General features: G+C 41.3%; 3 protein-coding genes across 6 annotated transcripts; 2 read left to right on the plus strand and 1 right to left on the minus strand.

Moving 5' to 3' along the window:
- Positions 1 to 215: 215 nt before the first annotated feature.
- On the minus strand, positions 216 to 31,222 carry ACOT9 (acyl-CoA thioesterase 9). 4 transcript variants are annotated; one of them, XM_012784603.2, is made up of 16 exons: positions 31,046 to 31,222; positions 24,403 to 24,500; positions 23,365 to 23,391; positions 22,676 to 22,721; positions 19,599 to 19,769; positions 19,306 to 19,343; positions 13,577 to 13,660; positions 13,093 to 13,196; positions 7,072 to 7,145; positions 3,555 to 3,622; positions 2,600 to 2,711; positions 2,347 to 2,437; positions 2,084 to 2,169; positions 1,256 to 1,343; positions 956 to 1,106; positions 216 to 522 (listed from the first exon to the last, which is right to left on the minus strand). In XM_012784603.2, the coding sequence occupies exons 1-16, from the start codon at positions 31,063 to 31,065 to the stop codon at positions 443 to 445; spliced, it is 1,338 nt and encodes a 445-aa protein (XP_012640057.1). In that variant the 5' UTR covers positions 31,066 to 31,222; the 3' UTR covers positions 216 to 442. The 4 variants fall into 4 exon arrangements, with proteins under 4 accessions (XP_012640057.1, XP_075855728.1, XP_012640058.1 ...); XM_075999613.1 differs by having other exon boundaries at positions 23,356 to 23,391; XM_012784604.2 differs by lacking the exon at positions 23,365 to 23,391.
- A 35,529-nt stretch (positions 31,223 to 66,751) lies between these two features.
- Positions 66,752 to 67,235, plus strand: LOC142865836 (uncharacterized). Its single transcript, XM_075999222.1, has 2 exons — positions 66,752 to 66,891; positions 67,185 to 67,235. Exon 1 carries the CDS (start codon positions 66,752 to 66,754, stop codon positions 66,839 to 66,841), a length of 90 nt encoding a protein of 29 aa, XP_075855337.1. The 3' UTR covers positions 66,842 to 66,891; positions 67,185 to 67,235.
- Positions 66,759 to 69,750, plus strand: SAT1 (spermidine/spermine N1-acetyltransferase 1). Its single transcript, XM_012784602.3, has 6 exons — positions 66,759 to 66,891; positions 67,185 to 67,236; positions 67,327 to 67,410; positions 68,869 to 68,970; positions 69,059 to 69,099; positions 69,232 to 69,750. Exons 1-6 carry the CDS (start codon positions 66,826 to 66,828, stop codon positions 69,400 to 69,402), a joined length of 516 nt encoding a protein of 171 aa, XP_012640056.1. The 5' UTR covers positions 66,759 to 66,825; the 3' UTR covers positions 69,403 to 69,750.
- The last annotated feature ends 2,073 nt before the right edge of the window (positions 69,751 to 71,823 follow it).

A 71,823-nucleotide genomic window follows, 5' to 3' on the forward strand; every position in this document is an offset into this window, starting at 1 on the left:
AATACAAAGGAAACATGTAAGGTTGATGGGATTTTAGACAACTTAAAGGAACTGGTCAGGTTTAAAGAATGTCATCCAAATGCCTTGACAGGAAACCTTGTATATTGATAGTAGCAATATCTGTAAGAAAAGAATGTGTTTAACTGTGTAAAAAGGCATTCTGCCCTAATGCCTTCAGCAGATGGGATATAACAAGGTAGTTTCACAATTAAAACTGTTTTTAAAATGTATTTATTATTTAATAATTCTTTTTCCCCTCAGCCCCAACCAGCCACATTGTCGTTCTGCTTTTCTGATCACCCCAAAAGCTAAATACATTCTCCTTCTCAATGGAGGATGGGAAGCAAACTAAAATCAATACACTTGATCAGGCCTTCATCAGGCACTACGTCACTGCAGGTGGAATGCTGGTTTTCAATAAGTGAGGTTTTCCTAGGGGTCCTTAAAAGCAGTCCTTTTTCAAGGTCACTGGGAGACTCATGGCGTTGAAATGCCGCTGTCCATCTAAGTACAACATGGACTCTGAAACAGAAGAAACATAACCCTGGAGAAACTTGCAGCACCTTAGAAAATCATTATACAAACACAAAATTACTTGGGAATACTGGGACAGAATGAGGTGCACTGTTGGGCCAGGGCTGTGCAACATTCCCAAGGGAGCAAGCCATGACTCCTGTCCCTTTCCTTTGGCTAGACCAGTTTTGGGCTACCCGTGGCTGCTTGCAGCTGGCACCAACCCTGCAGACAACAGCCACGTAAGCAGAGCAGCAACAGCTGCCTGAGGGCCACAAGGTATCTTTGGCCTTCAGGGCTGTAGAATCTCAAAAGTGAAATCTACTAAAGACATGCTCTTATGCTGACAGGCATCGATGTACTTCCTACAATGATTTAAAAGGAGAAAAAATTCTTTAAAAGGTCTTCCCTTCATTAGGGAAAAGCAATAATCACTGCTCACCTCCATATGTTCTGGGGAAAACCAAGGGCACTTCTTTTTCCGACATGAACGTGAAATGAAAGACATTGGTGGTCGTATGCTCTTTATCCTGAAGAGAGGCCACCTCACTGTGTACTCTGACTTGAATGTAATTGTTCTGAGTAAAGCATACCTAACAGATTATAGACACTATAGTTAGTCAATTGCATTAGAAAGGTGGGAAAGGCAGTTATAAAATAAACAGTGCCTTTAGGATATAGGATACTTCTCTGAGGTACAAATGGCAACAAAATTGTATTTTATCTCTCATCACACACCTACCTGCGAAGAAAGAAAAAGCAATGAGCCAATTTCAACAGGTTTCTCAAACATGATGTCATCAACTGCTACCACAAATGCTCGGGAACCACTATTGGGGAATAACAGAATCAAGGGTAAGTTTCAAAATTCAGATTATCTCAATTTTCCCCCTAACAACCAGCTGAAGCAAAATAAGAATAAACTTTACAAAGAGGGAAATGACCACAGCAGCAAGGAATGGTAAGAGACACCACTATGATCCAACCAGGGCAAAATTCACTGTATCTTTTCCCTACTACATATTACCACTGTATTTTTTTTTTTTTTTTTGAGACAGAGTCTTACTCTGTTGCCCTGGCTAGAGTGCCGTAGCATCAGCCTAGCTCACAGCAACCTCAAACTCCTGGGCTCAAGCGATCCTTCTGCCTCAGCCTCCCGAGTAGATGGAACTACAGGCATGTGCCACCATGCTCGGCTAATTTTTTTCTATATATTTTAGTTGGCCAATTAATTTCTTTCTATTTTTAGTAGAGATGGGGTCTCCCTCTTGCTCAGGCTGGTTTCAAACTTCGGACCTTAGCAATCTGCCCACCTCGGCCTCCCAGAGTGCTAGGATTACAGGTGTGAGCCACCACGCCCGGCCTCTCAGTAGTTCTTTAATGTGCTAACTTACAAAGTTAGAGCAACAGCCTTCTAAAATGAACACCAAACCCAGCTGATATCAGTGTGGTATTCGTTTAAAAACATAACATATTCCCAAACACATCCAGACTAGCCCAAAATGTTTCATTTCAGTGGGGTGGTATAAATTGCTTCTCAGAAGTTAAGACTGCCTTAAATCTAACTCACCTGAAGCTACAAGCAGTAGCCCATGCAAGTTCATATGCTCTCCTCATAAGGAAACCACCAAAGATCCGATTGAAAACGTTCCGCTCCTACAGGACATAAAATAAATTATGAATAAATATAAACTTATGGCCACCCTCTTATACAGAACAAAGGAATTAACAATGCAACAGAATAAAGGTCGGTTTAAAGGTATAACAAATCTTGCACAAATATCATGAATGCAAGCTATTCTATTCAGAAGATTTCTCACTAAATTACAATACCTGAGGGTGGCAAATTTCCAAGCTCTTCAGTTTTGAATTCTCCATCCACACTGCATTAGGGGGCAAAATTCGACTCTGAAAACTTATAGTCCTGTACAAATGGAGATGTATAAAACCCTGTTAATGCCATGGTTTCACTGCTGAAAAGTAAAACATTTGCTAACAACTCCCAATACACTCGGGCAAGTGTGGCTTTGGAGAAGGCCTAGGCTTAAATGCTTTCCCAACTTGGAATCTTACCATCTTAACTTACTTTGGATCCAGTGTGCTGAGAAACATCTCATGTATAGTGGTCTTCTCCTCAGCGCTAGGAGCCATTTTCAGTAATGATGCAGTGCTGAAGGCAATTCTTTTCCCCTTGTTCACTGGAACATGTGAGAGAGTAAGGAGCAATGATCAGGAGAGACACACTATATAGCACAGGGCATCCTGACCTGGGGTGCCTTGGATCCTACAAAGGCAGTATTTCAAGATTTCGAAATCCCACCAGAAATTTTATAAATATCCAAGAGAAGGCTGCAGAGGCCACATAAAACTTCCAGTGAGTCTTTGCTTTCATAAGAAAATTATATCAATGTAGTGTGAGACTTATCATCCCGATCTAGAATCCTGACTGGCAGTTATCCCATTAAGATGGATTTCGCATTTCATTAAAAATGAGAAAACAAATTACTTCACTTAATAAATATTGTCTAATCAATAAAATTGTTCAAAGTATGGACTCCAAAGAACAAAAATATTTTTTATTTTTGAGACAGAGTCTCACTCTGTTGCCCAAGCTAGAGTGCCATGGCGTCAGTCTAGCTCACAGCAAACTCAAACTCCTGGGCTCAAGTAATCCTTCTGCCTCAGCCTCCCCAGTAGCTGGGACTACAGGCATGCGCCACCATGCCCAGCTAATTTTTTCTATATATTTTTAGTTAGCCAATTAATTTTTTTCTATTTTTAGTAGAGACGGGGTCTCGCTCTTGCTCAGGCTGGTCTCGAACTCCAGACCTTGAGCGATCCTCCCGCCTCGGCCTCCCAGAGTGCTAGGATTACAGGCGTGAACCACTGCGCCCGGCCCAAAAAATATTTTTAATTTCAACAAATTCTTGAAATAAGACATTGACTGGTATGAAGAGTCCATATATGATCTTAAATAATCTCTTGTGAAATATAATTAATGTGCTTTTCAATTTTCTCTTTTTATAAACAAATTAATGTACATTCTCCTTCTTTAAGGAGCTCTTCTTCCTCTGGGCTTTCAGGGATGAGTGGATTTACGAATGCCGGCCTAAAAAGAGAAAAGAAAAGAATACAGTTTAAGTTAAGATGTGCCATTATCTAATAAAACTTGAACGATTACCTGCTATCTTTAAAGTCTTCTTCTGTTCATTTGGGTAATGCTTACTACCTGCCTCCCACATGAACACGGGAACAATTAGAACCTTCTAGTTACAGACTTACCTGTACACTAGAAAGTTCACATTATAAAAAGGATACTGCCGCTTGCCAAAATATTTTACCTGTGTCTAATCAATCATGAGGAAACAGTCAAATACAGATTGTAGAATGTTCTACAACTGGCTTGGACTTTTCAAAAATGTTGATGTCTTCGAAGATAGTAAATGTATGTATTTATAGACTCCTAAGTCAAATTTCAATACAAATGAGATTTTCCATAGGCTGCTAGACTGTCCTGTGCAAAAGAGCAATATCGTTAGCATTCCCTCCCACCCCACCCCCGTAACTAGATAGTTTTGGTTTGGATGCCTTGGGTATAACTGTTGTTAGGAACCAAGAATTTTATTTAAGAGAAAAAAATAAGTTAAAGTCTATATGGTTAAATGTGAATTGGAAATGACTGTATAAACTCATAATATTTTTGTTTGTGTTAACATACATACATCCTAGCTCTGTCCACTGACGGGGCCTAGAAACAATGGCAAACTAGTAACAATGCACAATTCCAGTGCCCAGATTTTGGTGTCTAAATACCAGTTCCCACTAAAAGGAACCACAGAACTCCTTGGAGAAATGGCTAATACCAAGCCTGGGGCAGGAAATGTGTAAAATAAGCCCCAGATATAATGCTGCAGCAGAGAGCAAGAAGGTAGCAAAGACTAATAGAGATAGGTCAAAATGACACAGGAGCCAGCTTACAGGCATCCCCACTGACCAAAGATGGCATACCTTGAGCATTAGGAAAAACAATGACTATAATTTATTGAAATACATGTAATACATATTTTTGGTGCCATGACTCTGATATGAATGTGTAATATATTAAAATCATGTCTTCACAATGATACCTTTCTAAAAAGCAGGAAAATCATGTCATCACTAGCTAGTGAACCAACTCCCTATTCTGAAAACATGTAAATAAAAGGCAAGAATGGGCCGGGTGCGGTGGCTCACGCCTGTAATCCTAGCACTCTGGGAGGCCAAAGCAGGCGGATTGCTCGAGGTCAGGAGCTCGAAACCACCCTGAGCAAGAGCGAGACCCTGTCTCTACTATAAATAGAAAGAAATTAATTGGCTAACTAATATATATAGAAAAAATTAGCCGGGCATGGTGGCACATGCCTGTAGTCCCAGCTACTCGGGAGGCTGAGGCAGCAGGATTGCTTGAGCCCAGGAGTTTGAAGTTGCTGTGAGCTAGGCTGACACCATGGCACTCACTCTAGCCTGGGCAACAAACCAAGACTCTCTCTCAAAAAGAAATTAAAAAATAAAAATAAATAAATAAAAGGCAAGAATGGGCTAGGCACAATGGCTCATTCCTGTAATCCCAGCACTTTGGAAGGCCAAGATGGGAGGATCACTTGAGTCCAAGATCAGCCTGGACAACATAGTGAGACCCCTATCTCTATAAAAAAAAATAAGAAAAATTAGCCAGACATGGTGGTGCATGCCTGTACCTGGGAGGCCGAGGTGAGAGGATTACTTGGGACCAGAAGTTTGAGGCTGCAGTGAGCTACAATTGCACCACTGTACTCTAGCATGCATAACAGAGCAAGACCCTGTTTCTAAAAATAAATAAATATATAAATAATAAAAAGGCAAGAATGAAACACTGGTCCTTTCCTTTACAAACCAAATTGCCCTACTTGATAAGGAAAAGCTTTTCTTCACAGAACTCCAGGTAATAAATGTAGAAGGAATGAAAGAACTTTAGAATCATTTTATACCCCCTAATGAAAATGATTAAAGTAACAATCAGCAGTGGATGTTAAAAGCATTGGAAAAAGACTGATGAGAAACTAGCTATTTGCAGGTTGACAAAGTACAACCTGTAGATTGTTGCTGATTAGAAAAGGAAAAACTAAACTTCACAATGGAGAGGTTAGGCTGTCACTACTTGAACCCACACATCTATCTTAGCATCACTGTGAATAGGACAACCTGTACCTCCTGATATGATGCAATATGAGATACAATACAAGATATACAGTGTCACCTAAGTAGTACTCTTGCCAAATATGCTCAACCTGAATCTAATACAAGGCTTTAGATCTAATTTCAATTTATAGAAAAATGGGCCAAAAAAAAAAAAAAACACCATAAGGAAGCAATTAAAACAAATCCAGGAAGTGGGACACTGTATAGATCCAGTCCTTCAACAACAAGTTGTTAATATGAAACAATAAGGGGTTAGTGAGGACACATAACTATTCTGGATAAAACAGATGTAAGAGGTTACACAACTCTGTGAATATACTAAAAGCCATTATAGTGTACATTTTCAGTGGGTGAATTGTATGGTATGTGAATTATATCTCAATAAAGCTGTTACTGGCCGGGCACCGGGGCTCACGCCTGTAATCCTAGCACTCTGGGAGGCCGAGGTGGGTGGATCGCTCAAGATCAGGAGTTTGAAACCAGCCTGAGCAAGAGTGAGACCCCGCTTCTACTAAAAGTAGAAAAAAATTAATTGTCCAACTAAAAATATATAGAAAAAATTTGCCAGGCATGGTGGCTCATGCCTGTAGTCCCAGCTACTTGGGAGGCTGAGGCAGAAGGATTGCTTGAGCCCAGGAGTTTGAGGTTGCTGTGAGCTAGGCTGATGCCACGGCACTCACTCTAGCCTGGGCAACAGAGTGAGACTCTGTCTCAAAATAAATTAAATAAATAAATAGCTGTTACCAAAAACAAACAGACATGAGAGACATAAAAATCAAATGTAATATGTGGACCTTATTCATTTTGTTTGTTTTGGTTTTTGTTTTTGAGACAGAGTCTTGCTATGTTGTCAGAGCTAGAGTGTAGTGGTGTCATCATAACTCACTGCAACCTCTAACTCCTGAGCTCAAGCAATCCTTCCACCTCAGCCTCCCGAGTAGCTGGGACTACAGGTGTACACCACTATGCTCAGCTAATTTTTTAATTTTTTGTAGAGGCAGGGTCTCACTATGTAGCTCAAGCTGATCTTGAACTCCTGGCCTCAAGCGACCCTCCCACCTTGGCCTCCCAAAGTAATAGTAATATAGTTATTTAAGAGAATATCCTCATTTTTAGAAAGATGCCTCCATTAAAGTATTTAAGGGTAAAAAATCATTATGTCTGGGATTTACTTTAAAATATTATAAATTTTCTTTAAAGAAAAAAAACAAGATAAAACCAAAAAATGGCAAAAATGTTAAGTCCAGGTGATGGGTATAATAAGACATTATAATCTTCTCCCCAGTTTTATGTATCTTTGACATTCTTCAAAATAAAGAATTATGGAAAAACAGCAATTACCCTTTATTTTCAGAATCACGAGCCACCATTACAAACGTTGCTTCCAAAACAGGACAAAATTCATCACCATAAAACTAAAGAACAAAGGAAAGAAAATGCAGGTATGAGAAACGCATTCAGTGGGAAGATCTACCATAATTCTAACAAATAGCATGCATGATTTGAAAAAGTATGAAATTGGGAAAAGGGGAGAAGTGCGCTCATTAACCACCCTCTGCTGAGGGCCTATCATGAGCCAGGCACAGCATTGGGTTCGGGGAATGACAGGATAACCAAGGAGCCTGTGGTCTAGCAGAGGAGTAATGCACCTCAAAACTCAAACAGTGTACTGTGCGTGAAGTGCTAGGACTGGCTTTGGAGCTGTGCATGACTGGGCCCCAAGAGGCAGGGTCACAGAGGGCATCATCAGCATTTAACTGGCCCACATTCTGTGGAACCTGGGCTTCCTTCAGGGCCTATCTGTCCTCCCAATGGCATACCTACCCAACTGGACATCCTACCGTGCTCCTGACAGACACTACTATTTTCAGGGAACCATAGCGTGCCAACTACCAGCACGTGTTTATGCCTCCTTAGCCGAGCACAGGAGCTCCCAGGAAGGGTGAGAACTGAAATTATTCTATGGATTAAGTTAAATACAGGTGGAATATCTTTAATCCAAAAATCCGAACTACACCAAAATCCGAAACTTTCTGACTGCTGACGTGACGCTCAAAGGAAATGCTCATAGGAGCATTTCGGATTTTGAATTTTTGGATTAGGAATGCTAAATCAGCAATATAATGCAAATATACTAAAATCAGAAACACTTCCCGTCCCAAGCATTTTAGATAAGAGATACTCAACCTGCATTTACAATGCACAGGTTTCTGAGGTTTTAAGGTGTTTCTTTCTCCCCTAGAAGTTTCTATTTCCTAGAGAGTCATATCATAAAGTAGTGACAGAAGTACTTATACTCTGAGGGTATAATTCAGTTCCCTCTTCGACAAATGATACAAGCTTCATCATTACTGCCTATTCAGGCCCTTACTGCCTTCCCCGGGGACTGTGTCCCCCTCAACTGTGGGGACAGTCTCATCAATCTCATGCTTCTGGCCTATTCAAACCTTTTACTAGTTCCTCCTTTCTTCCAGCATCTGGGCTAACACTGTTAGCATGGCATATAAAGCCCTCCACAACAGAGCCCAGGATTTCTCTCCGGTTGTTCACCATACACTGCCCTCATATCTGCACCTTTTCCTGTAGCCACAGCTATCCAGCAGAGAGGTCCTGAGCTGTAGCACGCTGTTGACTGCCTCCCATCTGTGCCATGGCCTAATGCCTTCCTCAGCGACCTCACTCTTCAAGACTCTCCTCCCCTCCCCTGCCCCAACCCTATTCCCCAGGCCAAGTTCATCATTCCCTCCTTCATTTGGCCACCTTAATGGAAACAAAATGGTTCCAAGGAATTATTCCTTAACAGTGGTTCTCAATGTAAGAGAAGTAGATACTACCCATGTAGAGGGCATTTAGAAAAGTGTAGAGGTATTTTTGGTTGTCACATGACTTGGGGGGGACTAATGGGAGGGTGTAAACTCACTCTGCAGGGAACAGGCCTGCAGAACAAAGAATTTTCCCACATAAAATATCAACAGTATCTCTGTTGAGAAATACCACATAATAATATACTATGTCATAATTGTTTATTCATGTGGCTGTCTCTCTGCTGCACCATGAGCTCCCTGAAGACAAAGACCATTTTCTTCACATTTGTATCCCCAGCACTTAGCATGAAGACTGGCTCATAGCAGATCAATGTTTGTCAATGAACAAATGAGACAGGTAATTCTTGAGCACTACTAGAATGTAAACTCTAAGAAAATGGAACTTTGTCTGGTTTGTTCACTGCTATATGCCTAGCACAGAATAGGTGCTCAATAAATAATTGCTAAATGAATGGATGTCAGAAAGTGTGCTAGGTGACTTAAACCCAGGTCCTGTGGTTGAGGAGCATACAAGCTAGTGCAACTGAAAAGACATGTTCATACACAGCCCTGGAAAACAGAGAGTAGCAAGTGCCAGGAGAGAGGGTCAGAGAAAGAATACTGAGGAAGGGGTCCTGGGGAAGGAACAGGTGCTACAAGCTGGAAGGATCAGGGAAGGGGTCAAGCATGAAGTAACCCCGAAGCACAGGAGGAAGGAATGAAGATAGGCAAAGCCAGAGCACAAGGAATTTCAGGCAAAAGAAGCATAAGCAATGATAGTCATTCTCTCACTCACTACAGGTTGAGTGTCCCTTATCCAAAACGTTTGAGACCAGAAGTGTTTTTGGATTTCCAATTTTTTTTTTTTTGGATTTGGGAATATTTGCATTAAATACTTACCAGTTGAGCATCCCAAATTTGAAAACCTAAAATCCAAAATGTTCCAAATGAGCATTTCCTTTGAGCTTCATGTCAGTGCTCAGAAAGCCTCATATTTTGGAGCATTTCAGATTTCAGATGTTCATTACTCCACTTATATTTAAATTATGGTTTATTGTAATAAATACCTACTGGTGCCAAGCACTAAGAATGCAAAGATGAAAAACTCCCTATTCTTAGGATGCTCAGCGTCTAGCTGTGAGCACCAAGAAGGTATATGAACAGTAAGTCAAAGGGAATACAGTTGGAAAGGTAGGTTGGAGCTAGTTTATGGAGCACCTTGGACCCTAATTAGTCAAAGGAGTTTAGACTTTAATTCAAAGATAACACATGGTCACTGAGGTTTTTGAGAAGGGGAGTGATATGACTCAAGATCAGCTTTGGAAGATTTATCTAGTAAAAACACGTAAAATTAACAGAGAATGGACAGACTAGAGGCAGGCAGATTAATTAAAAGGCAGTTAAGGCACTGAAACAAGAGGCAGTGAGGACTTGAATATAACACAGGGCCAAGGGGATGGGAAAGAAAGGATTCTGGTGAGTTGCTGTGGGCGATGAATTTGCAAGACTTGGCAAAAAGCTGCATGGGAAAAGGAAAAATTAAAGCTGTCACAAAGGTTTGGAGCTGAGGAGAAACAGGAGGCTGGCAAAGGGGAGACTGGAGAAGGATCAAGATCTGATGCATTCAGTTTGGAACGTACTAAACTTGAGGTAGCAGCAGCACATCTAGGTGGAGAAATATAACGGGCACTCAGAAAGGTGGGTGTGAAGGTCAAGCCTAGAATAAAGATTTGGGACCACCTCAATAGTACTGATAATAAATTAACATCATTGGCAACAGTGGTTAGCTCTGTACCAAGTACTTCACATGAGTGGGGATTTCTTTTTTCTCATTTCTCCTTATCACAACCACATAACATAATACTGTCACTATTTTCATACCACACTTGAGAAAACAAGAGGCTCAGAGAAGGTAAGTAGTCACATGGCTAATAAGCAGCAGAACTGGGATTAGAACCTACCCAAACCAGAGGTAGAGTGCTTATCCCCATGCCACCTGTCTGGAATAGAAAGGATTACTCAAGTCATGAGTTATTAGTAAAATGGCCAGTGAGGAATGCAAATTTAAAACAAAAGTGTTTACTTGTCTGACGTTGATTTTCACTGGCTCTCTCTTTCAATAATTCCTGTATCTCTTTTTCAATTTATTTGTCCAAGATTCAGATTGTCAAGATTTGCTAGAAAGCAGGTGCTGTGCCGGTACTCTGCTGTGCATGGCACTGAATAGCTAGGAGTTAACCAAGAATGGTTTTTCCAAGAGTGTGGACAAATCAGAGCAGCATCCCAGCAACTCTGCTATGTTTTAACAACAGTATTATTGTCAGTTATATCAATGTAAAGAGTTGAAGGATTCGATTACTTACTTATAGTATTTTTTTTTTTTTTTTGAGACAGAGTCTCACTTTGTTGTCCAGGCTAGAGTGAGTGCCATGGCGTCAGCCTAGCTCACAGCAACCTCAAACTCCTGGGCTCGAGTGATCCTTCTGCCTCAGCCTCCCGAGTAGCTGGGACTACAGGCATGTGCCACTATGCCCGGCTAATTTTTTTATATATATATATCAGTTGGCCAATTAATTTCTTTCTGTTTATAGTAGAGACGGGGTCTCGCTCTTGCTCAGGCTGGTTTTGAACTCATGACCTTGAGCAATCCGCCCGCCTCGGCCTCCCAAGAGCTAGGATTACAGGCGTGAGCCACAGCGCCCGGCCTTACTTATAGTATTGAATAAAAAATACCTACCTGTTTTGACAAATAGCTTTAATTACTACAGAGCAAGCTTCAGACTTTTTTCTGAAGGTATGAAAATTTTTTAACCAAAAGGTGAAATGCTTCATAATTCCACAGCAGAAAAAAATGTATCTGAATAACATATCTACTGAATACCTTGACATAACCAAATAAGTTATTCTTAAATAAGTTTTCCACAATGAAATCTTACACATACTCTGAATTATTTGATTTCTGTGCTGTTATATTCTTTGAGGTACTTTTTCTTGTCAAATTTCTTCATTTGTTTATAACAGCTATTCTGCATTTTGCTTATTAGAGGGGCTGTTGCAAACTGCTATAATAGTCCAAATCACTATTTAGAGTTAAATTATGTGCCCCAAAAAGATATGTGCAAATCCTAATCCCCATACCTGTGAACATGACTTTATTTGGAAATAGGTCATTGCAGACATAATTAGTTAAGATGAGGTCATACAGAAGTAGGGTGGGCCCTTAATCCAATATGATTAATGTCCTAATAAGAAGAGAGAAAAACAGAGACACAGACACATGAGAGAACACCATGTAATAACGGAGGCAGAGACTGAATGAAGTGCTGTGGTTCCTAGCCAAGGAACACCACAGACTGCTGGCAAACTACCAGAAGCAAGGAAGAGGCAAGGAAGGAATCTCTTACAGGTTTCAGAGGGAGCATGGCTCTGCTGACTCCTGATTTTGGACTGCTAGACTCCAAACTGTGAGATAATAAATTTCTGTTATTTTTAAGCCACCAGTGTATGGTACTTTGTGGTACAGTCACCCCTTGGTATCCATAGGTGATTGGTTCCAGGACTCCTCACAGATACCAAAATCCACAGATGTTCAAGTCCTTTATATAAAATGGCATAGTATTTCCCTATAATCTACACACCCTCCTGTATACTTTAAATCATCTACAGATTACTTATAATACCTAATATAAGTGCTATGTAAATAGTTGTAATAGTGTGTTGTTTTTTATTTCTATTTTTTATTGTTGCATTGTTATTTTTATTGTTTTTTTTCCCAAATATTTTCAATCCATGCTTGGTTGAATCTGTAGATGCAGAACCCATGGATACAGGGGGCCAACTGCACAGCAGCCTTAAGGAAACTAATAGTGATCAATCCCATGCACACCTATCATAACTCAGACTTTTATAAAATTCTCCTGGGCAAAACTAGAAATAAGCTCCTTAACATGGAGCTATATATGATTGGAAAGTAATAAATATTAAATGTAAACACCAAATAATGTGTCTTTGTTCAGGAGGTAGATATTAATACGCTTTTCTTGCACTGAGACTAGTTGGTTATACCGTGTTTACCCGAAAATAAGACAGGGTCTTATATTTATTTTTCCTCAAGAAGACACCCTAAGGCTTATTTTCAGGGGATGTGTTATTTTGTTTAAGTACGGTACAACAATCTACATTTATTCAAATATAGTTAAGTCGTCTTCTTCTGGAACATCATCATAACTCTCCAAACCCCGAATTCCATCCTGAATTTCTTGCGACCCTATTTCCTTTAGAACCATTGGCCCCAATCTCTTGTGTTGAGCAATAGAGCGCTCATGGGGCAGATGAGAAGGACTGCTCGTCTTCTGTACCGCTCCTCGAGGAAATGCATGGGTTGTGTGGATATGATGCTACCCTGCGTAGCCACGCCCATCACTAGGTCTTATTTTCAGGGTAGGGATTATATTGCACAAATGCTTAGAAATCCTGCTAGGGCTTATTTTATACGTAGATCTTATTTTCGGGGAAACACAGTATTTGAACAGTAGACAATCTTCAAGCACATATATACCTGGAACATCTGCATCTTCACTTCCATGGATGTCTTTCCAACCCAGCTAACATGGCCACTGAACTTAATGTCCTGTTCTGGGCTTAAGCTTTTCTTACACATATCTGCAAAAGAGAAAATAAACCAGGGTCCAAATCATACCAAAAATGTTCTGTACTGTAAATGGACAATTTCATTTGAAATTATGGCAAATTCCACTACATTTATTTCTTCAAAACTAAAATAACTTTTTTGACATGCAGAAGAAATCTATGTCTTTTTGAAAAATGTGGACAATGCAAAGAATATAAAAATAAAACTGGAATCATGCAAAACCCTTCTACCTAATTATAATAAATGTCTTGGTATATAGCACTCTAGACATTTTCATATACATATATTCCTTAAAATTCCCCATAAAAGGAGAATATTCCTATAATCTCAAAAATACATTGTAACTACTAAGAATTCTAAGTAGGCATAGAAAATGATATATATCACTTACCAATCTTGTCCACTAGGGCTGTAACTATCGATAAAGGAGATGTCTTAGTTGAATTAATTTTGGTGTGCATGTAGCAAATAAGAACTGTAGGAAAAGAAGAAAGTACCAAATAAGGAAAAAGCAAAATTATTTCTCAACATTTACAATTTACTCCCTGAAATCCATAAAAAAAAGGCTTATCTTGTTTTGAAGAGTCAACCCCGATATTCCACTAATGATCTTATCCTAAGAACAAAGACTTATAAATTGAAGGTATTTAGCGATCTTCTAATCTGACTGCCCCCTCAATTTTAAATTTGTAAGGAAACCAAAGCCCAAAGCCCAGGCCCACCGAGTGGCTTGTAATCACCCCACAAATACACAGTGCCTAAATGAGAATAAGAACCTAGCACACGACTCTTGACAGTATCAAACAAACATCTTCAGAAAAGAGAAACAAATAACAAGGACTCAGCTACCTGTTCTCCTCCAAACTCTTTCCTAATCATGAAGCAATTATTTCACTCAGTAATCCCTGCTTCCTCATAACACCCCCTCAGTTCCTACACCACCCTGTGGTTATCTGTATACATCCCATATTTCAACAAGCATTTATATGTGCCTAGCATTGTTCAATATACCTTACAAATATCAACTCATTTAAAGTTGTATAATAATTATATGTTTATTAGCCTCCCTGCTTCCCCCATGATCCATTCAAATTTGTATCACCAACCCTCAGGATATGGTATATGGCTCAACAAATATTTCTTAAATGATAGTAAATCCTTCCATCCATGCACCTGCTAAGAGATACGTATACTGGGGGAATGAGAGGCTAAAGGCAACAAACTCTATTTAAAAGCCTTTGTGTTGTTCAGAAATCAGATGGGTCTGACCTATGGCAATAGCAATAGAAATACAGAGAAAAGATTCAAGAGCTAAGAAGGCAGACTTGACAAAACTTGAATAAACCCAGGTTTCTAGCTTGGATGAGTGAGAAGGGTGTATTGATCATTGAAAAACAGGATATATGAAGGACAGAATGGGCCGTTTTCAACATGTTCAATTTGAGAAGCCTATGGCATATCCAAATGAAGATATCCAGTAGGCAGGAGCACAAACTGATTGTAACTCAGAAAAGCAAGCATGCCAGGAAACGTAGCTTCACAAGTAACTAGAGCACTGGGAGTAGATGAGATTATTTTATAGAGAATCTGCAAAGTTAACCAAAAAAAAGAGCAGAAGACAAAACCTTACAGATAACTGACATTTAAGGAATCAATAGAGAAAAAGGACCCTACAAAAGGAGACTGGGAAGGACCTGCCAGAGAGGCAGGAAGAAATGTCACCAAAGCCCAAGGATGAGTTTGATAATATTAGAAGCCACAAAGAGGTCAGGTAAGCCCTGATAAGTATCCACTAGACTGTGCAATAAAGGGGCCAATGGTGAGCCAGGTAAAAGCACTTTCAGGGCCGGGCACAGTGGCTCACATCTGTAATCCTAGCACTCTGGGAGGCCGAGGCAGGTGGATCGCTTGAGCTCAGGAGTTTGAGACCAGCCTAAGCAAGAGTGAGACCTCATCTCTACTAAAAATAGAAAGAAATTACTTGGACAGCTAAAAATATATATATAACAAATTAGCCAGGCATGGTGGCGAGTGACTGTAGTCCCAGCTACTCGGGAGGCTGAGGCAGGAGGATCATTTGAGCCCAGGAGTTGGAGGTGGCTGTGAAGTAGACTGACGCTACAGCACTCTAGCCCAGGCAACAAAGTGATACTCTATCTCAATAAACTAAAGCAGTTTCAATGGCAGGGAGCAGCAGAAGCCAGAACACAGCAGACTGTCAAATAACAGGATGGCAGGATATAGAAGCAATGAGAGCAAATGATTTTTCCAATTCTCTTCTGAAAGTTAGCTAGGAAATGAGGAAGAAAGACAGTTTAAGAATGTTGTAAGGAAAGAAGATTTTATCTGTTTTTCATTTTAAGATGGAAAAACCTTGAATATGTTTCTAACTTGAGGGCAAAGTGAAACTGAAAAAAGGCTCAGGATATGAGGGAGAAGTGATAAGGCACTTCACTAAAGAAATGGAAGGATAGAATCAAGTGAACAGGTGAAAAAGACTGGCCAGAAACAGGAGGTAATGAGGAAAAAAAAGGGTAGTGGCAGGGGAGGGGTGTGTGTGTGTGTGTGTGTGTGTGTGTGTGTGTGTGTGTGTGTGTGTGTGTGTTGTGTGATTTTTCAAAGGCCAATAAGAATTTTTCACTGGGTTTATTTAATCTGGAGAAAAAAGTAGCTAGGTATAAGCCTAACAAAAGGCTGATATCATATTTTAAAAATTATGGCCGGGCGCGGTGGCTCACGCCTGTAATCCTAGCTCTTGGGAGGCCGAGGCGGGCGGATTGCTCAAGGTCAGGAGTTCAAAACCAGCCTGAGCAAGAGCGAGACCCCGTCTCTACTATAAATAGAAAGAAATTAATTGGCCAACTGATATATATATAAAAAAAAATTAGCCGGGCATGGTGGCTCATGCCTGTAGTCCCAGCTACTTGGGAGGCTGAGGCAGAAGGATCGCTCGAGCCCAGGAGTTTGAGGTTGCTGTGAGCTAGGCTGACGCCACGGCACTCACTCTAGCCTGGGCAACAAAGCGAGACTCTGTCAAAAAAAAAAAAAAAATTATTATACTGGGCACAGTGGCTCATGCCTATAATCCTAGCACTTTGTGAGGCTGAGGCAGGAGGATTGAGGATTGCTTAAGGCCAAGAGTTTGAGACCAGACTGAGCAACATAACAAGACTTCCAGATGTACCAAAAAAAAAAAAACATAGAACTATGTGAACTATGATGACACCACTGCACTCTCACTCTAGCCCAGGCAAAAGTATGAGATCCTGTCTCAAAGACAACAGTTATTAGAGCCTTTCCTCAGACCTTTTCCCAACAGTTCAGTCCAAAAGTCATCAGGTAGGAATAGGCAAGGTAGCCATGGTAGGGTGTTGCAACTTAAGCAGGGTGAAGAGGGTATCTGCATGGCAGAATGGCCTGGCATGGGGTGTTAGAGTCCAAGTAGAGTGAAGAGGACATCCATGCAGAGGCATGACAAGAGTGATGGCCCAGCATGTCACAGCCTGAGCACAATGAGTAGAGTGACCCTGCAGAGGGGGACCTAGTGTGGGGTATCAGAGCCCAAGTGAGATGACGAGAGAATCCATGAGGGGTTAGGAGTGGCAGTTATAGGAAACTCGTTCCATACAGGGGAACTGATCCAATATACAAATCTATTAAGGATAATGGAGCCAGTTGGAGAAGGGAATTAAGGGAGGAAATAAGAATGAACCCTGTGGTATTGAACTGTAACTTTAGGTATCAGTGTGAACCCATGGTTTTCATATATACATAGATTCAGAAATAAACACAGATGTTTATGTATGCACATATATTTCCTAGCTCATCCACTGAGAGGGCATGGGAGCAGTGACACCCAGTAGCAATGACCACTCCCAATACACAGATCTAGGTTTCTAAATATCATTCTCCATTACAATAAACTGGGACCCCTTACAGATTTGGCTGATTCTAGGACTGGGGCAGGGAAAGTACAAGATGAGCCTTATTGTGCCAGAAAGTGAGGAAGTGCTCAAAGAATAATGGGGACACATCAGAAAAAAACACAGAAGCTAATCTGAAGGGACTGGGACAGTCCTAGGATGATTTGAGCTTCAAGATAGTAGTGCTCACTTTGGCAGTACACATACTAAAACTGGAATGATACAGAGAAGATTAGCAGTGTAATTATTTTTTTAGGAATAAAAGATGATAGTAACATATTATAACCCTGAGGTCCCCAAGCCCCAGGCCAAGGACTGTTACTAAGAACCTGGCCACCACATAATAGGTCAGCAGCAGGCAAGTGAGCAAAGCTTCATCCGTATTTACAGCTGCTCCCCATCACTAGCATCACCACCTGAGCTCTGCCTCCTGTCAGATTAGCAGTGGCATTTGATTCTGCATTATGGTGAGTTGTATAATTATTTCATTATATATTACAATGTAATAATGCAAATAAAGTGCACAATAAATGTAATGTTCTTGAGTCATCCTGAAACCATCCCCCCACCCTGGTCTGTGGAAAAATTATCTTCTATGAAATCGGTCCCTGGTGCCAAAACGGTTGGAGACTGCTGTTATAACCCATTCAATAAAATAGGAATTCCTGAGTCTATACTGATTTTAAAATAATAAACTGAAAGTCTGATAAGGAATGGGATATTTATAAGGTCTTAAAGTATTTCCCTACAAAGTACTTTTTTTTTTTTTTTGAGACAGAGTCTTGCTCTGTTGCCTGGGCTATACAGTGCAGTGGCATCATCCTACCTCACAGCAACCTCAAACCCTTGGGTTCAAGCAATCCTCCTGCCTCAGCATTCCAAGTAGCTGGGACTACAGGCACACACCACCACACTCAGCTAATTTTTAATTTTTTTGTAGGGATGAGGTATCACTATGTTGCCCAGGCTAGTCTTGAACTTCTAGCCTCAAGTGATCCTCCCACCTTGGCCTCAGGCATGAGCCATCATACCCGGCTTCCTACAAGGTACTTATTAATTGCAAAGGGGAAATGAGTAACTTTACAGTGAAGACGACTGGCAGACTTCATCAAGTAATCAAAGTTTATGTCATCAGTAATGGGACAAATCAAAATCATGCACCACTTGATAAGGTGCAGTAAGAACAGAACATCCCTTCTGTGACATTCCTGCCAAAGATGCATATTCCGAAGCTAATCATGAGAAACCAACAGACAAATCCAAATTGAGGGATAGTCCACAAAAGAACTGGCCTGTAACCTTCAAAAGTGTCAAGATCATGAAAGCCAAGGAAAGACTCAGGAAATATACCTTTCACGACAACTAAATGCAACATGTAATTCAAAACTAGATCCTTCTGCTACAAAGGACCATTAGCAAAAGTTGAACTGGGCCTGAGGATTAGACAGTATAACGTATGTGTTAATTTCCTGATTTTGATGGTTGTCTTATGGCTATGTAGGAGAATATCCTTGTTTGTAGGAAATACATGTTAAACTATTTAGGGGTGATACAGCATCGTGTCAGCAATTTATTCTCACATGATTCAGGGAAGAACAATTATATCGCATTTGCAACTTTTCTGTAAGCTTAAGATTCTTTTTAAAAAGCTATTAGAGGCCGGGCGCGGTGGCTCACGCCTGTAATCCTAGCACTCTGGGAGGCCGAGGCGGGCGGATTGCTCAAGGTCAGGAGTTCGAAACCAGCCTGAGCAAGAGCGAGCCCGTCTCTACTATAAATAGAAAGAAATTAATTGGCCAACAAATATATACATAGAAAAAATCAGCCGGGCATGGTGGTGCATGCCTGTAGTCCCAGCTACTTGGGAGGCTGAGGCAGGAGGATCGCCTGAGCCCAGGAGTTTGAGGTTGCTGTGAGCTAGGCCAACGCCATGGCACTCACTCTAGCCTGGGCAACAAAGCCAGACTCTGTCTCAAAAAAAAAAAAAAAAAAGCTATTAGAAAGAAGGATTATTCAGATTATAACTCCATTAAATAGGAAACTACATTTATAGGAAAAAATTATGACAGTTCAGAAGTGGTAGATACCCTTCTTTTCCTGTGCTTTTAGAATATCCTCATCTGTGCAGGTTAAAGAATAAAAAAGCCTTTTTCAGTCATAAAATTCAATATATATCTATAAGAAATAATACGAGTACCTCCTAAGCTGTCAAGATCCTCAAGAATCCTGCCAAATCTGTGAAATAAAGCAAACTGTGAATTGAATGAAAATCATGATCTCCATTTAAAAATAAATAACATGCTTCAGGGTGATAAATATGTTCTAAAATTGATTATGGTGATGGTTGCACAACTCTCTGAATATGCTAAAAGCCATGGAACTGTATACTTTAAATAGGTTAATTGTATGGTATGAATTATATCTTAAAGTTGTTATAAAAAAGGAAATAAAACAAAAACAAATAAATAAATAAAAATAGCACTGTGTTACCTTACTGTGTTTTGAACAGTCAAATAATTCTCTCGTAATTCAGGCTCACTGCCCAAAGGCAAGAGAACTTCGATATAACTGTCCTTCATTCTCCTGGGTGACAGTGCTTTCTGTGACGGAGCCAAAAAACTATGAAGTAATTTTCTTTCTTCCATTGCTTTCACATGGTCTCTGAGAAGAAAGGAGACAAGATTCATAAAACAAGAGCCGTGCTATCCCACAATTCCAGTGGCACACAGGCCGGTCAGATACCATCAAAGGAGGAAAGAAAAGGTCTGGACCTACTTTACCTTCTATTCCTTGCCTCCCTTCCTACCCACCACTTGGTAAAATTGAACATTTCTAGTAACACTTTTTATGCTTAAAAACATACTTAAAAGTGATATAGATATACCCAAATGAACCATATACGCACCCTCATTAAAAAGTTTACTCGGGGCTGGGTGCCGTGGCTCACACTTGTAATCCTAGCACTCTGGGAGGCCGAGGAGGGTGGATCGCTCAAGGTCAGGAGTTCAAAACCAGCCTGACCAAGAGTGAGACCCAGTCTCTACTAAAAACAGAAAGAAATTAACTGGCCAACTAAAAATATTTTAAAAAATTAGCTGGGCATGGTGGTGCATGCCTGCAATCCCAGCTACTCTGGAAGCTGAGGCAGACAGATCACCTGAGCCCAGGAGTTTGAGGTTGCTATGAGCTAGGCTGACGCCACGGCACTCTAGCCCGGGCAACAGAGTGAGACTCTGTCTCATAAAAAAAAAAAAAGTTTACTCAAATAGAATATTTGAAATCAAATTAAAAATCCAGAGATGGACACAATAGTATATATATATATATGGGCTAAAGAACAGCATGGCTGCTCTACTCCTTATTTCCATTTCTCACCTGACAGTTCTTGGATTCTCTATGCCCCAGCTCTATCTCTGCCTTCAATTTCAGGAAAGAAAGAGGAAAAATGGACTATATCCAAAGGAAGTATGGAAGGCAGAACAAAAGGTAAAGAGGAAGAGAACATGAGAAGAAGACAGGGAAGAAAAAGAAGAGAAGACTAAGGTGGAGGGGAAAAGAGAGACAAGGGGACAGGGAACTAAATGTTGACAATAACATCAACTAACACATCTTTCTAAGCTTAACTTAGGAAGTATTATTGTCAGAAATGCTTAGCCTCCAAAAATTTAGGAGATAGAGGAAGGAACAAGCTAAATGGCACCAGGTAAATCCAGAATATGGAACATTCTCAAGACAAATGGTTTGGCCTCTTTAAAGTCAAGCTCGTTGTGGGGGAAGGATAATTGTCAATTATTCTAGATCAGGGGAGACTAAAGAGTAATAACCACCAGATACAATATGCAATCCTATATTGGATCGTGATTTTTTAAAAAAAGCTATAAAAAACATTTTGGAAACAGTTGAAGAAATGTGAATATGGATGAATATATATCAGGGGATTACTGCCAATTTTACTACATAAGAGAATGTCTTATTTATTGGAGATGCACAAAGGCTGACTTTGTTTTATAAAAGAATATATTTACTAGAAATGCATACTCTTAGAAGGTGATTTCCAGGAAAGGAAGGAAGGAAGGAAAGAAAGAAAGGAAAGAAAGAAAGGAAAGGAAAAAGGAAAGGAAAAAGGAAAGGAAAAGGGAAAGGAAAAGGGAAAGGAAAAGGGAAAGGAAAAAGGAAAGGAAAAAGGAAAGGAAAAAGGAAAGGAAAAAGGAAAGGAAAAAGGAAAGGAAAAAGGAAAGGAAAGGAAAGGAAAGGAAAGGAAAGGAAAGGAAAGGAAAGGAAAGGAAAGGAAAGGAAAGGAAAGGAAAGGAAAGGAAAGGAAAGGAAAGGAAAGGAAAGGAAAGGAAAGGAAAGGAAAGGAAAGGAAAGGAAGGGAAAGGAAGGGAAAGGAAGGGAAGGGAGGGAGGGAGGGAAGGGAGGGAAGGGAGGAAAGGAAGGAAAGGAAGGAAAGGAAGGAAGGAAGGAAGGAAGAAATGCTATAGTGTCATGTCTATAATTCACTTAGAAAAGGTTTGGCCAATATATGTATATTGGCAAATTTGGCAAAATGTTAATAAGTATCAAATCCAGGCTGTGGGTATATAGGTATTCATTCTTCTACTTTTTAGTAAATTGAAAATTTTGGTATAGTTTTAAAATAAGCCACTAGATAATTTTGTGTAGACCAACAATACATTATTGTATGTCTAGTGATCACTACTGCTTTTTGTTTTTATCTCATTTTGGGCTCACAATTCTGTGCACCAAGAGGGACATGATCCTATTTTACAACGGAAATACTGAGAGAAAGAGAAAGATAATATGGGAGACTTGGCTAATTTTGAACTGACAAGAAGCAATAAAGGAGTCAAGTTGCATTAAATAGAAAAATCAGGGCCAGGCACGGTGGCTCACACCTGTAATCCCAGCACTCTGGGAGGCCGAGGCAGGTGGATCATTTGAGCTCAGGAGTTTGAGACCAGCCTAAGCAAGAGTGAGACCCCATCTCTACTAAAAATAGAAAGAAATTACTTGGACAGCTAAAAATATATATATAAAAAATTAGCCGGGCATGGTGGTGCATGCCTGTAGACCCAGCTACTCAGGAGGCTGAGGCAGTAGGATCGCTTGAGCTCAGGAGTTTGAGGTTGTTGTGAGCTAGGCTGACGCCACAGCACTCTAGCCTGGGTGACAGAGTGAGACTCTGTCTCAGAAAAAAAGAAAAAGAAAAATCAGAAGACTTGGGTTCAAGGTCCAAACCCTTATACTTAATCTGAGTTTCAGTTTCGTCATATGTAAAAAAGGAATAGGAACATATACCATAAGCACAAGTTTTTTTTTATGAGAATCAGTGAGATAATATATCTGAATGCACTTTGAAAAATGCAAAATAAGTGTAAATCACATTATTTCATGACAATGCATCAACTGATGAATGTTGAAATGTTGATCTTTTCCCCCAAGTAAAAAAAACTTCTCAACCTATCTCAAACAGAGGGTTCACCATCCCTACAATGGGATCATCAACTGTCTAAATACAGCCTCACATAATACCTTAGGGATGAAAGAATGAACACAAGAGCGCATACCTCCAGTTTGTAGAGGCTCCTACTATCTCCCGCAATTTATCGCGAACTGAAACAAAAATAAAGAGGTCACTCCACAAAACAAAGAATTAAGAGAAATGTATGAGAATTATGGCATTAAGCTCAAGCACTATGAAAAGCAATTCATGTACTCAAAAGACTTAAAGATTCATGTATTTTCTTTTAATGCTACAACAAATAGCTCAGTGAAGGGATCAGGCCTCTGCTCCCTGAAAATCTGAAATAACTATTTTGTCTCCTTTAAGTGAAAAAAAGAACACCTTTGTGCCAATCACTGGGGTTTGCATAAACAAACAGAAAACGATAGCTTAAATTTGTCATCAAATGGGTTTGTATCAGTGTCAGCAGATAACTCCCTTTATGATGAACATATTATGAACAGGATCCCCAACTACCTTCTTATAGGCAGTATTAGATCAACTTACTTAAGTTCAGGGACTAAAAATAATATCCAAATCTGAGTCTCATTATAATTGACTTCTCATCTATTTATATTCTGCTAACTGTTAGAAAAGTTTAAGCCAGAAAAATGAAGCAAAGATTTAAATCAAGGTAAGGCAAAGAATGCAATTTAATTTTAGTTAATGCCTACAGCCCAAAAGTATAAGAGTATGTTAGTGCTAACAAAATTTAAGCACTTAAAAGCTGATAATACTAATTACCACACATACCATGATTCACATGTATAGGTGGACATGCTATATGGATAAAGGGAAAATCAATTAGAGAACCAACAGTAATTCAAAACTAAAAAATAAGTCTACAGTATTTCAAATAATGTGTCACGTTCATATTTTTTCTAGCACATATTCCAGTTATGGAAAATTAAATATAGCCATCCTTGGTCTTTGAATAACTAACTGATCAAAACCAAATATGGTTATATTAACACACACTTTAACTTTCATGAAAAAAATGGTTGATTTTTCTATCAAACAATTATGTATACACCATTAATTTGTTGTATACTCTAATTATAATTAAATCATAGAGAACTACAAAAATAACCATTAGTAATTTAATCTTACTTCTGACTTTTAACTCCTGAGTTCCTTGAATAAAAGAATGGACAGAAAGTACCCCAAACAGTACATGGACTACTGATGCTCAGTGATATAAAATGATTTTACTAGTTTAGTCAGTGTAAGAAGAGAGGCAGGTGCTGAGGACTAAGAAGGAAAGAATTTTAAATTTTATTTACATATACATGCACACCCACATATTTATTTGGACCCTTTAAAGAAGTTACAGTTTTAATTATAGTGAATACTCCTAAATTGATAAAAGACAATCTATAGTTTGCATATCATATTAGTAACTGAAATTAACTTTAATTAAGCTTGGATTAACAAGGTCCCTCTAACAAAACTATGGACTAGGAATGTTTACTTGGTACAATTAACAAGCCCATCTCTTACTCATGTATTAGATCTCTCTTTTCCATTTCTTCAGAATCTACACATAGGCATTAGAAATCACTTAACTAAAAGAACTCAGTCCCCAAGGCTCCCAGGAACAATCGTTCAAAATCTGAATGTGATTGCTACCCAAAGCTATTATGCGGCTATCCTGGTTATTTTACAAATGAGATGTTTACGAAAGATTTATCTTTAATATGCCTCATTTGCCCAAAACTATTGTTCTTTACACCTCCCAAATAAAACAGAGTTTTTCACTACATAGGAATAAACAGTAAACATGATGCTTGCCTTCACGCATGTTTAAGATTCTCTGTTTCCTGGGGTCCTGGGATCCTTGAGTAAGTCCTCTGCGAGGAGTAAGCACCCCCTTGCTCAAGGCACAAAGCCTATAAAACAAGATAAAACACACTCAGTAGGTTCCATGGCTTCTTCTCTAACAACCTCAAAGACCTATGCTCCCTCCAAGAGTGTTTGGCCATACCACACCCCCAATATATATATTATCTTGCAGAAGTCTATAACTGTTGCACAAGTGTATGTATATTTGCATATGAGGCTACTCCATAAATCATCTCTCCAACTAGAGTAAACAATTCTTGAGAGCGGAAATCAATTACATAATTATCTACAAAATAAATAAAAGACGTCAACCAGGTTTAATGGATTTATTCTTGCTCTACCTATTTTATTATTAAATAGCTTCATAAGCCCAGGATCTATTTGGTAAACAACTGAGCAAATTAATTATGAACATTTAGTTTGTTCTTTATTATCGCAAAATATATCCTCAGTAAATAAGATAAACCCAATTATAATCAACTTTGAATTATTAGCCCTGAATTAGCCCTTTCCAGACTCAAATAAAGTTATTTATTGGACTTGTGCAGAAATTTCCCAGATCCCCAACAGAATAAAATAAAGGCAATTTACCCAAATGTGCCTAACCTATGCTCCCAAAATAAATTAATTTGATTCTGGTTCACTAAGTGTTGACTCCTAACCACACAATGTCATGTTAGGGGTAACACACATATAGTTTTAACAAGCTGGTCTGTGAGACCACAGTTGAAGGTGGCAAAGCATTGAATAGGTCAAGAACCCCAGATACTGTCATTCATTCTACCTCAAGTTAACAGTAAGTAAATCCTAACCAAATTGTAATTAGTAAATTGCCTAACCCGAAAAATAAGTATATTATTTTTCTTTAGAGACAAAGCTACTATAGGTTTCTTTTTTTTTTTTTTTTTTTGAGACAGAGTCTCACTTTGTTGCCCAGGCTAGAGTGAGTGCCGTGGCGGGCGTCAGCCTAGCTCACAGCAACCTCAAACTCATGGGCTCAAGCAATCCTGCTGCCTTAGCCTCCCGAGTAGCTAGGACTACAGGCATGTACCACCATGCCCAGCTAATTTTTTGTATATATATTTTTACTTGGTCAATTAATTTCTTTCTATTTTTAGTAGAGACAGGGTCTCGCTCAGGCTGGTTTCGAACTCCTGACCTCAAACAATCCGCCCACCTCGGCTTCGCATAGTGCTAGGATTACAGACATGAGCCACCACGCTCAGCCTAGGTTTCTCTTCTGAATGACAGCATTCAGGGAATCTCTCAGTATAAATATTTTGTAAAATCTACCGTGTTTCCCCGAAAATAAGACCTACACATAAAATAAGTCCTAGCAGGATTTTAAGCATTTGCGCAATATAAGCCCTACCCCGAAAATAAGGCCTAGTGATGGGCGTGGCTATGCAGTGTATCTGCACAACCCATGCCTTTCGTCATGGAGCAGTAAGGAAGATGAGCAGCCCTTCTCATCTGCCCCATCGTGACAGCTACTATCCCAGAGAGGACTGGAAAGGTGCGGGCAGCCCCACCAACAAGGTCGGCTCCCCCTGTTAGGTCCTGGCCATCCTGTGTGTGCTGCAAGCTGAGGCTTTGAGGGGAAAGTCTCCTCAGTGAAGTGAGGAGCAGGACACTCTGCTTTAGGAATGTGTGTCCTCAGGGGGAAGAAGGAAAGCTGTGGCTGCCATTTTACTCAGCACGGTGGGCCTCTCTCACCCCCCACAAACACCAGGGGATAGGAGAAAAGCTTCAGCAAGCAGTCTCCTACCAAACCCAGAGAGATCATTTCTGCTCCACTGTGCAGATTGGACCCAGAGCTCACTGGATCTCGAATAAACAAACCAGCCCTGCTCATTTAATGAGAGCTCTATTGCTCAACATGAGAGATTGGGACCAGTGGTTCTAAAGAAAATAGAGTCGCAAGAAATTCAGGACGGAATTTGGGGTTTGGAGAGTTATGATGATGTTCCAGAAGACGACGACTTAACTATATTTGAATAAATGTAGACTGTCGAACAGTACTTAAACAAAATAACACATCCCCTGAAAATAAGCCCTAGGGTTTCTTATTGAGGAAAAATAAATATAAGACCCTATCTTATTTTCAGGAAAACATGGTACATGTAGTTTTGACACTTATGTACTACTAAAACAAATCCTTGTCCTTTCACCAAATGCTAATCTAATAGAAAAGAATACAAAAATATGAGCACATTCTTGCTGGCTAATTTAACTCCTTAGTCATCCAGTCATCTCATCAGCCGCAATACAATTCCTGCTGGTCCATCAAGCCCAAAATGTTTTCTGGAGGGGGTTTTGGATCTGCATTTATTCTTCAATCATATAGCTAACAAGCCTCGATCATATATTTTGGATTTATATTTTCACAATAAACTTTCCATTTCTGTACTTTACATAGATTAATACTTTAGTCTTGTTCTTGACCATCCAATTTGCATTTTCTCAGAACATGATTTGAATTTTCCATTTTTTTTCACTATTTCATTTTATGTATTTTCTGTAGGTTCAAATCCCTTACTGAAGGAAATAGTATGTATTCCTTCATTCTGCCATCTCAGAAACTAGCAATCTGCAACTGAATATATCAAGTTTTAAAGAACACACTGGAAAAAACTAATCCTTTCCATTGCTACCATTATCTGAAAGAGCAAAAAAAAAATCATGCCCTCAATACATTAATCAGCAATTATAACAGATGCATTAAACATACCCAATATAAGAAATTGGATCTGATTCTAAACAGCTAAATACTTTGAATACTCATCACAAACCAACAAAAGCTATATTATCAATGTCACATATTTGAGTAAATACACATATACACAGGAATTTTTGTTTTGTTACCCTAAGAAGTAGCATTTTCTGAAAAGTATCCCATCTTGCTTGTGAGAGCCAGTATAGCATTGAAGTTGAGAGCAAAACCATGCTGCTTATTAACTGAGTGACCTTGGGTGAATTACCTAACCTCTCTGAGCCTCAGTTTTCTCAACTGTAAATGGGGACAATAATAGTACCTATCCCATAGGATTATCAAAAGGATAAAGAAGTTAACACATATTAAACCCTTAATGACATGCCTAGTTCACTGACAAGTCCTCAAGAAACTTTAGCTATTATTATTCCAGAAAGTCATGCTTCTCCAAAGTCTTCCCTAAAGATCAAAAAGAACCAGAAATTTAGAAAGCATAAGCCTGGCACTATGATGGAACATCTCTGAATGTAGAATCAAATGGAGATGTAAAGAAGGTGGCTGATGAACAGAGAAACACTTGGGATTTATTTGGAAAATTATGGTCCTAAAGTTCTGTTCTTTGCATGCTACCTTCATAAATTTGGACATATATCCTTATGGCATAAAAAAAGGCACAATTTGAACACTTTCTTAAAAAATTGTTGCTTATACCAATAGGATATGGGTGACTTTTCATTACAATTTGGTATCTTATCTACTGATAATCTAATGAAAACTGTAGACTTTGGGGCGGGGCATGGAAATACATCTTCACTCACACACAAAATGGTATATACTATTTCAGGAGGTTCACAGACCACCCTCTTTTCACACCTCTATGGGCCCCTATATTAAAAAATTGATTCAAACCAAACTCCTGCAGCAACTGAGGCCCTAATTTTAGATGACTTTTCCCCAATGCCAGTCAACTAACACATTGGCAGAGTCCAGACAGAATCCATCTCCTCTGATCACCCCTCCAACATGCGTGCATGCACACACACACACACACACACGCACATGCACACACCAGTTGCTTTTTTCACAATCTCAGGATATTTCCCTTACATCTATGCAGCACTGAGGGGGAGGAGATAGGAGAATGGTTTAATCAATACTCAACATTTCAGTACCTCAGGGTTAATGGCTTAACCCCTGATAAGCCCCCAAGAGTTATACAGCAAAACTGCTGGGACTTCAGAAGAAACTGTAAAGCAGCTGAGAGGCCAGGCACAGTGGCTCATGCCTGTAATCCTAGCACTCTGGGAGGCTGAGGCGCGCATATCCTTTGAGCTCAGGAGTTTGAGACCAGTCTGAGCAAGAGCAAGACCCCATCTCTACTAAAAAAAAATAGAAAGAAATTAGCTGGACAACTAAAAATATATAGAAAAAAAGTTAGCTGGGCATGGTGGCGGCATGCCTGAAGTCCCAACTACTTGGGAGGCTGAGGCAGGAGGATCGCCTGAGCCCAGGAGTTTGAGGTTACTGTGAGCTAAGCTGACGCCAGGGCACTCTAGCCTGGGCAACAGAGTGAGACTCTGTTTCAAAAAGAAAAAAAGAGGCCTTTGAGACACTTGGGTCCCAGGACCTCATGATTGAACCTTTCCAATGAAAGAAGATCAAGAAGCCCAACCTCTCCATGGCTTGCCTAGGGAGTCACAGAAGTCACCTGCAAGTGTAAACAGAAATGACTTGGCTCAGTCCTGGGTCCCAAGCTTTGAGTGGGTGGCAAGGAAGAGTTTTCAGTGCAGTAACAGGCAATGCCACTCACATGCCCTCCACTCTGAGGAAATACCTCAATTTAGAGATGAAACAAAGTCAGGGTCTACAAAAGAAGCTATAAAAGTTGCCCACCACTCAAAAAACCTAATAATTTGTGTGTATTCGTTTATGAATTCTTTCCCTCACTAGGCACTGACTGAATACCTATCTGCTCAAGGTTCTCAAGGTTAAATAGGACTTGTAAGAAAGGAATGCAGGGTTATAGGAGACGGCACATGCACAAGACTGCAGAACTTTGTAGAAGGCCTTTCACATCATGTCCAGTGCAAGCTAAAGTCGACTGTGGCCCTTCCTGTAACAACTTTCAATCTGTCTTCAAATAGGGTAGCAAAACTTTTTTTTAAAGTGCTGTAAACCTCTCCAGGTCTGTTATGAGCCAAAAAAAAGTAAAAATAAATAAATAAATAAAGCAAAAAAAATAAAGTGCTGTAAACCAGAGAGGCAAAACTCTTTCAACTAATAGCAAGGTTCCCAGAACAGTGAGAGAGATCCAAGACCTCTGAGAGAATTGACACGATGTCAGTCAGAAATACTATGTGCCACATAAGAGGACAGGCCCACTGGCAGCAGCTGTGAGTCGAAATCTAGCCCTGGAAGCCAGCCAGACAGAAAACTTGGAAGGGCTGGTGTGCTAGGGTGAAAGGAGTTTGGGGAGAGCCAGACACGCCCTGGAGTCTAAAGCCCTCAGGCCTTAACTTTCTCAGCTGGGAAGATTGCATATACAAAAAGGCATTCTCATTGCTAAAGTGGCCCAATCAAAGCACCCCCGCCCCTTACAGGGGTCTTTCTGCTCATTAAAGTTCAAATCAGCACCAAGACCTCAGTCACAAAGTCCCAAGGACCTAAGAGCCAAAAGGTGCCCTGCAATCTCTGCCATCGTTACAACATTTTTTTTTTTGAGACAGAGTCTCGCTTTGTTGCCCAGGCTAGAGTGAGTGCCGTGGCGTCAGCCTAGCTCACAGCAACCTCAAACTCCTGGGCTCAAGCGATCCTGCTGCCTCAGCCTCCCGAGTAGCTGGGACTACAGGCATGCACCACCATGCCCAGCTAATTTTTTCTATATGTATTAGTTGCCCAATTAATTTCTTTCTATTTATAGTAGAGACGGAGTCTCACTCTTGCTCAGGCTGGTTTCGAACTCCTGACTTCGAGCAATCCGCCCGCCTCGGCCTCCCAGAGTGCTAGGATTACTGGCGTGAGCCACCGCGCCCAGCCTACAACATTCTTTTTTTTTTTTTTTTTCGTTACAACATTAAGTCAGAGCCCAAGTGGTTCAAGCACTTAATCCTAAAAAACGTTCTCCAAAGGGGGCAAAGGGCTGGAGGTAACGTGGAACTACAAAATACTACCTTTCGGCCGGGCGCGGTGGCTCACGCCTGTAATGCTAGCACTCTGGGAGGCCGAGGCGGGCGGATTGCTTGAGGTCAGGAGTTCGAAACCACCCTGAGCAAGAGCGAGACCCCGTCTCTACTATAAATAGAAATAAAATTAATTAGCCAACTAATATATATAGAAAAAAATTAGCCGGGCATGGTGGCACATGCCTGTAGTCCCAGCTACTCGGGAGGCTGAGGCAGGAGGATCGCTTGAGCCCAGGAGTTTGAGGTTGCTGTGAGCTAGGCTGACGCCACGGCACTCACTCTAGCCTGGGCAACAAAGTGAGACTCTGTCTCAAAAAAATAAATAAATAAATAAAAATACCACCTTTCTGTCCGGAGTATACTCCAGAACTGTTACCAACCACAGCCCTGATGAGCAAAGAGAAAGGAATTTCAGGGAACACCCAACTTCCTCCCTTAAAAGTACTGCTTTGCTTTTAATATCAAGCTCCGCGCCAGAAGTCACTAAAGTGGGGACAAGGTTCTCCCAACCCGAGACGCCCGTGACCAGACGCGGTCATGGCGGGCGAGCGCCCTCTCACCAAACCCAAATGCCGGTGCATTAGTTCCGCCCGCCCAGGCCCGCTTCTTCCGCTGCGGCCCCCCTAGGAGTTCGGAGTGAGGGCGTGGGGGCCCCCAGACATCGCCCTGCCAGGCCCCTTCATGCCAAGCTACCTACCGCAGTACTGCCCGCCTCATCGCGCTAGACTGCCGGGCAAGTGGCTCGAGAACCCCACAAGCCGGTCGGCGGAGGGAAACTAAGGCGGTTGCGTGAGCAGCAAACCAAACCTCACTCCCTCAGAACCGCGCCCTCACAGCCAAGAAGCCGGGGTGCGCGAGCCGCTGTCCGGGGGCGGGGCCACGCCGTCCGGGGGCGGGGCCAAGCTGCTCCTGGCAATCCCTGCCAGTTCATTGGCTGAAAGCCCGAGTCCGTCTGCCGAGCTTCCCACGCAACCGGCCGCGCGGGGCGTGTTGCTAAAGGGAGGACTGGCCTATTCCGGTTGAGTAGATGAACCACGCGGCACCGCCAGGGCGTGACGCGAAGCAAAGGCGCGGCCTAGCCCTATGGAACTTGTCTCGGTTATCCTTGAGCCGCGCCTAGGCTCCCAGTCTGTGGTTTTTGCCCTTGGCTCTAAGAAATCTCCTGGGCAGCTTTCCAAAATACTGATGCTTGGGACTCACCCTCTGGAGATTCTATTTAGTCATCGGTGTGTCCTGGGCTTCCAGAGGTCTAAAGGTGTCCCCAAGGCGGGCGCAGTGGCTCACGCTTGTAATCCTAGCACTCTGGGAGGCTGAGGCGGGCGGATTGCTCCAGGTCAGGAGTTCGAAACCACCCTGAGCAAGAGCGAGACCCCCGTCTCTACTATAAATAGAAGTTAATTGGCCAACTAACATATATAGAAAAGATTAGCCGGGCATGGTGGCACATGCCTGTAGTCCCAGCTACTCGGGAGGCTGAGGCAGGAGGATCGCCTGAGCCCAGGAGTTTGAGGTTGCTGTGAGCTAGTCTGACGCCAGGGCACTCACTCTAGCCTGGGCAACAAAGCGAGACTCGGTCTCAAAAAAATAAAAATAAAAATAAATAAAGGTGTCCCCAGGATAAAAATTTACCAATCGGGTACAATGTACACTATTCTGGTGACAGCCACACTAAAAGCCCTGACTTCAGCATTATACAATTCATCCACGTAACAAGAACACTTGTACCTTCTAATATTTTGAAATAAAAATTATATATAAAAAAGAAAATATAGGAAAGAGAATAAAAGGTGTCTCTCAATCCAGAAAATAAAAAATAAGGGTGCCCCAGGTCATGCTAATATAACCAAAACTTGAGGACTACTGACCTAACAGGAAAAAAATTGTTCCTCTTCTAATCTCTGCCTGCTCCCTAGTGTTTGACATCTTGGCCGACCTAGAGAGACTCTAGGCTGGAGAGTTTAAGATGATTTCACCCCAAGACCTGATTTCGATTTCATTCAACGAATTCTTAATGAGATGTTTGCATTGCACCAGGCGCTGTTGTAGACGCTGGGAATCCAAAAATAAACAAACAGAAAAAAACAGTGGACAAAAACTTCTGCCCTTAGGGGGGCTTGCCTTATAGGGAAGGAAAACAAATCAGCAAACAAGTTAGCAAATAACATAATTTCAAACGTGGTAAAGCAGTCTAAAAAGGAAATAAAACAAGGTAATGAGAGGGGTCTTTTGTGAATATATGCAAGTCTTGCTTTGCTTCTAAAGATGGTAATTTCCTAGGAGGCAAGGACCATATCATATGCTTCTTTGGAATAACTCATGCTTAGTAAAAATGTGTTGATTTGAATTAAGCTAGCTTTTTTTTTTTTTTTTTTTGAGACAGAGTCTCGCTTTGTTGCCCAGGCTAGAGTGAGTGCCGTGGCGTCAGCCTAGCTCACAGCAACCTCAAACTCCTGGGCTCAAGCGATCCTCCTGCCTCAGCCTCCCAAGTAGCTGGGATTACAGGCATTTGCCACCATGCCCGGCTAATTTTTTTTGTATATATATTAGTTGGCCAATTAATTTCTTTCTATTTATAGTAGAGACGGGGTCTCGCTCTTGCTCAGGCTGGTTTCGAACTCCTGACCTCGAGCAATCCGCCCACCTCGGCCTCCCAGAGAGCTAGGATTACAGGCGTGAGCCACCTCGCCCGGCCAGCTTTTTGTTTTTAATCATTTCACAAGTTACAGATGGAGCATGGTCTTTTCTATTTCTATCTAACTTTCCCTTTTTTTTTATCAGTCCCACATCCAAAAGACTCCTCTTTTAGCCTACAGGGATCTCTCCTTCGTTTTTGTTCATATTGTCTGTACCTTTTTGTGATTGTTTTGTTGTGTTTTGTGTCAGCCATACATATTTGTACTCTACCACACCTAACACACAGTGCAATAAATATTGTATTGAATTATACTATTTTTGTTCATTTTTACTTGAATTTTTGGTTGAAGCAATAGGAGCCTTGCTGAGAAAAATTAAGTTCGAGAGAATTTTTCAGGTTACATACATGGTATAATAAGTAGAGACAGTTTATAATTTGTGCAATCAAGTAACCTTCCATCAGTTTCCAAAATATAGCCAGACACATTTTCATCAATATAAACAGCATTGATTTCAGCTGGAACCAGGGACTCGATGTCACGGAGATGCCTTCTATCACTTTGATTTCCTTTGCATACTGGCTTCATTCTTTTTTATCTCTGTTTAATGGCATTCTCCACGTAGCAAAAGAAGCTCTGGAACTTTACATCTTACAACCACAGCCACATACATAGAGACTGACCCAAATTTCTATATCCCAAGTACAAAAAAGTCCTGAGAAGAGATGCATTGGCCCAACTGGGGTCAGATACACACTGTTGGACTAGTCAACTGTGGCAAGCAAGGCAAGGTCATACAGTTACTCCACGTGACTTACCAGGAACCCCCTCATCCATGGTCAGGTGCTGGGTCACAATCTACTAACATGGCTATTTCCACAAGCAACCACACAGATGAGGATCGCTTTCTTAGAAAAGGCATACTGAGCAACCAACCCCATAGAGGTCCACTACAGATGTTATTCAACCACTTCGGTACCAGTGTCGACTATAGTCGACAGCCACAGATGAACGTGCACAGCCCAGCGTCAACTATAGTCGACAGCCACAGGTGAACGTGCACAGCAACTTTAGCCAACAGCCGTGATATGACTTTTCTAATTTTTCATTTATCAAAATAAAATTGTGGGCCGGGCGCTGTGGCTCACGCCTGTAATCCTAGCTCTTGGGAGGCCGAGGCGGGCGGATTGCTCAAGGTCAGGAGTTCAAAACCAGCCTGAGCAAGAGCGAGACCCCGTCTCTACTATAAATAGAAAGAAATTAATTGGCCAACTGATATATATATAAAAAAAAAATTAGCCGGGCATGGTGGCACATGCCTGTAGTCCCAGCTACTCGGGAGGCTGAGGCAGGAGGATCGCTTGAGCCCAGGAGTTTGAGGTTGCTGTGAGCTAGGCTGACGCCATGGCACTCACTCTAGCCTGGACAACAAAGTGAGACTCTGTCTCAAAAAAAAAAATAAAATAAAATAAAATAAAATTGTGAACATTTAAAAACAACATAATGAAAACATATATGTTACCTATTCTGATTTACATTCCAAGTAAAGCTGCCTGTAAACTAAAACAAGCTTTCAGTGCTTTAAAGCTTTCCTTATCACATAAGAGCAAAATGGATTGGTTGTCAATGCACAGCACAAACTATCGTGCGGACTATGAGTGCCGGCTGTGGGCAAGGTTTCCTGGTGGGTGAGCGCCTTACCGAAGTGGCTTAAAAGGGAAAAAATGATCTCATCACTTAGCCTTAGTTCTAACCTCAGAATATCCCTGCTAGACCCAGCCAACACATCATTCACCCATGTGTCTCCAATTTTCTCAATTGGAAGAAGGCAGAAAATTCTTAAAACTGCTTAGCAACCCTGATTTCTATGTGTGTGTTGTTATTGTTGTTGTCAAGTATATATGCTATACCACATTTTGTATAGCAGGGATGGCAGGCAAAGTGGTCACTAAAAAATCAGGTCAGGAAACATGCAACAATTATATAGTGGTGAGAGTCACTGTCCTTAAGTAACAGATTCTCCACCCCACCTTTTTGTTTCCTGTTATGTTCCATTAGTACTATTTTGATATGGTCTCAGGGTAACAGAGATGGTATCAAATTTGTGATTACAAGGCTCCTAGTCATGCACTGACAGATACATAAGATATTATCAATGTCATTATTACAAATAGAACAATAAAATCAAATAAGAAAGCCTAACGACACATTGTCAGTTTAATCTAGTATTACAAGTGAAAAATATCTAGTAATCATCTTTTCTTGGGCTGCTGAACCATATGTACTTTTGGATATCTGATTTAGGTAGAAAATGTTCTTGGAAAACTGTCAGCAACTTTCAAAAAAAACTGATTCAAGCTACGATTTCATTAGAATAGAAAAACCACTTTTTAAAAATTAGCTTACTTCAGGCTGGGTATGGTGGCTCATATCTTGGCACTTTGGGAGGCCGAGGCAGGAGGGTCACTTGAGGTCAGGAGTTCAAGACTAGCCTCAGCAAGAGCGAGACCCCCATCTCTACTAAAAATAGAAAAATTAGCCAGGCGCAGTGTGCACCTGTAGTCCCAGCAACCTAGGAGGCTGAGGCAGGAGGATCGCTTGAGCCCAGGAGTTTAAGGTTGTAGTGAGCTATGATGATGCCACTGCACTCTAGCTGGGGTGACAGAGTGAAACTCTGTCTCAAAAAATAACAACAACAACAAAAAAAAACAGCTTATTTCCCAGATTATAGAGATTATACAAAAGGATCCAGAATAAAATTGGGAAGGGGAGGAAGAAACAATGGAAAATTATTTTCCACCCAAACATTAAAGAAAAAACCAAAAAGACTAGTGGGCTGTTACATGAAAATGCTTAGTATAATATTATACTCATTCCATCAGAAGCAAAACCAGCATAGGCAATTTTAAAACAGTATTTTTTTTTAAATTTCTTTCTCTACCTTTCCCCAGCTCCACTTTTATGACTGCTCATCAAATCCAAGTGTTGAAAGGTTGTCTCTAGAAATTCTCTCTTTTTCCTCTAATAATTTCCCTCTTGCTTAAAAATGACAAACATTTAAAATATGTAATACCATTAGTGACATGGGATCAGAGAGCCTCTTTGGGTAGGTAGGACCTTCATTTCAGAGTGTCAACTTCAATAAAGCTGTCTCTTTCAATAATATAGGGCTTAAACAGTAAAAATTCAATGGGCATCTCCTCTACCCTAATCTTCCAATCATTCTGCACCTCATCATGCCCACCCTCTCTCTTATTTAATCCACTTCTCCAACAAATTCAAGTTCCCTTCCATTCATTCCTCACTCTGCATCCTATTTATTTCCATTCCCTTTCCCACCTGCTTTCCTTTTTTTTTCACACCAACTCAACTGCTACCATGAGAGATAGAACCTCCCTTCAAACCCCAGGGCAGCCCGTTCAGCTGGGGCAGTGTAAGATCCAACCTTGCCATTTCTTAGTCCGAGGAAAACCAACAAGTGCCTGCCCATACAATTACAGTGTCACAGAGATTCATAACCATGAAAAGAACGAAGCTATAAACATCACTATCTTCACAAAAGCTCATGCTTCAGACTGCACTCAAGCTTTTGAAATTTACTTTATAGTTTAGGATTTGTGTATTTTATAGATGTTAAAACATGCTCTGTTTGAGTTTACATAATATGCTTTCAGGCTTGAATTTGTATTTTGTGTTTGGAGGTGAGGCCGCAAAAAAACAAAGTGGTAACATTGACATTACTCTATCTGGGCAATCTTTTTTTTTTGAGACAGAGTCTCATTCTGTTGCCTGGGCTAGAGTGCCGTGGCATCAGCCTAGCTCACAGCAACCTCAAACTCCTGGGCTCAAACAATCCTTCTGCCTCAGCCTCCCAAGTAGCTGGGACTACAGGCATGCGCCACCATGCCCAGCTAATTTTTTCTGTATAATTTTAGTTGTCCAGCTAATTTTTTTCTATTTTTAGTAGAGACGGGGTCTCACTCTTGCTCAGGCTGGTTTCAAACTCCTGACCTTGAGTGATCCTCCCGCCTCAGCCTCCCAGAGTGCTAGGATTATAGGTGTGAGCCACCCTGCCCGGCCTGGGCAATCTTTATGTGTGATATTTATGGGACTGTTAGACTACCTTGTTCTGTTTATATAGGTAACTTATTAGCACATTGCACAGGACACCGCATATGGCTTCTCTTTGGCCTGATCTGTGGAGGTGCAGAAACCAAGCCTGGAGGGAGGAAAGATCCTTATTTTACTCCTGAAAAGTATCTTCAAAGTGGCCATTTCTCCCCTTGACTCCAGTTCCTACTATCACCCACAATTCCTGACTCCCTATGATTGTTCAATTCCTCTTTCTCCCTCACCCTGGTCCTGGAAGTTCTTGTAAAACTTCCCTGAAGATACAGATATAGTTTAAAGATACAGACGATGATAGAAATAGAGATATGGGCCGGGCTTGATGGCTCACAAATGCCTGTAATCCTAGCACTTTGGGAGGCCAAGGTCGGAGGATCACTTGACCCCAGGAGTTAGAGACCAGCCTGAGCAAGAGTGAGATCCCATCTCTAAAAAGATAAATAAAGAAAGAAAAGAAAAGAAAAGAAAAATTAGCCGGGCATGGTGGCATGCAACTGTATTCCCAGCTACTCAGGAGGCTGAGGGGAAAGGATCGCTCCAGGAGTTGGAGGTTGCAGTGAGCTATGATGATGCCACTGCACTCTAGCCCAGGCAACAGAGCGAGGCCCTCAAAAAAACAAAGAAAGGGCCGGGCGCGGTGGCTCACGCCTGTAATCCTAGCTCTTGGGAGGCCCAGGCGGGCGGATTGCTCAAGGTCAGGAGTTCAAAAACCAGCCTGAGCAAGAGCGAGACCCCGTCTCTACTATAAATAGAAAGAAATTAATTGGCCAACTGATATATATATATAAAAAAAAAAAAATTAGCCGGGCATGGTGGCTCATGCCTGTAGTCCCAGCTACTCGGGAGGCTGAGGCAGAAGGATCACTCGAGTCCAGGAGTTTGAGGTTGCTGTGAGCTAGGCTGACGCCACGGCACTCACTCTAGCCTGGACAACAAAGCGAGACTCTGTCTCAAAAAAAAAAAAAAAAAAACAAAGAAAGAAAGAAAGAGAGATATGTACTGAGAGCACTTTGCACTAATGTACTGGAATACATGTCAATAAAAGCCTGGCCAAGCCTGCCAGGCTGCCAGCACTAATGAGGTCTAGTGCTGGGAAGCTAGAGAAACAGTGTCATTCACAGGAAGTCCAAATTGAATACTTCAGTGGTTAGAGCTACTCCATTTCTAACAGAAGTCTGTGAGTTCCATTCTGAGACCACGAGGGTTGAGAAATACTCAGGGTGGCAGGCAAGGGAGTGCACAGGAGGGAATTAGAAAGGGGTTTGCTGTTGATGGTGCATATCTAAAAGGCTTTGAATTCTCTTGAATCATTCCTGGGTCAAAAGTCCCACCAAGACCAAGGGGCTTGTGGCGCTGCCTCTCCTGCATGCCTGGAGCTGACCTGCAGGTTCTCTGTACTCTAAATCCAGCCAGGTCATACCATGGAGAACTAACATCAGTCAGATTCAGTCCCTACCAGTTCCTGGGCTTCCCCTCCCTAATGTTGACACCAACACCGTTGCATCTCCTGACTACATGCCCTACAACTCCCCTTTCATGACCATAGACACACACACAGAGTCAGTGACATTTGAGAGACTAAGGTTACAGGGATGAATAAGACACAGGCCTGGACCAGAAGAAGCATACAGCTTATGAGAGGGAGGAAAATGGATATAATTTAATGACAGTAACTCTAACAGAGGAATACGCAAAATACTCCTGATATAGCAAGAGTGGATGACTCCTGGGCAATGTAATTTGGACAATATTTTTCTCAGCCATCATGTTACTTTTCTATTTCTACTGTAATAGTTACCACAAAGATAGTGGCTTAAAACAACACAAATTTATTATCTTACAGTTCTGTAGATCAGAAGTCTGACCAACGTCTTACTGGGCTAAAATTGGTAGAACTGTGTTCCTTCTGGGAGGCTCTAGAAGACAATCCATTTCCTTCCCTTTTCCAGTTTCTAGAAGCCACCTGCACCCTTGGCTTGTGGGCCCCTTTCTACCATCTTCAAAGCCAGCAACAATGAATCTCTCGCTTTGCTTCTTCCTCTGAGTATCTGACTTCTCTCTTCCACTTTTTCTTAATTTTTTTTTTTTTTGAGACAGAATTTCCCTCTGTCACCCTGGGTAGAGTGCAGTGGTGTCATTGTAGCTCACTGCAACTTCAAAATCCTGGGCTTAAGCAATCCCTCCGCCTCGGCCTCCTGAGTTGCTGGGACTACAGGCACACGCCAAAGACGCCCAGCTAATTTTTCTATTTTTAGTAAAGACAGGGTCTTTTCTTAGGCTGGTCTCAAACTCCTGAGCTCAAGCAATCCTCCCACCTCGGCCTCCCAGAGTGCCAGGATCACAGGTATGAGCCACCGCACTCAGCCTCTCTTACACTTTTAAAAACCCTTGTGATTATACTGGGCACACCAGGACAATCCAGGAAAATCTCCCTAGTTTAAGGTCATCTAATTAGCAACTTTAATTCCATCTGCAACCTTAACTCCCCTTTGCCATGTAACCTAAGATATTGAGAGGTTCTGGGATTATGATGGGAATATCTTTGAGGGGCCATTATTCTGCTACCACACACGCTAAAAAAATTCTATTGATATAAACATATGACTACACACACACACACCAACTAGCATTTCAAAAATAAAGTTAAAACAGTAGCAGCCTTCCCAGTCTCCACTGCTGCAACTGACCCCTCCTCCATGACCCTAGCTCCCTCTGGTAGCATTTCCAGAGTTTCTTCCTCTTGCTCCTTCAGCCTTAGGGGTGCCTCATCATCCCTTGTTTGCTCCTTTAACCCTGGCCATACCTCTGTATGGAATTCTATTTTTAAAGTCTCCTCACTCGAATCATCCAGGAAGATCTATGTTTTCTGCCAAGACCCTGATCAGATTTTCCCTACCACTCAATTTTCCATACTCACTCCTGAATTTCAACACTGGTGTGTCAGTCTAGGTTCTCCAGGAAGACAGAGTCAGAAGTTCAAGAGGTTTATTGGGGGCAATGCCTATGAAACAAGGGAGAGGGAGCAGGAGTAGGCAGGGAAAGTCTTCAGTTCATGATGCAGGACTGAAACCTGAGAATGGAGAGGGGCCTGGAAAGATACTTGTGTAGGAAAAGCCTCAGACTGCAGCATGGCTCTGAGAAAGCCTAGGCCTGCCAAACACAGAGCTCTGATGCAAGGACTGCCCTGCAGAAAAGTCCTGCCCTGGCCAGAAATGGCAAGCCCTCGTACGACTGCTGTGCTCAGTCTTTGCTTAGGGGCTGTCTGGGAAACATGTGGTCTCAGCTTGAAAGCTGAGGCAGATCCTGAAGGCTGTCAGCTAACTCCACCCCTTCTGGCAGGTTGTCTGCTGAAGGGAGATGGGAGTGGGACACCTCCATGGCTATCACAGGTCACCCCTTGCACTGCACAGATCTACTTCTCCATACATATTCAGGGAACAACTCCTCTGTGGTTCCCATGTGTCTCTCTTCGTGAAGGGAGTAGGGAAGGTAGTAGGACCAACTACAGTCCCTGTCACTGAAGTTGGTCTTGGGGTCACAACTGGTGCTCATCCTCTCTGTTGTCTTTTTTTTTTTTTTTTTTTTTTTTTTTTTTGAGACAGAGTTTTGCTTTGTTGCCCAGGCTAGAGTGAGTGCCGTGGCATCAGCCTAGCTCACAGCAACCTCAAACTCCTGGGCTCAAGCAATCCTACTGCCTCAGCCTCCCGAGTAGCTGGGACTACAGGCATGTGCCACCATGCCTGGCTAATTTTTTATATATATATATTAGTTGGCCAATTAATTTCTTCCTATTTATGGTAGAGACGGGGTCTCGCTCTTGCTCAGGCTGGTTTCGAACTCCTGACCTTGATCGATCCACCCGCCTCAGCCTCCCAGAGTGCTAGGATTACAGGCATGAGCCACCGCACTCGGCCTGTTGTCTACTATCTATTCTAAATTCCCCTCACCTCCAGCTTGCCCAGTGGTGTGACCCAAACCCTCATTCCTGAGAGGTCTGAGCCCCTGGTAGCCCTAACCATTTCACACCAGGGTTGCTGCACCTGCTCATTCACAGTCACAACTGGGCAAGGAAATACCAAGAAGTACACACCTACATTAATCACGCTAATTCTACATACATTCCTCTCTGCCCCATTGTGGAACAGCAGCCATACCTCCTCCTGCTGACTGGGGGCAACTACCCCTGCCAAGATGGTGACTCCTTGGCCACAAAAAGTCCAAAGCCCTGGCCACAGACACACTTGTAGCTGAGTGGAACCCATGCTGTATCCACTGGCAAGAATGTGACCCTTTGCAAAAGACAACCTCAAACTCTGAAGAGCCCAGAGTTGCAGACCCAGGAAACACAAAGTCCCCCAGCAGGTCATTAGAAAAGATGGTAATTGGAGCCACTCTTGCTTCCACCTCTTAGTTCCCGGATTCATTATTCTTCTTATTGGAGGCACAATGCCACTTAGAAGTCTCTGATTCAGTGTTTGTGGTAGGTGAAATCCTAAGATGGTCCCGATGATTCCCACCCCCTGGTATCCATGCCCTGAATCTATGTCCCCTTTCTCCAGTGTGAGTGGGACCTGTGAATACGATGGATGTCATTCTCATAGTCAGATTATGGTATTTGGCAAACCTGGAGGGATCACTGGTACAATTCCCTGGAGCTCTAAGTGTCCCTAAAGTGTAATTGCAAACACAACATTAATAACCACACTACGAGATACAGTGAAGCCCCATGCTTGGGGACCATTCTCCAGGTCAACATGCAGACTGCCAGTTCAGGAAAAGGGCAGAAAACAATTAACATAAACATCTACTGGATAAACAACCCTAAAAGAAATATTGCTGCATAAACAGTTTTGCCTAATGACTTGGGAGTCTATCATCAAGTCCACTTGAATGTGGTTCCCTGAAATTTCATGCAACATTACCTGATTATCTGACCCACACCATCTATCATCATTTGAATGGCAGTGGAGGTAGCAAGAGAAGTGGGATCAAGACGTGAAACAGCTCTGCTTAACTCATCTCAGCAATGATACAAACATTAAATTTCAGAGCTATAAGGGACCTGGAAGACTATCCTATTCCTTCTTTCTTCTCCTCATATATAAATTTTTTTCCAAGAAAAATGTGACTTAGTGAAGGTAAAAGATTTGTTGAAGGCCATAGTGGTAGAGCTAGAACTGTAATCCAAGGCTCCAAAAACATTTTTCAGCCCCACACCCCACCACCACTGTCTCTCAAGGGCTGTGAGTGCACAAAACAGCAATTTGCATGGCTAAGCACATGTTATGAGAAAACAGGACATATTTTCCAATTAGTATTAATAGATCAAGCTGTGATCTTTTAGAAAAGTAAGGTACAAGAAGAGAAAAAAAGGAATCAAACTTTTTACATTAATCAGTCAAGCAAGTTGTGTTTGTGATTTGGGACAGAGACAGATCAGAAAATTCCATACTGGTCGGGCAAGGTGGCTCACGCCTGTAACCCTAGCACTCTGGGAGGCCGAGGCGGGCAGATTGCTCGAGGTCAGGAGTTCAAAACCAGCCTGAGCAAGAGTGAGACTCCATCTCTACTATAAATAGAAAGAAATTAATTGGCCAACTAATATATATATATAAAAAAATTAGCCGGGCATGGTGGCGCATGCCTGTAGTCCCAGCTACTCGGGAGGCTGAGGCAGAAGGATTGCTTGAGCCCAGGAGTTTGAGGTTGCTGTGAGCTAGGCTGATGCCACGGCACTCACTCTAGCTTGGGCAACAAAGCGAGACTCTGTCTCAAAAAAAAAAAAAAAGAAAAAGAAAGAAGAAAAGGAAGGAAAGGAAAGGAAAGGAAAGGAAAGGAAAGGAAAGGAAAGGAAAGGAAAGGAAAGGAAAGGAAAGGAAAGGAAAGGAAAGGAAAGGAAAGGAAAGGAAAGGAAAGGAAAGGAAAGGAAAGGAAAGGAAAGGAAAAAGAAAAGAAGGAAGGAAGGAAGGAAGGAAGGAAGGAAGGAAGGAAGGAAGGAAGGAAGGAAGGAAGGAAGGAAGGAAGGAAGGAAAGAAAGAAAGAAAGAAAGAAAGAAAGAAAGAAAGAAAGAAAGAAAGAAAGAAAGAAAGAAAGAAAGAAAATTCCATACTGATTTCTCCTTTGAATCTGAGTGCCAATTTTTATGGAAGTGACCTAAGATGCTTATGGTAATATAGTAGAGTCAAATGTTTCCTGGTAGTCTATCTACAAAAAAAGATAGGATCTTGGAGTTGGCAAGGACTCTATAAGAGCAGATCCAATGAACCTGCCCTGTAAAGCAGAAATGCCCTTACATAACCTTTTTTTCCAGAAGCTCCCAATTCTTTAGGGCAGTTTGCAGGGGAGGGGGAGCATTCTTGTTTTTAAACGTTTCTTTTAGCATTGAGCTAATATCTGCTTCCTGGTAGCTGCTCTTTATATGATACAGAATAACTCTAGTCCCACTTTCTTGTACAATCCTTCAAGTTTAAGTCCTTGCCATGTTACTCCTTTCCTTCCATTGTCTTGACTTTGAGCTAAGTATTGCTAGTTCCTTCAATGACATGGTGTGGTTTTCAGCCCTAAACCAGAGTAATGGTCCACCAAGGCTGTTTCAGACATTTATTCAACAGACACAAACACAATATGCTGGTATATGCCATTCCATATGCCTGGGGGAGGATGTTCACCCCGCCAACTGTAATGAGAAAAATAGCTCTGCTTCTCAGAAGTAAATGTTTCAGCAGAAGTGTAGAACAGGGGTATATTACTCCATACCCTCCCATCCCAATCCTCTATTTCTTGGTCATCTTAACTCCTGGCCTCCCATGTCACTTGGATGGCCAACTCTGGTTTGTTCCTACTATATGAAGCCCAGCCTATAGCTGACCTCACCACTCACTTCACTGGCTACTAATTAGAGAAGCAGTTCTGTCAAGCAGGGCTAGGAGGAAGGTGGGGCAAGTGAGGCATTTGCCTTGAACACTAAATTTGATTTTTTTTTTAAATATGGCATTAAAATATTACTTACCTTTATTACTGGGGGATTTGCACTCCCTTAAATTTTGTGTCCAAGGTGAATATCTCACTTGCCTCACCCTATTCTCGGCCCTGATTCACGTGTGAGACTGACCAATGGGACCAAGAGCCAAGAGCGTGGACTAACCAAGAGGCCAGACCTCGTTTTGAGTGACAGTCTTCCAATTCAGCTAAAAGACAGATTTATCCGGCTGGGCGCGGTGGCTCACGCCTGTAATCCTAGCTCTCTGGGAGGCCGAGGCGGGCGGATTGCTCAAGGTCAGGAGTTCAAAACCAGCCTGAGCAAGAGGGAGACCCCGTCTCTACTATAAATAGAAAGAAACTAATTGGCCAACTGATATATATATAAAAAATTAGCCGGGCATGGTGGCGCATGCCTGTAGTCCCAGCTACTCAGGAGGCTGAGACAGAAGGATCGCTCGAGCCCAGGAGTTTGAGGTTGCTGTGAGCTAGGCTGACGCCACGGCACTCACACTAGCCTGGGCAACAAAGCGAGACTCTGTCTCAAAAAAAAAAAAAAAAAAAAAGACAGATTTATCTGACTCTTCCTACACACACACAGAGAGAGAGAGAGAGAGAGAAATTGCTGGATTCATCAGGGCAGGGACTGTAGGTACCTGTATCACCTCCCACCAGAGTTCCAGCCCCTGATGTCCCTTTATGTCTTGTTCCAAGACTTAGATATCATGAACCACTAGGCAAGAAGAGGTTAGGATACAAGGAAAATACTAACAGTTGAAGGCATCAAAGCTAAAATCCTCCATTGCTAATGAGTGTATTAGTCCCAAGGCACTCGGGTTATGTCGTTTGGTTAAAAGTAATGAATTTTTCAAGCGAAAGCTGGTAGGGCTGGTGGTGGTGGTGGTTACATTTGGTTTCAGCAAACTCATAAAAGACCACCACCAGAAGCAACTCTTATTAGTCTGTACTTTTTTTTTTTTTTTTTTGAGACAGAGTCTTACTCTGCTGCCCTGGCTAGAGTGCCGTGGCGTCAGCCTAGCTCACAGCAACCTCAAACTCCTGGGCTTAAGTGATCCTCCTGCCTCAGCCTCCCCAGTAGCTGGGACTACAGGCATGTGCCACCATGTCCAGCTAATTTTTTCTATATATTTCTAGTTGTCCAGCTAATTTCTTTTTCTATTTTTAGTAGAGACGTGATCTCGCTCTTGCTCAGGCTGGTCTTGAACTCCTGAGCTCACACGATCTTCCTGCCTCTGCCTCCCAGAGTGCTAGGATTACAGGTGTGAGCCACCGTGCCCTGGCCTAGTCTGTAAGTTAAAAGGGGGTTCCTAATAGGTTTTTATGTTTTAATAGATGTGTTGGCTGTTCATTAGCATAATTAGTAAAAATTCACCAAGGTAAAAATTACAGGATTGTAGAATAACAGGACGGCAAATGGACTTGGCCATCCATCCACTACCCTCATTTCACAGATGAGAAAACATGCAGACCAAGAACATTCCTTCACCTACTGGACAGCCTAGGGGTCTAGGTAATAGGGTAGGGAAGATGGCTGAGAGGAAATAAGCACTTAACATTATCTACAGAACAGATATAAAAAAATATTGAGCCGTGACACATACAAAGAAGTCAAGGGCAATGTTTATGGGGCAAAAGGCTTTGTTTCTAAAGCACCATTTATTTTTCTTTTTTTTTTATAAATATATTAGTTGGCCAATTAATTTCTTTCTATTTATAGTAGAGACGGGGTCCTGCTCTTGCTCAGGCTGGCTTCGAACTCCTGACCTCAAGCAATCCGCCCGCCTCGGCCTCCCAGAGTGTAAAGCACCAATTTTTAACTCCTAATGAACATTTCAAATCTGTCCATCACTTTTCACATCTGCCTCCATCAGCCTGTCTTTTTAACCTTAATTATTCTTATTATAGTCACCTAACTGATCTACTCCTATCCTTTCTTGCCCTCTCCAAGGTGGTGATTTTAAATGAAAATCTAATCACATGACTCCTCCACCTAAAGCTGACCACTTCAAAGGCTTCCCGCTGCTCTTTGGATAAAGACCAGAATGTTCAACACAGCCCACTGAGCCCTGCGTATCAAGCTCTGTCCCACCTCCCCCTCATTTTAGCCACCGTGGTCCTCCTCCTCCTTCACAATGCCCTACACCTACAGGCGTCTACCTAGGCTCACCAATTCACCAAGCTCTTCCCCAGCTCAGGATTTTACCTGCGCTGTTCCCTCCCAGGCAGCCCCATCCCTCTTTCCTCCAATAGAGCTCCCAGGGTGACCTAGCAGTGTCACCATCATTACCAACCCAGATGAATCTTGTGCTAGAGGCAACTAGAGCTATGTGTCCTCAGTGGAAGTGAGTTGCATAAGCAACAAATCCCTCTTTGCTTCATTCTCAGGGGACTTAGTTCCACGCCCTGGGAGAAGTAACATGCCTCTCTCAGGATGGTTCGGAGCTGAGCCAACTCACTGAGGGAGATTCTCTGCTTACTGACATGAACACTGACCCTGAGTAAAGTCTCCAAACCATCTTCTTCATATGCCATCTTTTTTTTTTTTTTTTGAGACAGAGTCTCGATTTGTTGCCCAGGCTAGAGTGAGTGCCGTGGCGTCAGCCTAGCTCACAGCAACCTCACACTCCTGGGCTCAAGCGATCCTGCTGCCTCAGCCTCCCGAGTAGCTGGGACTACAGGCATGCGCCACCACGCCCGGCTAATTTTTTTTCCTATATATATTAGTTGGCCGATTAATTTCTTTCTATTTATAGTAGAGACAGGGTCTCCCTCTTGCTCAGGCTGGCTTCGAACTCCTGACCTAGAGCAATCCGCCCGTCTCGGCCTCCCAGAGTGCTAGGATTACAGACGTGAGCCACCGCGCCCGGCCCATATGCCATCTTTGTTCAAGTCAAAATACACATATCAAGTGCCTACTCTGTGTGAGAAACTCTGCCAGATGCTGGAGCCACAAGAGTGAAAACAACAGTCCCTGCCACAGAGGGGCTCACATCTGGCTTCCTGAGCCATTTCACAGATAAGGAAACTTAGGCTCTAAACTTTCTGGTTTCTTCCTCTGTTCTAGTTATGCTGTACTCCCTTCATTGATACCTTCCTCCCAGGCCAGGGTGTGGTGGCTCACGCCTATAATGCAAGTACTCTGGGAGGCTGAGGTGGGAGGATAGTTTGAGCTCAGGAGTTCAAGACCAGCCTGAGCAAAAGTGAGATCCCCATCTCTAAAACAATAACAAAGTAAAAAGTTAAATTTAAAAAATGAGAGTACAGGCCGGGCACAGTGGCTCACGCCTGTAATCCTAGCACTCTGGGAGGCCGAGGCGGGTGGATTGCTCGAGGTCAGGAGTTCGAAACCAGCCTGAGCAAGAGCGAGACCCCGTCTCTAAAAAAAATAAAAGAAAAAAGAAAAAGAAAAAAAAAAAATGAGAGTACCTTCCTCCCTTCATGGATTCTCAGGACCTGACATCCTACTTCTAAGGATTTCCTGAGTGCTGTAATCATTATTAACTTTTACTTTCTCTAAATTTTGATTTCACAAAGTCTGTACCGGATAATTTATCATTTAATTATATTTTGCCTTATATTATTTCTTTAATGTAATAATTTGAAGTGTCCATCTTGGTACTCTAATGATAACGTAAAAGCTTCTTGAAGGCAAGAGTCATCTTTTAAACTTCAGGTCTGGACATATAGTTTATTCTCACTATTTAAGATTTAATTGAATGGCGGTGGAACCCAGCTCTTGAGCAGGCTAGTAATGGAGGGAAAGGAATGGTAAGCAATGTTCCCACCTTCAAAGGCTAGTTTGATCCTAATCCAGCCCTTAAATCCTAGCTGGGCTGAGTTTAAAGAACCTTCTCTAAGAGCATAACATAAAAACAAAAAGGATTCACATTACAGATCATATTCACAGTCCATCCAATTAAAGATTGGGTCCATCACAGTCAAAAATTTATTGATTTATTGTATAGGAGAACAACATACCTTTGATAAATGTCAACCTCAAAAACTACCCTCCTTGGCCAGCCACGGTGGCTTGCGCCTGTAATCTTACCATTCTGGGAGGCCAACTCAGGAGGATCACTTGGGGTCAAGCATTCGAGACCAACCTGAGCAAAGAGCAAGACCCTGTCTCTACTAAAAATAGAAAAATTAGCCGGGTTTGGTGGCATACGCTTGTAATCCCAGCTACTTGGGAGCCTGAGGCAGAAGAATCGCTTGAGCCCAGGACTTTGAGGTTGCTGTGAGCTAGGTTGACACCACAGCACTCTAGGCCAGGTGACAGAATAAGACTCCATCTCAAAAAAAAAAAAAAAAAGAGTTACCTCCACAGCATCCTAAATTTAATTCATCAACCTATTATCTATGCACTAATCTAAACTCTTCAAGATGTTTTTAAATTAAAAATAACTTTTATTTTTTATTACCATAAAGGGTTGTTTTTTCCTCCCTGTCACCCCTATTCCTGGGGTCTGGTACCTCCTACTAAAGCTTGGTTAACAGAAGAGGGCATTTAGTAGCATGAAAGCACATGAACATTGGCACTGGGAAAGGTCTGATTTTTTTTTTTTTTTCTGAGACAGGGTTTCACTCTGTTGCCCAGGCTGAAGTACAATGGTGTGATCATAACTCACTGCAACCTCCAGCTCCTGGACTCAAGCGATCCTCCTGCCTCAGACGTGGCTGAGGCTAAAGGCACACACCACTGCACTCAGCTAATTTCTTAATTTTTTTCTGTAGAGACAGGGTCTATGTTGCTCAGAGTGGTCTCAAACTCCTGACCTCAAGCAATCCTCCCACCTGGACCTCCCAAAATGCTGGGATTACAGGCGTGAACCACCATGCCTGGTCAGGTCTGATTTCTTTTGTGGCTTATCCTCTCTGAGGGAGAACCATCGTAAGAGCCACTTTCTTTCCTTCCCTCTCCTATATACTTGCAGAATTGAAGCCCAAGGAAATACTGCCCCTTTTCAACTCCCTAGCCTGTCTCATCCAGAAGGAATTGGATAACTGACACCCTGCTAAAGGCTAAGGATAAGAAGAAATCCAAAGGGCTGGATTTTCCCTACACACTGGAAAAAGACAATTCCCCTAGCTTTGTTCCAGTGTCTGGTGGGAAGTCTAGGATGGACATTTTGGTCTGTGTTGCTGTATGTCTATTATTTTTCTTCTCCTGTTACAGCAGAATTCTTCCCCTACTACATCAGCAGAACTTTTTCCACTGGTACACTAGGTTCTTCTCTAAATAAATAAATAAAAAGCCCCCATCATGAGCAGCTTATCTCTGACCTGTCCACATGGGGCCAAGGATTTTCACATTTTAATAACCCCCTGCCATCTTTTAGTCAGCCAGAACCTGGTGTGTTGCAGGAAGGTATCCGACAGTGAACTCTTTTATTGAAGAGAAGAGTACTTTGAAGAGGTCCTAAGAACTCATATGGGAGAAGAGAGTCCTATTGCTAGAACCAGAAATGTTTGCCCAGAGTCTTGAAGGTTTGGTCTCATTTACTGCTGTGGCTCCTATACATGGCATAGTGTCTGATATACTGTAACTACATAATAATATGGATTGAAAAATGACTAAATAGCAGTAGTGATAACTGCTGTGCATTGAGTACTTAGCTCAGTGCCCAACATGTTGAAATATATAATAAATATATGTTGAACAAATGAGGGAATAGTAGTAAAGATAGTATTGTTTATTGAGTACTAATTCCTCAATTATCTTATTTAGTTCTCACAACAACCATATAATGTCAGTATTGGCATTACTACCATTTTATAGATAAGGAAATTGTAGTTTAGAGAAAATAAGTAACTTTCCCAAAAGTCAAAATGGCTTGCAATTGATGGCTTAGCAAGCATTTCTCAAGAAGTTATTATCAGGGAGAAAGGGCATTTATTGAAACCTTAAAATTTGTACCCCTATAATATGCCGAAATAAAAAAAAATAAAAATAAAAAGATTACAAAAGATTTATAATAAATTTTAAAAAGCTATTATCAGCGGCCGGGCGCTGTGGCTCACGCCTGTAATCCTAGCTCTTGGGAGGCCGAGGCGGGCGGATTGCTCAAGGTCAGGAGTTCAAAACCAGCCTGAGCGAGACCCCGTCTCTACTATAAATAGAAAGAAATTAATTGGCCAACTGATATATATATAAAAAGTTAGCCGGGCATGGTGGCGCATGCCTGTAGTCCCAGCTACCCGGGAGGCTGAGGCAGAAGGATCACTGGAGCCCAGGAGTTTGAGGTTGCTGTGAGCTAGGCTGACGCCACGGCACTCACTCTAGCCCGGGCAACAAAGTGAGACTCTGTCTCAAAAAAAAAAAAAAAAAAAAAAAAAAAAAAAGCTATTATCAGATATAGAGTTAGTTGTGTCCTTCTCCACCAGAGGGCGCTGTCTTGCACCCTAGAGTTGCCAAAAAAAAAAACTGATGATGAAGGTAGATCAGGGTAAGTAGTCTCATGACCCCAGCCATCAATAATAGCAATCACTGCCAGAATCAGGGGATTCTGCAGTCAAGGGAATCAAACTGAGAAATGAGAAATCATGTATTAATAGAAACCTAAACAATCATGGGGCCTCAAATTGTAATCCTCAAGTTCCCTTTTCATGTACATATTCAGCATTTTCCAGGCCGTCAGCCAATATTTCTCCCTTTTTGGTTTGTTTCCCCATGTGGACAAATGTATTCTATATTTATTTTTACTTTGGTACATTATAACATAATAAACGACACATGGTTCTAGCTTAATTGCAAACAAAATGCCTTGAAAATTGTCAGCTCAGAACCCTGTCTCCACTTTAATTTTCCTAATCTAGGACTCTTTTACATCTCAAGTCAGTAAATAAGGAAACTCTATTTCCACTTCTTTCCACTGTACTTTGGCAAAAATAGATTCTAAACTTCTTATTCCTATTTCCTTAGGTCCTTTCAGGTGGATCTGGGTCTGTCTCATTTATTGGCTAGATCCTTACACATGCATCAACCTCACCCACCCTTTGGTCCTGTCCACCATGGAAGCAGTAGGTGATGAGAGGACAGAAACAAGTATGAAATTTAAAACCAGAATGGTAAGCATGTGAGCTGATGCTGGGGCTACAGAGCCTAAAAATCTGCAACTGGAGTGGACCATTCCTGTTGCCCTACCCTTGGAATGACACTGACATAAGGATACAGTAAAACTGAAAGTAAATATTAGGGGGAAAAGGGCATATCAGGTAAATATTTATTAATATAAATCTTTATGAGCTATATTCACTTCATTAAAATGTACTTTAAGAAACCACTATAAAGAGACACAAGCATAATAAAAGGAAAAATGTACCATGAAAATATAAAAATTCTGAACTTACTTTTATACCCAATAACATAATCTTAGCTAAAAATGGATTAATAAATTTGACTACTTTAAATTGAAAGACTTCCATATGACCCAAAGACACTACTGACAAAGAAAAATATCCCGCCCCAGATTCGGTACATGTCTGCAACAAAAATAACAAAAAGGGAGGGATTTGAATATTGAATTATATAAAAGGGTTGGCTACTACAAATGAATAAGAAAAAAGAGAAGTCAATCAAAAATGTACAAAAGTCATGAATCATTTCACAGAAGAAAAATGTTATAAATGGCCAATAAACATATGAAAAGACCAATAACACATTAATCAAATTCAAACCATGGTGAGATACCATTTCATACCCATCAGACAAGCAAAAACTAAAAACTCTGAAAATATCAACTGCTGGTGAGGACAAAGAACACCAAGAATTCTCATTCATTGCTAGTGCAGGTTGTAAACAGTATAATCACTTTGGAGAGCAAGGTAGCACTATTTCACAAAGTTGAACACGTGCATACCCTTTGACCCAGCATTGAGATTCTAAGTAAATCCCCTATAAAGTCTTGCTTCTGTATATAAGAACATATATAAGAATGTTCATAACAACATTATTTGAAATGGTTAAAAAAAAAGGAAACAATCTAAGTGTCCATCAACAGAAATTTTTTTGAATCCTCTGACAAATGATTTTTAAATCAAATTAGTTCATAATGCATTGCCAGATCAGAGTTTCAAGGTCAGTATTCATTTCTTGGATAGATTTCAAATGCTTATAATTTAATATTTCCTTCTTATATCCCTTTCACATATATGAATAAGTGTAAACATTCTAAATAGGGCACAGGCTCACCTGCACTATTGGTATACTAACTGGAGGAAGCTGTGTGGCTCTTTGTCTCCCAACATGACTCACAAGGTTGAAATGCCTTGTTGAGTTTATTATGGTTCAGGTACTGGCCCTCAGATACACAAGTCAGAAACTTGATTTATCACTTCACTAAAGGTAAATCTCTGTCCCCAGGAGGACTCACATCAGCCAAGAGACTGATATATGAAATCAAAACATCAATTTCTTAATTCATAATGAGATGTAGCATGGCTTGGTGACCATGAGAAGCCCAATTATACCCAGAAGATTTATTGATAAGCATGAAAAAAGTAACATTCAGCTAAGATACATTCACAAGAATGTAAGCACCATGATGGCAAAATTTTTCGTCTGATTTTTCCACTGCTATAATTCTAGAGACTATAATAATAGCTGATACCCTAAAAATCTGTTAAATAAATGAATGACTAAAGAGAGACTCCACAATGTACATATACCTGTCTCAAGATTCAACTACCGGAGTTCTTGCATTAGGGTATTCTTGCCCCAGTATGATGCCAGATTAAGTGATAGCACTTTTGACCTCTGGGATTCTTCTTTTTCTATGCTTCTAGGACTGAACCTAGTAGACATCTTTAATTGCCTACCCTAGAGCCATTCCCTTCAAATCTCTTGCTACAGAACCCCAACTTTGTTTGAGCAACAATATACCCAACATCAAAGAATCATAATTAGGCTTGGCCAAAGATAGCATCTCCATTCACTTTTGCCAGATACTCATTTTCCCAACCTCCCTTGCAGCCATGCATAGCCATATTACCGAGTACTGTCCAAAATGAGACATAAAGAGAAGACTTCGGGGCATTCTGGGAAAGATTTTGCTTCCCAGATTAAAAAAAAAAAAAACAGGGCCTCATTAGGAGAAAGATTTTTGCTCCTGACTGTTCCTCCCTGTGGGATACTAGTGTGAGGACATGATGCTTAGAGCTACCAGAGTCCTCGTATATGCACGAGATGAACTGAGGATGACTGGCAGAGGTGAAGGGCTTAAAAAGCCTATGTCCTTGATAACACGGTTAATTGCTGAACAAGTTCTGGAACTGGATACCTCCAGGCTTCTGAATGAGTTTAAAGAAAAAGTTTTTATGGCGTAAGGTACTGTAAGTACAGTATTCTGTTAGCTGTAGTCAAAAGCATTCCTAACTTATACAATGATCAAGTTCATTGTAAGATATACTTTCTCTCCTTAGAAATGTTCATACCTTCAGTCAGTTCACAAATATTGGCTAGGCCAGGATACATTTTGAATATCTCTACTGCTTGATGCATTATCTGGTGATTTTAACTTTCAGAGGCATCCTCATTTCACTCATTTTCAGTTCCACTACCCAAATCATCCAAGTGCCCCAACTGTGACAGCACTGAGTACTTCAGGTCCTTTCCCAACACTCCTCCTTTGCCTCATGTTATCTCTTTCCAAATCTTTCCATTTTGTGCCAGGATGTAGGCATTTATGAACAAGAATCATCTTTTATCATGATAAAAAGCACCAATTTCAATGCTGAATAAATGAGAAGTAGCTGATTTTATCATCAACAAAAGCAACAGAATTCCATTTGTGGGAGTCTGATTATCATGAATATTTACTCATTGTTTATCTCATTACAACTGGTAATTATAAGGTATTTTAGGTTTTTCCTTTGGTGATTTCTTACCTGATGGGTATAAGATATCAGTAACAAATGTAGTCCTGTACTTATGTCTCATCTATTCTTTGTTCCTTTCTTCCTCTTCTCTTGTCTTGGATTATTTTTATGAATCCATTTTATCTCTTATATTGACTTATTAACTATACTTCTGGAGAGTTTTTGAGTGGTAACTCTAAGCTACAATATGCAATATGCACGTTTAACTTATCACAATCTACCTTTTATTTTTGAGACAGGGTCTCATTCTGCTGCCCAGGCTAGAGTACAGTGGTATCAGCATAGCTCACTGCAGCCTCAAACTCCTGGGCTCAAGCGATCCTCCTGTCTCAGCCTCCCAAGTAGCTGGGACTACAGGTGCACGCCACCACAACTGGATAATCTTTTTCTTTTTCCATTTTTTTAGATAAGGTCTTGCTATTGCCCAGGCTGGTCTTGAACTCCTGGGCTCAAGCGACCCTCCTGCCTCAGCCTCCTAAAGTGCTAGGATCACATGGCCACAGTCTACCTTTAAATGTTATAGTATTTCACATAATGTAAGAATCTTATAACAGTATACTTCCATCCAATCCCCAGCCCATTCTACATGCTGTTGAAGTCATACATTTTACTTCTATAAATGTTATAAAGCCCATAATACATTGATAATTATTTTCACCCTGAACAGTTAATTATCTTCTAAAGACATTAAAAACAAGAAAATGTGGGTTTTTTTTTTAATTTATTTAATTTATTTTGAGAGAGTCTGACTCTGTTGCCCGGGATAGAGTGCTGTGGCATCAGCCTAGCTCACAGCAACCTCAAACTCCTGGGCTCAGATGATCCTCCTGCCTCAGCCTCCCGAGTAGCTGGGACTACATATATGACCCACCATGCCCAGCTAATTTTTTCTATACATTTTTAAGTTTTCCGGCTAATTTATTTCTATTTTTTTTTTTTTTTTTTTTAGTATAGACAGAGTCTCGCTCTTGCTCAGGCTGGTCTCAAACTCCTGAGCTCGAACAATCCGCCCGCCTTGGCCTCCCAGAGTGCTAGGATTACAGGTGTGAGCTACCGCACCCGACCCAAGAAAATGTTTTTTATATTTATCCACATATTTACCATTTCTGGTGCTCTCCAATCCTTTGTGTAAATTCAAGTGTCCATCTGGTATCATTTTCCTTCAGCCTAAAAAATTTCTTTAGGTATGTCTTGTAGTACAAGTTTATTAGCGATGAATTCTTTTAGCCTTGGCTTTTCTGAAAATGTCTTTATTTTGCCTTCATTTTGAAGGACATTTTCACTGGATATAAAATTCTAGGCTGACACTGTTTTTCCTTCAGTGCATTAAAGATGTCATTCCACTATCTCTGGCTTGCATTGTTTTTGACGAGAAACCAGTGATCAGCCTCATGCTTAAGATCTTTTCTTTACCACTAGTTTTCAGAAATTTGATTCTACAGTGCCTTGGTATTGTTTTCTTTGTTTTCATGCTGCTTGAGGTTCTTTGGTGTTCAACCAGATATGCTGGTTTATAGCTTTTGATGAATTTGGAACATTCTAAAAATATAATAAGAGAATTACAAAATTGTGAATTGTTTCATTAATATATACTACTGAAGATAAATGAAGAGTGCTTAACCACTATTCACAGCTCTTTAACTGCTTATTGTTTTTAACCATGGCTTCAGAGACTAGGTACTGAAAGAAAGTTTGGGAAATTGTTCTGTCTGCTGTTCTGCCCAGATTCTAAGCATTAAAACTGCATAATTTCCCCCATCTGGTATAGTTATAAAATATCTGTAAAAAGGAAAAGGGGGAAAAGTTGTACAAATTAATATATTCTGCATTACAGCCTCTTCAACATTTTTTTCCTACTTTCATCTTTTCCCTAAGTTTGTTTCTCAAAAAAAAAAAAATCTCTATATGTGGCTTATAGTTGAATGTTAATCAGGTCATAAATAGGTCCACTTCTAAAGTGAGACAGAGTTGTAAATAATTTACCCTAGGTGATGTGTTCTGGATTGAACATTGTTCACATGATGTCTGGCCAAGCAGATAAAATGCTGCAAGCAAAGTACAACAGGGATTATCCAAGACTCTGTTATGATTCCTGATTCTATGGCCATTAGGGCAGATCTCATTGGTTGGAAAACAAGAATCATTGTGCATTTATTATTCATGAGGAAGGTCAATGCTTCATGATAAAGGTCAGTGAATAAGAGAATAGTTCTGCGTAAGGGTAGGAAAAAATAGGGTTAGGGACAAATCCTCTCCCCATTGGGCCATTTATGACTATTTTTCCTAATCTGAAAATAGTTGTAATCCTTATATTACCAGTTAGGCAGAAAGGAACAAACATTTAGAGGGTGCCTACTATACTCTAAGCATTCTATAAACGGCTTTACAAAATCACTTAATATTTGAAACCCTAGGAGGAGAAAACTATCATTATTAACTCTGTTTTAGACATAAGCACACTGAGATTCATGAACCCTGTCCAAAATCATGTAGCTGGTAACTGGTAGCACTGAGATTTGTATCTAATTCTGCCTGGCCTCAAAATTCCCTGCTTTTTCTGCAACACAAGTACACTTAGCTCCACCTTCCAAAAAGCACTTACTAAGTCAACTACCCTTTGACCTCATGCCTAAAGGTTGACATTCTCTAAGTCACTTACTTGGATGGGAAAACCCACACTCCCTGTCAGATAATGATATTCTATCTATGAGGGAAGAATATAAATGAAAATGATCCATGGATCATTTTCAAAGTATTGGGACAGCTATCACCTCAGAAAAAAATGACAGTACTGTGATGCTCCAGATCCAGCAACTAGATATTCTGGGAGGAATTGCCTATAAGCAGAAAGTCCTATGGCCTCTGGAATTGTCCTTCTGTGAAGGAGTCTGGATAGGGAAGCTTCCTGCAGCCTCTTAGGTAACAGGGACCTCCTAGCAAGATGATTGTTTACTTGTCTTAGGCTGTAGGCATTCCTGACCCAGATTGCAGAGTCCCATTTACCAATCCCAGTCTTGGGATGGGGGTAGGGATGCAAGGCATAAGAGGAAGGCTAAGGAAGAGGATGAAGTTGAGAAAACTGAACTGTCAGGAGCATTTCCTATTACATTATAATTAAAACAAGTCATGTAGTCCACTTAATTTCTGAGAAGTGGACCAAATGTTTTGATTGTTTACAGATTTTTGCCTGAGCTCCAGCCTTAGGATAATATTTGCTATAATGTCTGTTTTTATATTTGCAATTTTTGCCAGATCTATGAGGGCTTTAATTGCACAGTGGTATAGTATTGTGGTCCCCAACCGCGGCCTGTTAGGAACCGGGCTACACAGCAGGAGTTGGGCAGCGGGCAAGTGAGTGAAGCTTCATCTGTATTTACAGCTGCTCCCCCTAATTTCCATCACCACCTGAGCTCCACCTCCTGTCAGATCAGCAGCAGCATTAGATTCTCATAGGAGCTCGAACCCTACTGTAAACTTCACATGCGACGGATGTAGGTTGCATTCTCCTTATGAGGCTCTACTGCCTGATGATCTGAGGTGGAGCTGAGACAGTGATAATAGTGCTGGGGAGCGGCTGCAAATACAGATTATCATTAGCAGAGAGGTTTGACTGCACAATAAATGTAATGCCCTTGAATCATCTGAAACCATCACCCTCACCCCAGTCCGTGGAAAAATTATCTTCCATGAAACCAGTCCCTAGTGCCAAAAAGGTTGGGGACTGCTGGTATAGATTTCTTTACTAAATGTCAGGAGACTTTTAGTAAAGTTGTCTTTCTGACTTTGTCACTTTCTTATTTTTTTTTTTTTTTTTTTTTTGAGACAGAGTCTCGCTTTGTTGCCCAGGCTAGAGTGAGTGCCGTGGCGTCAGCCTAGCTCACAGCAACCTCAAACTCCTGGGCTCGAGTGATCCTTCTGCCTCAGTCTCCCGGGTAGCTGGGACTACAGGCATGCACCACCATGCCCGGCTAATGTTTTTTTTTTTTTTTATATATATATCAGTTGGCCAATTAATTTCTTTCTATTTATAGTAGAGACGGGGTCTCGCTCTTGCTCAGGCTGGTTTTGAACTCCTGACCTTGAGCAATCCGCCCGCCTCGGCCTCCCAAGAGCTAGGATTACAGGCGTGAGCCACAGCGCCCGGCCTACTTTCTTATTTTTTGAATGAGGTTTCTAGTCAACTATTTGCCATTTCTTAGCTGTGTGACCTTGAATAAGTACTTTAGCCTCTCTGGGCTTTAGTTTTCTTAGCTATTAGATGAGGAATTAGGACTAGAGAATCACTAACATTCTATGCTTCAATGAGGACAGAAATCTCAACTATTGAGTCTAGAGGGCTTTGAAGAAAAAAAGGCCCTATGCTTCCAGATTATATTCACCCAGACCAACTTTATTTATTTATTTATATACTTTTTTGAGACAGAGTCTCACTCTGTTGCCTCGGCTAGAGTGCTGTGGTGTCAGCCTAGCTCACAGCAACCTCAAACTCCTGGGCTCAAGCAATCCTGCTGCCTCAGCCTCCCGAGTAGCTGGGACTACAGGCATGCGCCACCATGCCCGGCTAATTTTTTCTATTTTTGGTAGAGATGGGGTCTCGTACTCTTGCTCAGGCTGGTCTCGAACTCCTGACCTTTAGCAATCCACCCGCCTCGGCCTCCCAGAGTGTTAGGATTACAGGCATGAGCCACCGCACCCGGCCAGATCAACATTATTTAAATGGCTGATTTTATTCTCAGTTTTCCCTGAAGTTCTAGAATGGAAATTTATAATTGGTCTCCTTTTTTTTGGAGTATAACAACAAATATTTCCAAATTTAATAGAATCTAGGTGAGAAAGTAGGATATATGTAAAAAATAAGTAACAATACATGGTAACTAAGACTAAACGAAATCATATTTGTAAAGTGCCAAACAAGGCATACTACTCATAGCAGGCACTAAGAAATGCCAACTGTGTATCTCCTTTCTTCCTCTGCTGTAGCACCCTCCTATAATTAATCTTGTAAGGAGACCTTAGAATGTATTACACTTATCTCAATTGTATGGGCCTGGGTCCACTTTTGATTTTCTTGCACCCTTCTCCTACTGCCTCATCCTCCCCAAAGGAATGATTCACCCCTATATCCTCCACTTTCAGAATGAGTTCTCAGGTAATAACCTCTATTGCTGCCAGCAGACTATGCCAAACATCCTCTCACACCAGGGTCAGAACATGGGCTGTTCTTTGTTCTTCAAGCCAAACAGAGCCTGCTTGGGTGCAGGGTATTCTATTGCATTTCCTTCTTTGAAGCATCTTCCATTTTCCTGGATTCGCTGTTAAATTTAATTGCCGGTTTATAAATACTGCAAAGATTGCTAAACTGGATTCTGAACTTTCAAATCTATTGCATATACCCAGAGGCCATAGGGAAAAGAGGGGGTGTCTTAGACTTTGTGCACTAACAGGCAATTATTTTCTATCATCTTCTTATTGAGTAACCTCCATACCTAGATTCAAAGAGCTGATACTTTAGGAGATCTAAAGATGGTTGGTTGCACTTTTCAGATACCCTATTTATGAGGAGTTAGAGCCTTGATCCCAGAGCTGAGATGTAGGCAGAGAGGGGTAGGGCTGCCTGGAGGAGGTTGGTCATCACATTGAATGGTTTACGAACTGTGTATCAGCCCCCAGTTCTGATTGTAACTGTCTATGAGGCTGGATCCTTCCATCCAGAACCAGAACCTTAAGGGTTTATAATATTGAAGTGTAAGTCCCTAGACAGTAGGTACTATGCCATATTTATTTTGGCACTACCAAAGTACAATGCTTGGCAAGAAGCAGACCTTAATAAATATTTGTTAAATGTTGACTACGAAGTACAAAGCTGGGTGTGGTGGCATGCTGAAAAAATAAATTTTTTAAAAAATTGTTTTTAAATTAGGTTTTCACTGCCCTTTAAATGATGGCCTCCATGATCCTGTCTCCATGGCTTTGTGTGATACCCTGCCCTTGAGTGTGGGGAGGACCTGTGGCTTGATTCTAACCAGTAGAAGACAATATGGGTGATAGGATATTATTCCTACAATTATGTTGCATTATGTAAGACTCTATCTTGGCAGGCAACAAAAGCAAAATATAGACAAATGGGACTACATCAAACTTAAAAATGTTTTTGTGCAGCAAAAGAAACAACAGAGTGAAAAATCAACCTATAAAATGAGATAAGAAATTTGCACACCATAAGTCTGATAAAGAGTTAATATCCAGAATACATAAGGAAGTCCTACAACTCAAAACAAAATAACAACTTAAAAATGGGTGAAGTTAAAGCTATTACATATACTAGAAAAAAATGGGTGAAGGACTTGAATAAACATTTCTCCAAAGAAAACATACAAATGGTCACCAAGCATATAAAAAGATGCTCAACACCACTAATTATCAGAGAAATGCAAATTAAAACCACAATGAGATATCACTTCACACCCATTACGATGGCTACTATAAAAAAAAAAAACAGAAAATAACAAGGATTATTGGTGAGGATGTAGAAAAATTGGAACCTTTGTACACTACTGACAGGAATGTAACACAGTATAGCTGTTATGTAAAACAGTATAGAGATTCCTCAAAAAATTAAAAATTGAACTACCATATGATCTAGTGATCCCACTTCTGGGTATATATAAAAAAAATGAAAATAGGATCTCAAAGATATATTTTCACACCCATATTCATAGCAGCAGCATCCACAATAGCCAAGAGATGGAAACAACCTAAATGTCAACCAACAAATGAATAAAGAAAATATGGTATATCTATATAATGGAATACCATACAAACTTAAGGCCAGGGGTGGTGGCTCATGCCTGTAATCCTAGCACTCTGGGAGGCCAAGGCGAGGTGGGAGGATCATTTGAGGCCAGGAGTTCAAGACCAGCCTGAGCAACATAGCAAGACCCCATTACTACAAAAAATAGAAAAAAATTAGCCAGGTGTGGTGGCATGGATCTGTAGTCCCAGCTACTTAGGAGTCTGGGGCAAGAGGATCGCTTGAGCCCAGGAGTTTGAGGTTACAGTGAGCTATGATGACGCCATCGCACTTTAGCCCTGGTGACAGACCAAGAACCTGTTGCAAAATAAACCACAAAACAATCTTTAAAAAAGAAGGAAATCCCATACCATGCTACAACATGGATGAGACTTGAGGACAATTTGCTAAGTGAAATAAGCCAATCACCAAAAAAGACAAATTCTGCATGATTCCACTTCTAGCAGGTAAAAAAAGTAGTTCAAACCCATAGAAACAGAAAGTAGAATGTGTTTACCAGGGGCTAAGGGAGAAGGGAAAATGGGGAGCTATTGCTCAATGGGTACAGAGTTTCAGTTCCACAAGTGAAAAAAGTTCTGGAGATCTGTCACACAACAATGTTCATATTAGTCAACACTACTGTACACTTAAAAATGGTTAAGATGATAAATTTGATGTTCTGACTTTTTTACCAAAATAAAAAAATAAAGACTCAGCCGGGCATGGTGGCTCACACCTATAATCCTAGCACTCTGGGAGGCCGAGGCAGGTGGATTGCTCCAGGTCAGGAGTTTGAAACCAGCCTGAGCAAGAGCAAGACCCCGTCTCTAACTATAAATAGAAAGAAATTAATTGGCCAACTAATATATATATAGAAAAAATTAGCCGGGCATGGTGGCGCATGCCTGTAGTCCCAGCTACTCGGGAGGCTGAGGCAGGAGGATTGCTTGAGCCCAGGAGTTTGAGGTTGCTGTGAGCTAGGCTGACGCCATGGCACTCACTCTAGCCTGGGCAACAAAGTGAGACTCTGTCTCCAAAAAATAAATAAATAAATAAAGACTCTGTCTTGCTAGCAGACTATTCTAGAGACCCTCCTTGCTGGCTTGATGAAGTCAATGGCCATATTGGGACACCCACGTGGCAAGGAACTACAGGCAGCCTCTAGAAACTGGAGGTGGCCTCTAGGAGCTGAGGACAGCCTCCAATTTACAGGCCAGCAAGAAGCCCAGGGCCTTAGTCAAAGAAATGAACTCTGCCAAAATTAACAACTTGAGTGAGCTTGGCAGTTCCCTGGTCACACCTCCACATGAGAATGCAGCATAGCTGATACCCTAGCAGAAAACCCAGTGAAGCCATGCCTGGACTCCTGATCCACAGAAATTGCAATAATAAATATGTGGTGTTTTGTTTTTTTTGTTTTTTTTGTTTTTTTTGAGACAGAGTCTCACTTTGTTGCCCAGGCTAGAGTGAGTGCCAGGGCGTCAGCCTAGCTCACAGCAACCTCAAACTCCTGGGCTCAAGCGATCCTTCTGCCTCAGCCTCCCGAGTAGCTGGGACTACAGGCATGCACCACCACGCCCGGCTAATTTTTTTGTATATATATTAGTTGGCCAATTAATTTGTTTCTATTTATAGTAGAGACGGGGTCTCGCTCTTGCTCAGGTTGGTTTCGAACTCCTGAACTCAAAGGATCCGCCCGCCTCGGCCTCCCAGAGAGCTAGGATTACAGGCGTGAGCCACCGCGCCCGGCCGTTGTTTTTGTTTTGAGACAGAGTCTCACTCTGTTGCCTGGCCTAGAGTGCCGTGGCGTCAGCCTAGCTCACAGCAACCTCAAATTCCTGGGCTCAAGCGATTCCTGCCTCAGCCTCCCAAATAGCTGGGACTACAGGCATGAGCCACGATGCCCAGCTAATTTTTTTTCTATATATTTTTAGTTGGCCAATTAATTTCTTTCTATTTTTAGTAGAGACGGGGTCTCGCTCTTGCTCAGACTGGTTTCGAACTCCTGACCTTGAGCAATCCACCCGCCTCAGCCTCCTAGAGTGCTAGGATTACTGGCGAGAGCCACCGTGCCTGGCCCAAAACATGTGTTATTTTAAGCCACTAAGTTTGTGGTAATTTGTTATGTGGCAGTAGATAACTAATACAAAAGAGATAGCATAAGACAGCTTGCTTTCAAATAACTGACTTCTGGTGGCATGGTCCAAGTGAAATAGTAGAAAGATTGGATGTTCGAGACCAGCCTGAGCTAAGAGCGAGACCCCATCTCTACAAAAAAATAGAAAAATTAGCCAGGCATGGTGGTGTGTGCCTGTCCCAGCCACTTGGGAGGCTGAGACAGGAGGATTGCTTGAGCCCAGGATTTTGAGGTTGCAATAAGCTAAGATGACACCACTGCACTCTAGCCAGGGTGACAGAGTGAGACCATGTATCAAAAAAAAAAAAAAAAAAGAACCTTTTGGGCCTTGACCTTTGTGGAACCTTGAAATAACAAGTGTTCATGGTGGAGGACAATGGCCCTTGGGCCAATAAAACCAGTCTTAAGTCATAAACATTCATTGCTCTAGTTTTGATGTCCTAGCTTTGACAATTTTATAACCTTTGTGAGCCTCAGGTTTTCTCAAGTGTAAAGATGGAGCTACCATTAGCTACCTGACAAGATAGTTGTAAGCATCAAATGAAACAATGAATGCTAAACACCTAGGATGGTGCCCTGGCCATTTCTTTTTTTTTTTTTTTTTTTTTTTTTTTTTTTTTATTTTTTTTTTTTACTTCTTTACCTCCAAGGTTCTGCTTGACAGCCATTTCTCTTCCTCCTGCTCTCCCCCTACTTGGTTATAGAGATTCTCTTTCTTTCTTACAAAGATTACATTCTAGGCGGGCGTGGTGGCTCACGCCTGTAATCCTAGCACTTTGGGAGGCTGAGGCGGGCGGATTGCTCAAGGTCAGGAGTTCGAAACCAGCCTGAGCAAGAGCAAGACCCCGTCTCTACTATAAATAGAAAGAAATTAATTGGCCAACTAATATATATATATATAAAAATTAGCCGGGTATGGTGGCACATGCCTGTAGTCCCAGCTACTCGGGAGGCTGAGGCAGCAGGATTGCTTGAGCCCAGGAGTTTGAGGTTGCTGTGAGCTAGGCTGATGCCACGGCACTCACTCTAGCCTGGGCAACAAGTGAGACTCTGTCTCAAAAAAAAAAAAAAAAGATTACATTCTGCTGTAGGGAACCACACATACACATCTCTAAAATTAAACTGTATACCTGAGGACTGGTTTTAAAACTTGGTCATCCTTTATAATCTCCAAGTACCTAGAAGGAGGAGACTCAATAAATACTTGTTTATTTGTTGACTCATTAACCAAATAAAAGTTTTCCAAATGCTAGGCAGTTCATCTCCTTTTTATGTTGTTTTAAATACAAATTCTAGTATCAGGAGTGGGTAATATTGGCCATCATTGTGTCTGTCTACTCACGACAATAGAAAAGCATAATTTGATTCATTGCCATGAAGAAAATTCAAATTTCTTAGGGTTCTGGGCTTCTATACATGCACAAACACAATCACAATGGGCTTTTTGTTAGCCATCTGTTTTTCAGAATGGGTTTTTCTTGTCCTAAGGGCAAAGCATAAGAGCATAAAAATTATACTGGAAAAGCAAAATAAATAGAAACAATTATGATACATTTTAATAAAACAATCACTGTTCTAAAAAATTAAGCAACCCAAACAAAATATGGCTTTGTCTTTTTCTCACGTAAGCAGCTATCATCAGCGCTTAGACAAGGACAGCTAATATACTGTTACCAGTAAATTTGTAACAAGCTCTCCTAAGTCCTCTGATATTTTAGAAAGAAGAAGAGAAAGAAAGGGTCTTCTAGTCATCCATGAGGGCTAGCCAGTGGTGTCAGGAAAGACACTGCTCAGTAACTTAGGCAGTTGAGAATCAATGCTATTTTCAAAGATCTCTGAGACAGGCTGGGCACAGTGTCTCACGCCTGTAATCCCAAAATTCTGGGAGGCTAAGGTGGGAGGATTGCTTAGGCCAGGAGTTCAGAGCAGCCTGAGCAAAAGTGAGATCCCATCTCTACTAAAAATACAAAAAATATTAGCTGGGCATCTTTGTATGCATTTGTAGTCCCAGCTACTCAGCAGGCTGAGGCAGGAGGATCTCTTGAGCCCAGGAGTTTGAAGTTGCTGTGAGCTGTGATAATGCCACTGCACTTTAGCGGGTCTGTCTCAAAAAAGAAAAAAATCTTTGATGAAGAGAGTTCAGTTTCATAAACTCCCACAGTGAGTCACTATGTGGACAATCCCCAGAGGGTGGAAAGGGTAACAGAATGTACTTCTGCTTTCTTTTCTACATACAGGATATTGCTAGCAAAGGCAGAGAATCACTTCCTCAATGTTAGGATCGGTCATTTAGTGACAGTCCAACCCCTCATTCCACAGACTGAGGACACTGCAGGCCCCTTTTATGCTTTGTATCACTGAGAAAAATCATCCTTTAACTCATCTCAAAACCCAGGAAGGGCTGTCAAAGCAGGGCCTTCAGCAGAGTCTGTCTGGGAAAATGGGTCGTAAAAGAAAAGTCATTCCACAGAGGCTTGAATACTTGTTCCAGTGGGTACAATCCAAGAGTAACTATACTCTGATCCAACTGTTCCCGAACACCTTGGTCTCAGGACATTTAAAAATTATTGAGGAATCCTAAGAGCTTTCCTTCAAAAATTCTATAAAACATATGAATACACTTAGGTTTTGGACTGGCTCATAGCAAAAAAAACACACACACACACATACACACACTCATTCTTTTAGTCACCAGAGTGATGATGTCATCATACATCCGGTAAATTCATAATTATTTGGGAAAAAAAAGCTTAAGGAAATGAAAGCTTCCAAACCTCAAAATCTATAAGCAGTGAACCAAATCCTTCCAGAATTTTAATATTAAAAAAAGAATTTTACGATGAATTAAAGACACATTTAGCTGAGCAAAACTGAGAAAGTTTGACAAAAGCAGATCTTTACTAAAGGAAATTATGAAGAATGTACCTCAGGGAGAAGGAACGTGCTTCCAAGAGGAAAATAAGAGATTTAAGAAGGAATCAGGAGGTTAAAAAGTAAGAAAAAAAGGAAGGTTAAAAAAAAAATAAGAAAGAAAAAATAAATAAAATAAAAATAGAAAAAAAAAGCATTTGTTAACTCTAAATATTATAAGTCTATTATTGAGGAATCTAAATCTCTTACCTTGGGAAATTCTAGAAAACACAAGAATATACAAGCACACATTCCTTTAGTCATCAGAGCGATGACATCATCACATACCAGGTCACCTCTGGAAAATTTCAGTGAGAGCGGTAAAAGGCAAATGACGTCTCTCACTATTATTACAAAACTAGTTTTGCAACAGACGCTCTGAAAGGATCTTGGGATCCCTAGGGTCTCCCGGACCACACTTTGAGAACCACTCCTCTAATCCTTCTCCCATCTCCTAAAGGTGGGCTTCCTTAGTTTGTGTGCTTCCCTGACGGGCTAAGGAGGAAACAACAAGGTCAGGGGCCACAGAGGGAATTCCCCTCTCACTTTTGCAAAGGTTACCAGGGGACGCCCCGGCTCCTGGGTCGGGTTTCCGGGAAGGTTCCGCCAGGCGCCGCTAGAGAGCGTCACTAGAGAACGCCACCGCGCGCCACACCGCGCCGGCTCGTGCCCTCCGGGTTCACACGCGAGCCCGGATGAGAGAATGGTGCCGGGAGGAGGGGGCGGTGCGCCGCGGGGCCGCCGCCTCATTGGACGAGAGGCCGCCGCCTCACGGCCGGGGCGGGGCTTCTTCGCGCTAAAAAGGCGGGCGCGCAACTGCCAGAGTGCGCAGCTCTTAATTGCAGCTCTTGAAGATTTTTGTGTCACTTCCCGAGGTTCGCCGGGTCATGGTGCCGGCCTGACTCAGAAGAGGACGCTCCCAGGAAACGAATGAGGAACCACCTCCTCCTACTGTTCAAGTACAGGGGCTTGGTCCGCAAAGGGAAGAAAAGCAAAAGACGAAAATGGCTAAATTCGTGATCCGCCCGGCCACCGCCGCCGATTGCAGTGACATACTGCGGCTGATCAAGGTAGCGGAAGGCCTGAGTTCCTCCGGGGGCGGGGGCACGGGGGGGGTGGGGGGTGGCTCTGTTTCCCGGGGAGTCCGTGTCTTCGGGTCTGAGCTGGTGCGAACGAAAGCATAGCCAGTTCCCCTTTCTCCACCCGCTTCCCGTAATTCTAGCCCCGGGCTGCTCGGTGTTGGGCTGGACTCTGGCGCCGCCCCGCCCCGCCCCGCCCCATTCCCACCCTCTGAGCTGGCCTGGCTAGGGCCTTATTTTGTTTTCTGCTTCTTTCTTTCTCTCCTTTATGTGCATCTCCCCAGGAACTGGCTAAATATGAATACATGGAAGAACAAGTAATATTAACTGAAAAAGGTAACGCTACAGTGATGGGGTGGGGGACAAATGTTCGGTGCCTGCCATCCTCACCAAGGCCAACACTGTTGCTGCTGCCCCTTCTTGCAGATCTGTTAGAGGATGGTTTTGGAGAGCACCCCTTCTACCACTGCCTGGTTGCAGAAGTGCCCAAAGAGCACTGGACTCCGGAAGGTAACCCCTCTCCCCTTCAGAAGCCAGAGAGACCGAGTGTTGTGTAAAACGTGATGTCTGCTCTGTAGCACCACTGACTACACAGGTTACTGAGAAGTTGGACAGAAATAATAGCAAGTGTTCAAAATAATAAGGGAAAAAATAGATATGGTGCACTTAATAGGACGGGTTAAAAGAGCTGTTTAAGTAAGTATCAGAGTGCTGTGGAGATGCTGAAGAGTTAGAGCTGTTTAAGTAAGTATCAGAATGCTGTGGAGACCCTGGAAAGTTAGGTATGATGTCATTTGTTGTAATTCAGTTTCATAAAATGGTTCTTGTTTGACCCTAACGTAACCGTTTTTGTAATTGTGTTAAATCACATTTTTTTCTTTAATTTGTCCCAATCTTCAGGTTACAGTCTCTAGCTTCGCCATGTACATGGCCCTTCCGTGTACATGGATGGGCGGGGAGGTAACTAAAAGATCCTTTACACAATAAAGTAGATGATCATGATAAATGAGGTAAGGTCCTATTATCACACAGTTAAAACACGGTAGATCAGAAACTTCACTATACTCGCTTCCTGTCTGTTTGCAAAGGAATAGAAAATGGCTAGAAAGTTTAATTTGAAACCTTTGCCTTCATTTGGAATTGTAGAGGGAGTCGGATGTTTTTTTGCTTTTTTTTTTTTTTTTTTTTTTTTTGCTGGTCCCTGGTGACTGGTCAGAAGACAGAGCTAAAAGGGGAAGTAGTTTTGGTGGGTGCTTTAAGGGTTTTTTTGTTTTGTTTTGTTTTGTTTTTGACGTCTGTTCCCCAAGCTAGAAGAAATGAGCAGAAAACATTTTAAGAGATGAGGTACTTTTTAGAGGTATGTGGATGTTACATAATCCCTGTTTCTGGGTAATGCTGCTGCTTCTGGCTTTAAAACTGGGGAGAGCAAATTAAAAATAAAAATGTGTAAATTGGAAGGCAAGTTCTGAAATTAAACCTTGTACTTTGGCCTGATATTCTGACATTAAGGAAGCAAGAGTTTGTAAACTACAAATATTTACTATTCTGAACTGCCGTGTAAACTTGACTGAATTCCCAAGTCAACATACCGGTGTATCAATAGGATGTGAATAATGTGTGTGTTTAGTTTAAGACCATAGCAGTTTTGCTCTGGCAAGTAATGGAAACATTCTCACTTCTGAGTGTGAGATCCAGCTGACCACAGAGTGGCCAGTCCACCGTTGTAGCTTAACTTCACTTAGCTCGAATGTGTGCTTTTTGCAAATACATGTTCTGAGAACGGTGACATGGTCCAACAGTGGCCTGGACTGCACTCACATAAAAATCAGGAGACAGTCCAGTTCAGTGGCTACTTATTTCTATAGTACATGCATGTATATTTTTTGAAACCTGTGATAGGCTTCTGATTCTGCAGCTACAACTTTTACGGATTTTTTTTCTTTGCATCTCATGATACTCTTCTTACAGGACACAGCATTGTTGGTTTTGCCATGTACTATTTTACCTATGACCCATGGATTGGCAAGTTGTTGTATCTTGAGGACTTCTTCGTGATGAGTGATTATAGAGGTATGGTTGTGTTGTCGGGGGAAGGTCTGAAGAGAAATCCGTGCTGTAAGTCCTTACAATGACTTTTTAAATTGTATTTTTCTTTTAGGCTTTGGCATAGGATCGGAAATTCTGAAGAATCTAAGCCAAGTATGTCTTTCTTAGTTTTTGGTTTTTGAATTTGTGAGGGTTACTGGATTATTTTAAAGATTAAATCAAAATTGGGTCTTGGAAAGTGGGTGAAATGTCACTGAGTTTGTGTTTTACTCTCCTTTATAATAGGTTGCAATGAAGCGTCGCTGCAGCAGCATGCACTTCTTGGTAGCAGAATGGAATGAACCATCTATCAACTTCTACAAAAGAAGAGGTGCTTCTGATCTGTCCAGCGAGGAAGGATGGAGACTCTTCAAGATCGACAAGGAGTACTTGTTAAAAATGGCAGCAGAGGAGTGAGGATTGGGGGTGTAGATGATAACAACATCCATTCTATTTTAGAATAAATTCTCAACTTATCTTGCTTTCTATCCTATTTGTAGTGAAATATAGAACAAGCACCCATTCCAAAGCTTTATTACCAGTGGCGTTGTTGCATGTTTGAAATTTGGTCTGTTTAAAATGGCAATCTTGTATACGGTTTGGAGTCAGATTTCTCCTTGAATATCTTGATAAACAACAGGTGGTGTGATCTTAATATGTATGAAAAACTTCATTCTTGTGAGTCATTTAAATGTGTACAATGTACACACTGGTACTTAGAGTTTCTGTTTTGATTCTTTTTTAATAAACTACTCTTTGATTTAATTGTTTGGTGTAAGCATTTTTACTAATCATTTTATTTCTTACACATTTTGCTTGCTGTTGAGTACAAAATCAAAATAGCCAGCAAACATTGGATAACTACAATTGCTTAAAACCGTTAAACACTTTTTAACCCAATTTAAAAATTTTATAGTCATGTGCTATGCTAGTATTTTCAAATCTGGAAGGAAGCCAGTTGACTTCCAAGGTTTCATATGTAGTAACATATAAAACATGACTTTACATTGATGACACTGTACATTTCATCTGACAGTTTTCAAGAACTGAAAAACCAGGTTAGAAACAGGCCCACAATGAATAAGCCTAGTGTTACACAAGTCAAATGAGGAGGTGGAGTTATAAAACATGGAAAATCAAGAAAACATCTTGTCTCCAAAAACCTTATCCCACACAAGATACTTTTTGGAGGTAAAGTGAATCACTTTTAATCAGGAGCAAAAATCACGAATTTTTACAGGAAATTTGCAAACACAATACAAATCAGGTAAATTAGCATCCCACTTAGAGGGTGAATTTGTGGTACTGTTAATAAAATGGGCTTTCACAGTAGAGAAACAATAGAAGCCCTTAAAACTGCCAGGGGAGAAGTAAACAAATGCTTTCTCAAGGACTGAAAATGAAACAAGAGGCAAGAGAAAGCTTTCCCCTTAGTTATGTGAACTCCTTTCATCACTCATTACATTGACCCAAATTCCTAAACTCACTAATTTCCACAATAATGAAAATTGTGGTTGATAAGCACTTTAATGTCCAAGATAATGTTTTCCAAAAGAAGTAAGATAACCTGAAAAACATTCTGTATCTCTTTCTGTGTTATCCAGGAAATAAACACTGAGCTCAGCAGTAGAAGGGGATTTTGCCCTGCATTCCTTTGTGTCGGTGTCTGTTAATGGCTTCCTAGATTGGAAGGCAGCCATATATCAAAGTGTGACCCTGTATCTTATTTAATACAGGACGGCTTTGGGATTTATTGGTGGCTCAGAGAGCATGCCATGAAAACAGGCTTGTGGAGTCTATTCTCAACCAGGGTCCTGCTAGGATGGCAAGTAATACGTGAGAGAAACTGGCAAAAATGGTAACTAAACACAAAGAGCCTTGTGAGGAAGTAAGATATTTTGAAAATTGTGTTTTGGAAAGTGGGCCTCTTAGAGGAAAACAACTACATGCTGACTGTGGTTAAATATATGAATAAATTAAATTAGCCAGGCAAGTTACAATATAACTCTTTGTTTTCTCATCCTTCTTAGAGCTTAGCCTTAAAGGCCATGTTGTCAAGATGAAAGGTTTTATGAAGTTTTGGTATCCACTTTCGAGAATTCCCTTAAGTGTAAAAAACACCACTGTGTCAGTCCACTGAATGTTCAACTCAATTACAAAGACATCTCTTTAAAAACTAAAGTATAAAGCAAATCTGTAAAGCTTGGAACCACCAAGCAAATAAGAAAACATGGGCAAATTATCAGAAAGGAAGCAACAAACAATTATAAACCTGAAAAATAAAAGTCCATTTAAGCAACATTCCTATAAAGATAACTTTAAAACTCTTGTCTTTAGAACATTTATGGGGAAAAAAATAAATAAAATTACTATTTTACTAAAATATCATGTCTGACATAATTGTTTGGGAGAAATATTATTTCAGGCCTGAGGACTTGCCAATTATTACATCTGAATATTTTGGAGTTTACTCTGTTTTTTTTTTTTTTTTTTTTTTTTTTTTTTTTTTTGAGACAGAGTCTCGCTTTCTTGCCTAGGCTAGAGTGAGTGCCGTGGCATCAGCCTAGCTCACAGCAACCTCAAACTCCTGGGCTCAAGCGATCCTCCTGCCTCAGCCTCCCGAGTAGCTGGGACTACAGGCACAAGCCACCATGCCCGGCTGATTTTTATATTATATATATTAGTTGGCCAATTAATTTCTTTCTATTTTTATGGTAGAGACGGGGTCTCGCTCAGGCTGGTTTTGAACTCCTGACCTTGAGCAATCCGCCCGCCTCGGCCTCCCAGAGTGCTAGGATTACAGGCGTGAGCCACCGCGCCCGGCCTACTCTGTTTTTT

This window comes from Microcebus murinus, chromosome X (assembly GCF_040939455.1).
Source record: "Microcebus murinus isolate Inina chromosome X, M.murinus_Inina_mat1.0, whole genome shotgun sequence".
NCBI classification, from domain to species: Eukaryota; Metazoa; Chordata; class Mammalia; order Primates; family Cheirogaleidae; genus Microcebus; species Microcebus murinus.

Excerpts from the sequence above, each read along its gene's own strand:
- LOC142865836 (XM_075999222.1), top strand. The coding sequence starts at position 66,752 with ATGAGGAACCACCTCCTCCTACTGTTCAAGTACAGGGGCTTGGTCCGC.
- SAT1 (XM_012784602.3), top strand. The coding sequence starts at position 66,826 with ATGGCTAAATTCGTGATCCGCCCGGCCACCGCCGCCGATTGCAGTGAC. Across the intron at positions 67,237-67,326 it reads AGTAATATTAACTGAAAAAG|ATCTGTTAGAGGATGGTTTT; the intron begins GTAACGCTACAG and ends CCCTTCTTGCAG. Across the intron at positions 69,100-69,231 it reads TTCTGAAGAATCTAAGCCAA|GTTGCAATGAAGCGTCGCTG; the intron begins GTATGTCTTTCT and ends CCTTTATAATAG.
- ACOT9 (XM_075999613.1), bottom strand. The coding sequence starts at position 31,065 with ATGAGGCGGGCAGTACTGCG. Across the intron at positions 22,722-23,355 it reads TGTGAATCATGGTATGTGTG|TTCGCGATAAATTGCGGGAG; the intron begins GTAATTAGTATT and ends TTTTTGTTTCAG. Across the intron at positions 1,344-2,083 it reads GCTACTGCTTGTAGCTTCAG|TGGTTCCCGAGCATTTGTGG; the intron begins GTGAGTTAGATT and ends ATTCCCCAATAG.